General features: G+C 37.3%; 1 protein-coding gene across 3 annotated transcripts; it reads right to left on the minus strand.

Moving 5' to 3' along the window:
- Positions 1-15451: 15451 nt before the first annotated feature.
- FHL5 (four and a half LIM domains 5) lies at positions 15452-57802 on the minus strand. 3 transcript variants are annotated; one of them, XM_058671520.1, is made up of 8 exons: positions 57629-57802; positions 54987-55185; positions 52123-52247; positions 30038-30208; positions 28447-28621; positions 25826-25995; positions 21599-21785; positions 15452-15680 (listed from the first exon to the last, which is right to left on the minus strand). In XM_058671520.1, exons 4-8 carry the CDS (start codon positions 30191-30193, stop codon positions 15517-15519), a joined length of 852 nt encoding a protein of 283 aa, XP_058527503.1. In that variant the 5' UTR covers positions 30194-30208; positions 52123-52247; positions 54987-55185; positions 57629-57802; the 3' UTR covers positions 15452-15516. The 3 variants fall into 3 exon arrangements, with proteins under 3 accessions (XP_058527503.1, XP_058527509.1, XP_012781052.2); XM_058671526.1 differs by lacking the exon at positions 52123-52247 and having other exon boundaries at positions 55097-55185; XM_012925598.2 differs by lacking the exon at positions 52123-52247 and having other exon boundaries at positions 57629-57801.
- Between the last annotated feature and the right edge of the window lie 8145 nt (positions 57803-65947).

A 65947-nucleotide genomic window follows, 5' to 3' on the forward strand; every position in this document is an offset into this window, starting at 1 on the left:
TTTCACCTTATCTCTGCTCTCTGGCATGTGAAAAGCTCACTCCATGTGGACTTTCCCAGCCCTTCTTCCAGTATGTGTTCAAATCTGCCCCTGCTAGGTTAAGTACAGAAATATAAATATATAATTAGCATGTTCATACCTAATATTTATTTCTGTGAAAACTGATGTTTTCCACAACTTAAAAGTGGTGGTTCGTTATAAAGCATTATTTGTAAAAACGCAATCATTGCTAGGGTTAGAAGTGAGAACAATTTGCAAAACTTCTGGAGATTAGACAGGAACCTATACTAGACCAGTGCACTACTTTGGACAATAACAATTTTGTGCCATCTAGTGGATAATTCAAAAAGTAAACCATGTTTCAAAAAAAAAAAAAAAAAAAGCAGCATTATCAATTCAACTATGACTTCTAAATAACCTGTAACTGCAAGAAAAAATTTTGGTATTAGGGAACAAACCATTTTTCACAAACTGTGTCTCAATTTTCTTCTTACAAGGAATGGTCTTACTGATTTTTAAATTTTTAATTGATCTTTTAATTGCTAAAATATTGTGGATACTCATGAAATATATCCAGTATGTTCAGTTTCAAAATGTTTGTATAGTTAAGAAGACTGTGATATAGATGAATATGTTTATACTTTGCTAAAGTTTCTTCTTTCTAATTCTGGAGACAAGCAGTGTCCAAAGTTAAAATAGTACGGACTCTTCAGCAAATCTCTTACTTAAAATTCTGACTCTTGTACCAACTGTGAGAACATGGAGGACTTGATTTTTTTGTGCCTTAGTTTCTCTATGCTTATAGTACATACTTTGTAGGCCATTGGAAGGATTGAATAGATGCAAAGTCCCAATTTCTGATTCTAGCAGTTCCAGGAGCTGAGATGGAAAGGAGGAAGATGTGCCTGGACCATACTGACAATCACGGAAGGTGAGAGGCTCTGTCCTAGAGGTCTAGACTTGGAATTTACCTCAGATGCAGTGGAACTGCAAAGATCTGAAAATATGTTCAGGCACAACGGGGCCCAAGGGCCACCCCCATATCACCGAGTGGAGAAGCAGCAAGCCCATGTGCTCTGTGTGGCAATGACAATGATGGGCTGTCCCAGCACCTGCCCATTCACCCTCACCTGAATGAAGCACTGCAAACTTCCAGAGACTGATTTTATCCGTTCTTTATCTTTCTCTTGCTAAGCTGGTCTTTGGTCCTTCCCAACTAAGGCAAAATTGGTGAAGTAATGTGGACTGGTGATGGTGTCCTATCTCTCCTGCCTTAGCATTTTTTTTCTTCTGGACTCATTTCCTTTTGTATAAAAAAATACTCTTTTGCCACATTTTACAGCCTTTTACCATTTCTCTCTCTCTCTCCACACACACACACACACACACACACACACACACGAGTTTTAAAAAATGATGTGTATAACTAAAGGAACACTCGACTTCTATTTTCTTAGCTAATAGTGTAGAGACTGGGATTGTACATGGTTAAGAGAAATCTTGTCAGAGATAGAGTGGTTTTCCATTTCCTCAGATCTGGTGACCAGAGTAGTTGGAATTCTTGATATATTTGTTGGTAATCAAAAGCAGAAAACATTTCTGAGAGCCTGGAGAAGACAGGAAATGCAATGGGGAAATTGAGGGATGGAGGGTGAAACTTATATTTGATAAAATGGACTCTTATAAATATTAGCAGTGACTATTCATAGTAGATGTCTGCAGCTTCTGACATTTAATTGAATGTTTTTACTGATCTTCTGAATAAACAAACTGATGCAAAGTACTAACTGTTGAGGCTGTTGTTTTACCGTTATTTACATGATTATGTTTACTAATAATAAACAAGAAGCTAAGGAGTACTGTGAGTCTAATTATAAAAATCAACAAACATTTTTAAGCACATTTTATAGTCAAAATTGTAGGACATACAAAGCAGAAAAAAGTATTATGCTGTTTCTGAGGCAATGATCTCATAAACCAGAAGAATGAACTGTAATGCAAAACAAACATAATGAATGTGATACCAAAACTGTCATAAAGAAAACATAAAGGAAGGGGTATATATTTTCAGGCTTAAAGACTGACTTTCGAACTGTAACATAAACTGATGGATTTTAATGAGAAATTGTAGAAGTGGAGATGATAGGTAGGATTCACCAGGTAGAAGAGTACAATGGAATCAACTTAAAAAATATGGCTTTCATTTATTTGGGGATCAAAGAGTAATAAGATCTGGTTGGAGTGTTAAGTTTCTCTAGCCTTCTAAGTCCCTATCTGAGCAACTGAGCAACGTGGGCTTGGATTTTGCAGTGGACTTGAGAATGGAGAGATAATAAGTGTTGTTGGACAGGTGGAGGTACATTAGACGCTAACTGACAAAGACCTGATGAAGTAAATTTTAAAATAGATTAAAAAAATGAGGCCACAGAGAAACAAATGCATTTAAATGGGAGATGATTTAATAGATGAGAGGTAATGGTCTTTATGACATGAACGATAATAAAGCATGAATTATGGAAGAAAGAAGCCTTCAGATATGCAATAGGTGAGATAGAATTGAGGTCAGCAAGTAATTGGCATGTAGGCAAACAGAGGTGAGGGGTGGGGAGCTCAAGGTCTTCTATGGTGAGGCCCCACAGTGCAATGTTAGCATTACTGGTAGCACAGCCCTAGGGTCAGATTCACCAGTATCATTGTGATAGAATGGGAATAATTAAAAGTATCATTTTAAAAAATTACTATAGAAAGAAAGACAAGTCCATTCCACTTTACCGGGGATATGGTCAGCCTGGCAGTTCTGAGACAAAATCACTTAACACCTTCCTGCACTGACATTAGATGTGTTTGAAAGGAAGCTTGTCCTCATCTTACAGTGTGAATTATTCAAAATGAAGAAAATTGATCATCATTTTCAATACTTATTTGGTGTGAAGTCCACAATTTAGAGCTTCTTAATTTTTCTTTTGGAAATCAAAATAGTTGTATATTTTGATATTATTATCTTCACAAACTGATAAAGGCCTCATTTTGACAACTAAAAGCATGATTCTTATGAGGGATAAATGGAAATTTTATGAAAACCTTAAGAATAAATTAAAGTTAATTTAACAAATTAACAAATTAATACCCAGTGTGTTCTGTGTCTCACAGTGTTAAGATCTGACTCTGAACATTTGCTACTGTCAGCTTATGTTTGCCATTCTTAGAAACTACATACTGAATTTAATATAGAGGCATTAGGCAGAAGGGTGACTGCTGGTCAAGAATCAGGTAACATGGACTAAATATGTGTCCAGGTATTTATTTTTTGGAATCTCATCCAAAGTAATTAAATGGACATTCTGTTTTTATTTCTAGACTGAGCTAAAACACAGGAGCAGGGAGAGAACTCTAAGACAGGAGAGGTGAAAGTTTCAGGAAAAAGGGAAGTTTAACCAGGAGAAAAAAAGACAAACACTGTTTTCCCAATTCTGGGATGCTTGGAGCAGTCCATGAATGCTGTTCTGGGATGATAAGAGAATTTAAGATGTCCAAACTATGCATACTCAATAGGAGGTTAAAGCAACATTGTCTGCACTTGTGAGAGGCTCAAGAGAATGCATTTTGCAGTTTAAGCAAAGTACCTACAGTTACATTTCTATCTGTTGTAAGCACATGATTTAAAATTGGACAAATGATTCCAAATTTAGCAGGCCTGTTTGATATGGGCTGGCATAACATTAAAGCTAGTTGGAGGACCCTAGAGGAAATTTTAAGACAGTTAATCTCCAGGGCACTTGAAAATCAAGTGTTTAAAGGCACTCTTGTGAATGCTGGCTAGGAAAGTTACTTTCTACACATTAGTGGTAGATGAAAAGAGAAAATATAGTGTCAAAATGAAAAATTTAAAGTGCCTGAAATTGCCACATGAATTTGCAACCTTGTTTCTCATATGGGCAGTTACATATAACACAATTGAGTTGAATAGCAAAGAGGACAGACATATTTAGTACTGTTTTCTTATAAGTTGTTGTATTCACACCTACAACTTAATTCAGTATATATTTACTGGATGTCTGGGCTTATAAAAGATGAATTAATGCTTGCCCTAGGGATAGAGGGAACGAGGAGAAGACAGGTGAATTAACTGACATTTAGCAACTTTTTAGTAAGCTGGAGACCTGAGAAGTAGATGTGAAGCAGTTTGTACGTATTTTATTTCACATTAACAGCAGCTCTCAGAGATTTATATTATACCATACCAATTAAAACTCCAGAAACCAAGGCTCAGAGTTCAAAAACCTGGCCAAATAGCACACAACAGGCATGTTTTTCCAGCTTCTAACACCATCTCTAAATGAGCTTCCTTCTCACAACTGTAAGACAATCTTGATTGTTCACATTCTTCTCAATATTAGAAAGAAAAGTTGAAGAAAATTATAAGATTTTATTTTGCTAAAGGATGTTGTTAAAGTCTTTTTATGGAGGTAACTTAGATCTGGGATCTGGAAGTTTATTAACATTTTGACAGCCAGGTAAACAGTGGGAGACTCCTAAGCAGAGGAAGCAACTTGAAGTGCATAAGCATATGTAGTTTACATATACAGTTCACTTATCTGGAGTATATCAAACAATTGTTTGTAGTGATTTCACTAACTGGAACATCCATCAGCAGGAATTCATTTGAAAAATTTTTCCATCTCCTTACCTGTTCATTTAATATACAGGCTGTGTGAAGTGGCCACCATGTTCGATCTTACCTCAAAGGACATATTTTTCTTTATGGATACCATTTTTACTCACAAGGCAAAAAAAAAAAGGCTTCAAAATAAACCTGTGACTTTAGATTCCTAGTGCAGGCCACTTTTGATGTTAAAAGTAAACTTCAAAAATTTGGGGTGGACTGAGTTTGGCTGACATAGTAACTTACGCCTCTATAGTCTACTTTAACAGAGATCATGAGGAAGAGCAGGGAACAGGCAGCAGTGACAGTGTAAGGAAACATGGCAGGCCAATAGTTCCCTTTCTTGGTGCTCTGCTTTCATGGAGGCCCACTAAGAAGGCCAGCCCACCCCCAGACAGCACATGTTATCTATTCAGAGAGCCAGCACAGACGGCATGACAAGAGCCAGTTTTTGAAGAGACCCAACAGCTCTGCCAAGAGCTGGATCACTGAAAGGGAACTGCTATCAGGAAGTACCGGGAGGAATTCCAAACTCAGAAAACTTTCCATCTAGCATCACTCCAGAAAGAGCATAGATGGAGGGGAAACGAAAGGTCTACACCTGCACCCATAAAAACTCCAAACCGAATACAAGCTATACTCTTAGTTCTCTTCATTAAACTAGCAAGTTTCCATACTGCCTGGCCAGCTGGAATCTGTGCCTGGGGCCTGCTGTGGTGAGGGGCTGTAGATTGCCTGGGAAAGGGAGTTTGGGGATGTGTTGGAGTGAGAGCCACCAAGGCAGTATTTGACCGGTGGAGAATGATTTTTAGGGATTCCAAGAACTGGGTCATTGTACTCACAGGTAAGGAATGACTTTGAGCAGGGGCTTACATGGGCCAGGCCTACACTTGCATGTAAGTGAGGGAGCTAAGAACGAGTAGTTTTTTAGGAAGGGGAAACTGGAGAGTATGTCTGGGTCAGATCAATGTTATTTGCCCACATAGGAGACCTGGGTTTGGCTAAGTAGCATCACACGCCACCTACTGGAACACAAGAAAGCTAGAGCTGTGGAGGCCGGCTGGCTATAGTACCCAACAGCAAGTGTTGGGGCAGGAGTGGCTCACATGAGGCTGGGCCATGCCTTCAACTGGCACATGAGAGAACTCGGTCTGGAGAAGTTGCTGTAGGGGAATTGTGGGCCTACCCCTGTGGCACTGCAGTACCCACAACTTTGCGTGAGAGATGGGGATGGTGACAGTGAAGCCAAGCATGACCACTGATACTCATAGGAGCTGGGGTTGGGGTGAGATCAGGCTGAGCTGGGAAATAGCACCAGCTGGCACACTTGAGAACCGGGTCCAATGGTGGGCCAGGCAAGGTTGGGTCAAGTTGCAGCACCCACCAGCACATACAAAAGCCAGGACTGTGGGTAGACTATACCAGGCAGAGGGCCTAGCATGAACCAACATATTGAGCTAGATGGTTGGGAGCAGTCCTGGCAGGAAACTTGGAGCCCTGTTAGGCTACAATATCCATCAATATACCTATGAGCCAGATCTGGGGAAAGGTGGGGTTAGGGTCAATTTTTAGTACCTACTGGCATCTGAGAGCACAAGGATGGATGTGGGCCAGGCCGGGTTGGACTATAACCAGCCAGTCAACATCAAGCTTGGGACTGGGGATGGGCCAGGCTGGGCTAGGATGCAGCACCCAATTGCATGGGCTATGCCTGGGAGCAGGCAGGGCACAGCCAGACTTTAGCAACTGCCAGTAAATATTGAGACAGGATGGGGTGTGCCATACAAGGCAATGGCATGTACCAGTGCATGTTAGACCCTGGACTGGGAGCAGGCCTGATAGGGAGCTTCAGGAACACCCATGCTAGTGTGTTGTTTACACTAGTGAGCATGAGGACTGGGAATGGGGTGGACTGATTCAGGCAAGGCTGTAATACCCTTTTCCCTGCATGTGAGCTGGGTATAGGGGAGGGGTGGGCTGGGTAGATCACTGCACCAGCTAATGCACTCAAGAGCCAGAACAAGTGGGTTTGGCTGCAGCATCCACTGGCAAGTGCCAAGACTGGGTGCAAGTCATCTCAGACTGGACTGCAATATCCCCGGCAAGTGCAAGATTTGGGGCTGGAAACAGGCCTGGTAGAACTGTGGGCACTGTGCTGCTAGGCTGTAGCTACCACTTAAGAGCATGAGAGACAGGGTCATGGTTGAGCCACGTTGGACAAAGCAGCAGCAATCATCAGCATATGTGTGAACCAGGTCAGGGGTTGGGCGGGGCCTAGAGAAGTTGCAGTACCTGTGGTATGTACAAGAGTTGGATGGGATGTGGTACCAGCTGGTTTAGACTGAAGCACGTGCTGGCACACATTAAAATAGAGGCTGGGGGCGGGTCTAGTGAGGGCTATTAGGGGTTGCCCCAGTTAGGCTGCAGCACCTGCTGATGTTGTAATGTGTAAGGGTGAGGTATGTGGTGGCCTGAGTTGGGCTAGGCAACAGCAACAATTGGTCTGTGTGACAGATGGGACTGGGGGTGGAACTAGTCTGATAACTGAATCCACCAGTATGTACATTGGCTGGTGCAGATAGCAGACTGAAAAGAACCCTTCACTAGTTGGCATACACAAGTGTCAGATCCAAGGACATCCCAGTAGAGGTTTCTTGGGAACTCCCTAGCTAGACTGACTACTGGACTCTAATCCCAGCCACAGGGAAAATCACAAGATATGTGGTCTGAGCTTGGATTGCACATGTGTGGACTGGGCCTCCTCAGTTACTGATACCTGTGCAGTAGAGCAATCAAAGATGCACACAAGGACATGACAGCCAGTTCATCTAGGTTAGCAGGGGACGTCAAACGCCTTGTCAGAGGTGGAAAGCAGAACAAGTTGACCATTCTCTTGGACAAGGTTTGCAGAATGTTCTACGGTGGGTCTGCAGATGTACTAAGGTGGGCTTTGTCAAACCAATAGGCCTTGTAAAGATTTTCAAATGCACGAGCATCAAAACTGTCAATGTCTCAGAACTATCAAAGCCACTCAAGTAACGTCCTTGGAACATTCTTCATATCGGGGTTTCTAAGGCATCATCACAGAACGATCCTGCATCCCCTAATGCTGATAGAGTTTGACAGAAAGGAACAACCCTTTTCTCCCCTCTCCCCTACTGCAAATACAGGAGAAAAAGAAAAAAACTGAAACATTTATCCCACCACCTTCCTTCATACCTTGACCTTCTACACCCTAATCAGAGGCTCACATTGGTATGTATCCTTCTCAACTATGTAACCAATATTAAACAGTGAAATTAAAAAATTAACATGTTTATCTAATGAACAACAAGAAAAAGCTTCCATTTCTTCTAAGATTCCTCATGTCTATTTATAGTTAAGGACGATTCCTACCTATAGTCCCATAAAACCACCTATTTCTCTTCTGTCCCTATAAATTTGCTTTTTCTGGATATTTGACACACTTGAATTCATACAAAATATGCCACTTTGTTTGACTTTATTCATTTAGCAAAACTTTTCAAAGTTCATTTATGTTAAATCATTAGTACTTCATTCCTCTCAAGGCTGAGTAATATTCCATTCTATGGCTATGCCGTACTTTATCCACCCATCAATAGGATGCTTGGATTATTCTTATTCTGTGAAAAACTATGTGGACATGCATATTCCTTTATCTTGGGCAGATGACAGAAAGTAGAGCTTAACTGATCTATGGAAATTTTATGTTTAAAATTTTGAGGAACTAGGAAACTTTTTTTTTCAAAATTTTTTTTCTCTTTTTTAAATTATTTATTATTTTTAACTCATTAATTACATTGTATTATGTGACACAGTTTCATAGGTACTTGGATTCTCCCCACCCCTCCCCAAACCCTCCCACTATGGTGGATTCCTCCACCTTGTTGCATAACAACAGTTCAAGTTCAGTTGAGATTCCCCCATTGCAAGCATATACCAAACATAGAGTCCAGCATCTTATTGTCCAGTCAAGTTCAATGGCTTCTTAGGTATACCCTCTCTGGTCTGAAGACAGAGCCAGCAGAGTATCATCCCGATCAATTAAAAGCTCCAACATACCATCAGCAAAAATTTACATCATTATGGAATTAATTGACATAGTAATGAGTAACCAATATAAGTAAATGCGAGTTCTTAACCACCTTCTGTGACCACCTCATTGACATTTCACATGTTTGCCTTAATTTAAGATGATTTGATGTTATGTATAACATGTTATGTTATATATGTTATATGTTGTGGAACTAGGAAACTTTACTCCAAAGTAGCTGTATCAATTTGAATTCCAATCATCAATATTTGAAGATTGTTTTTTCCACATTTCTAACAGCAGTTATTTTATTACAGCCTTTTTAGTCTACATGAAGTGATATTTCACTGTGGTTTTGATTTGCATTTCCCTAGTGACTAACTTTTGTGTGCCTGTTTTGAAATCTAAAATCTGCAGGAGCTGGCATTGTATTGTAACAGGTTAAGGCACCAATAAAAACCAAAACAAACAAACAGCTCTCACTATGTTTTATGCACTGGTTTGGGTCCCAGTTGCTCCACTGGAAAGTCGATTTCCTGCTAACGTATCTCAGAAGGAAGCAGAAGATGGCACAATGTTTGGATCCTCCTCTTGGGAGACTCAGATGGAATTTCTACCTCTTGACTCAAACCTAGCATATCCCTGGCCATTGCACACACTTGGGGAGTGAACCAATGGATGCAAGATTTCTCTCTCTGTATCCTTTTTTTAAAGATTTATTTATTTTTATTATAAAGTCAGATATCAGAGAGGAGGACAGACAGAGAGGAAGATCTTCCGTCCGATGATTCACTCTCCAAGTGAGCGCAACGGCCAGTACTGTGCCGATCCGAAGCCAGGAGCCAGGAACCTCTTCCAGGTCTCTCATGCGGGTGCAGGATCCCAAAGCACTGGGCCGTCCTCGACTGCTTTCCCAGGCCACAAGCAGGGAGCTGGATGGCAAGTGGAGCTGCCGGGATTAGAACTGGCGCCCATATGGGATCCGGCGCGTTCAAGGCAAGGACTTCAGCCACTAGGCCACGCTGCCGGGCCCTCTCTGTATTTTTTTAACTGCCTGTTAAATCACTATACTTAAAAAGACTAAAACCAGATATTAACTAAGATAAGGAATGTAAATGGGCCTTGTAGGCAAATATAAGTCATCATTAACTGGGTGTGTGGCACTAAGTTGAAGCTGTTCAAAAGGCAGTGAGAAAATTGGGTATGGTTCTCAGAAAGAAGAGCTAGAAAATAGATGTATATTATAAATGACATTAGAAGAAAGATGTTGAAGAAACAAAGGGTGGTTTGACAACGGCAAGTAATCCAAAAATAGTTATAGAAAATTCAACAATTATACTCATCATGAAAATTTTAATTAAACAGGAAACACTTATGTTTTAAAAATCAAATTGAGTGTTCAGCTTTCTCACGAATGCCAGATTTTTAATTTGTCACTCCTCCTTTTTATCTATTTGTTTATGTCCATAGTCTTTCTCTTATTTCCTATTTGAGAGCCTGAGTTGGACTGCCAAGATAGACAGCTTCATTAACTGCTGCAGAGACAAACCAGTGATAAGCTTTCAATTGTTTGAAGAAGAATGAATTCTGGGGACTCAGTGCATGGATTTCCATAAATATCAGACTTGATTTTTGTTCTTGTGTGTGGTGGGAACAGTATTTAATGTCACTGCTTGAGTCACTGGATGGATGTCTGTTGAGCTCATTAATGTTCCCCACTGAAAGAACCCTTTATGGACATCCACTCCATAAGTTTATAACCATTCGTGGGAAAATATTTGACCCAAATGCTCTTTGCTCCTCAGTGACATGGATCATAATTCTACCACAGTGAACTATTCCCCTTCCCAAGCACTGAGATTTGCAATCTACTCACTCCAAATACACACATAAACCCTGTTAGTTCTTCTTATACATTGAGCTCGTAATCTGTTCTGTTTCCTTTAAAAAAAAAAGTTTTAAAAATAACTCCTCTATCTCCATTTTCTACAGAGTATCTGGTCCTAAAGCTTGTCAGCCAGGAAAATTCAGAAGGGTTATAAATCTGATGAAGAATTTCTCTAATTCTTCCTGTTTGACACATTCTTTGGTCACTTACGGAGCTTTGGTAACTAATGGTATGGATTCATTTCTAAGTTCACCTAAGTTAGATGATTCAAACAAAAACTCTTCATATCCTCTCTGTTGGTGTCCCTGTGTTTGGTCTACATAACATAAATTATGTTCATAATTTATGTGCAATATCTGAGAAGTGGTAAAGATAAACTATCCTTGTGACATGTTTTTGGTAGGTTTCCTTTACATATCTCTGGAAAGAAATTTAAGTTCTCAACCATTTCTTTATGATAATCCCTTGGAATTATCTGACTCTTGGAATGTTTCTGGTAGAGAAATGAGGATCTAATGATTTAATGCTCCTGGAAAGAAGTTTATGGTAATGGTAACATTCTGACAACTTTGATATTCTGACTCTTTCACAGAAGAAACTCCATTCCCAGATACGAAGTATGTTTTATGAGCAGCAATAAGAATAGCAATACCGTTCAATAGTATTCCGTCTAAAAGAGGAGTTAGGAAGGTTTGTTGTTTTTTTTTTTTTTCAAATTTTAGTGGAAAACATTTTTTTCATTAAAGGCATTTATACCTAAAATAATTCTGAATAGAAACTAGTGATGTTCACAGTGTGGATTAACTGACGTTTCATGGAAATCTGTATAGCTTTGCTGTTGATGGAATGAATGAGAGTTTAAGAATACTGAGAATTTCAGCAATTCCTCCAAAAAAAGAGATATACATTTAGCAAAAGACTACCTGAGTCAAAGCATGGAAAGCTAATGAAAGTGGAATATCTCTGGCAGAATATTTTCAGAATCACATAGATAATTGAAAACAATTGTTTCTACTTTAAAACATTTTAAAAACGTGATTGCTGCAAGAAAGAGTACAGACAAGGGTTCTCCCAGTTTAATAGTAGAGGAATTCTATTTGGGTCATACTGAGTTCAATTATGTAATTTTTCTATTAGCGTCCTAAGATGATATCTGGTTAAATAGCTAATATAGATGTTGTAAAAATGGATATGAGACAAGAAGATAAAAATTATTTTGTTTCCTATGTGACGGATGTAAGAATACTAATTGGTTTGTGTATATTCTGTTTATCACACAGGTCATGTTTTTAAAAAAAAAGCAGATCCTTAAAAGCAATTCAAGACATATCTATTGGATGAAATGTAAATTTATTCAGCATAGAAAGTTCTGAAATTGCAATTGGTAAAATCATCCAAGAAAATTGTATTTACACAACAATAAGCATGTATTTATACATATTTCAAAGAATAACTCATAAACCTATACCAAAAACACATGTAGTTAGTATTTTCTCAACTGAATTATGAAGCATTATAAATCTCAGAAGTAAATTTGTAAGTGTTTTTCCTTTAACTTTGAAAATAATGTTACACACAGTTTTGGAGCTGTTTTCATTTTTAGGATGAAATGTGGGAGTATTTTTTTATCTAGGCCATTTGTGATTAGTGTTAATGCATTTTTCAAAATGTTTCACTTTAGTGGATAGCATAATTGTTTTAAATAATTATGGTAAGTGTAAATGCTATCCTTTGGTTGTAATCACATTTCCATTAACCCATGAAGTTGATGTTCCAATATAATAGTTTTATAGTCTTCTTAAGCAAAAACCAAACACCTATAAATCCTCTCCATTTTTTGTTGAAGCAGCAACATATTTTATCTTTTGTAACATCTTGACTTCCTAACATGACACCATAAAATTTGTTGGCTTGTACACTCAGTTGTATCAACAAATACAGCCTTGTAGCTTTATTACTTGTTATTGCTCTCATCTCTTTAGCCACTGACAAATCATTCTGCAACAAGAAACCTAACCTTTGAATTTTGACTTATTCACACAGATTTATTACTGTAATAATTATCACCTCAAATACTTGATAATCCTCTTACCCTTCAATTTAAGAACAGTTGATATTGCCAGTTGATACCTGTTATAAATACATCTTTTGTCCCATAAGTTAGTATTCTCCCTTCCTCTGACCCTCTCTCAACAATCCCACTTTTGCCTGCTCTTTGGGATAGTCTGCTACTTCTAAGCCATCTGGCTCTCATTAGCACAAGGGGTTTACTTCTAGCCACTTCCTTGCTGTGCAGATGTCACTCTTGAATTACTGGGAACTCACTGCTTCTTGAGGTAGCCCACTCTATCTTTACATAGGTCAGTTGAGCAGACTTTTATTTTTCTTATATAAATAATAGAAATCAACAAAGTGATTTTTACACTTGTCCTCACATGTATGAGAGTAGTTTAAAAAGTTTGTGAAGAATAGAATTCGCTTATTTTAGTGCAAATAAACTCTTGACATCCATTCATACAAACAGTCTTCAAAAAGTTAATGGAATTAAATTTTCTGAAAAAAATGCGGATTCCTAAAATTTTATTTTATTCTATTTTCTATGAACTTTTGATGTTCCTTTATATGTCAAACTGTGGAGGTCTTTTTTCTCCCTGGCTTTGAATATGTGTTCCAGATCTACAGTTCTGCAGAAGGAAGGATTTTTTTTTTTTTTTACCTCTAGAGCTTTCACATTTTTTTGCCATGACCTACCCTCCTTCCACCTTAGAATTACAATAGTGTGTGATCCTGCTTTGGGCATAGCACATGTGTAATACACGTTTAATGGCTAAGCTGCCTTCTAAGTATTAGATATATAAGTGTTAACTAAATTATCAAAACAAGATAATGTTTCTAAGAAATGATCCTATAGATTTTAATTAAGGAGATCGAATGCAACACTAATAATGTGCATACTCATTCATATATAGTCCAAAATGCCTAAATACTACTAATTGTTTCAGAAAATATTACATTGTTATATGGTTACCTACAAGTGATTAATGGAGAGAATGTTACATAATGTCTATCTGCCCAGCCTTCATTCTGTGCATGTATAACACTATTATTTTCAGATATTGGAATTACTAGCTTTATTTCTACACATACAAGTTCATGAAATGCAAGAAAATACTGAGTTTATGATGTGATTATGAGAAAGTACCTTAGCACGGCTAATCCAAAAATACAATTGTCATTTTCAAATAGTCTTTGTAGTCTAAATGCCCTTGTCTTTTAAATTATTTGCAAAATTATATCTCTAACATTTATGAATAGATCTCCCATGGCACTTTTAGTCATTGCAATCAGCCAGAGCCTACAGCAGTTAGATTTTAATCAGAACCTTCAATTCTTTGCAGTAACCTGAAAGTAGACAATTATAAATACATGATTTAGATTTCTTCTTCTGCTCTTCACCCAAGAGGCACAAATACCAAATGTGATAAGGCCCATGAAGAGAACTGTTTGCCTTTCATTTGTCCGAAATAAAGTGGAAATATTCTCCAGGGTCAGCTAGATGGGACTATCATCAATTGGTGTCTGATATAAAGACAAATATATGGTGTTAGCCTTTTCACTAAGGCTGTTATTTATTTTATGAAAAATAAACATTGACTCATTTGTACAATGTCTTCCCAAGGTGAAGAGTTTAGTTGATACCACTGACTTAGACTGAAGGTCTGGGGCATGATTGGCTTGGGTTATGATGTTGGGCACAGGTATGGAGGAACAGGGAACAGGGATTGTCTGTTGCCCACTGGAATCTATTGCTCTGCCTTACTGTCCAGAATTTTCACTTATTCAGTTTTTATGAGTGGTATACCTCTTTAAAGTCCACTTTTATGTCCATTACTCATTTATACAATTTTAGAAGGCAGAATGCATGAAACTTGGAGCTAATTATGCATTCTATTATGCTTTTGGAAATCTGGATGAAAGTCATGTTCCAACACTCAATTTCCTACCCTAAATCTCATTTCCAACGTGATGATTTAATGATCTATTTACTTAAAAGTTTCGCCTTTAGGCGCAATGATTATCCTGGTTAGCTCCACTTGAAAGAACAGACTTTTACTTCACAGACTCTGTAAGCCTTTAGAAAAATCATTGTGGGTTTTTAAAACATATTTCATAAGGAATTTGTTAAAAATGATGCTTTGCCTGTCCCTGGGTAAAAATGATTCCATAATGTCTTAGGCAGAGTTTAAGAGTTATAGCATCTGCAGCTTTCAAATTTCATTGATTGAACATGGGAGCAAACCAGCTGTGGAAGTAAGCAATATGTGTGAGGACAAATTGAAGCTTCATTTACCAATTCTAAAGTCAGTATGTGTGCACAATAAAATAATGACTAAAAATGACACAATTCTTAACTGTGATGATTGTATGTCAATTTTCCTGATCAATTTTATTGTGCTACCATTCATTGTCAATCTGTCACATTCCATGTAACTCCCTAGCTGTGAATGCAAATATTAGTTTAACATACACCCTTCAAATTTTGCTCTTTTACTATTCCTACAGTTTTGGAAAACACTCTTCTTTAGTGGTAACATTTCAGGTTTTAGGAGCAGGTTATATCACTTTCTTATGACATGTTATTTTCCTACGTTTCTAACAGCAGAGTGCAGTATGTTGCAAGCAGAGATGCTTTTGTGATTTGATATTTTGTGATTTTGATATTTGGGTTTTTTGTTTTGTTTTGTATCCTTATTATATATTCTTTAATCTGAATATGTGCAAGAACTCTTCTGATATGAACCCCACATTAGTATTTTCTAAAACATAAGTCAACAACACTACTTCGACTGTGTTCTTGATTTAGTGAGAACAATGCGAAGTGGATTTCAGGTAGAGAGGGGCTGTTTCCTTCTAGATGTCAGTCTCTACCCCAGAGCCACATTTGCGACAGAAGATTTCCATGTTCTGGGTTAGGAAGCCTTCACCCACCAACGAAGTGGAACACTTTCCACAGTTGAAGCACTCACTGTGCCACTGGCGATCTTGAAAGCAGATAAACTTGGCACCTCTGAGACCTGTGAGATGGAGCAATAGCAGGGAGTAAATACCATAGAATGCTACTCTCATGGCCTTTTATCCAGCTTTTAGAGTTAGTCATAAGAAAGCTCCTCCTACATGACCAGATTAGATACTCAACCTAGCGTCATGATCTACAGAAATTAAATATAATCTAGATATAAAAACCACATATATTTTGAAAATAATGAGGGACATCTAAGAGAAAGAAATGCAATGTAGTGCAGGTGTATGTGGTTTTTGAAGTCAGAGCTATCTAAGAAGGAATATCATTCCCTATTCTTTATGTGACCCAAATTTTCTCATCTGAAAAAATGAAGTTATAAAGAAAAAAAAGTACGTTTTTAGCCTAGTATTTGGTGCTCCAATGACTTTTAGGTTTATTCTTTCTCCTCGTTTTTCCATGCTTTGTTTTATTTGGAGTAAATCATATGGTCAAATTGTGATTTGGACACAAGAGACAACTTGAGTTTATAGTTGCAACAAAGATCTATGAAGTTGGTCACTGCCCACTGAGATCTTGTTATCCAATGGCTAGTTTCTAAGCATCGCCTCATCAGTCTTCTACTTTGATTTGGGCCTCACTTAAGCCATAATAATTTGAGAAAGAAAAACAGAATTTGTTGATTCAGTGAAAGAGGCTTCTCTCTTTCCCGAATTGTGGTATGCAGTTCTAGAAAAATAATTTAGAGGATTTCTGGTTCTGGAAAAGGTCTGTCTTTGAGACTTCCCTCCCCCCCCCCCCCAGTGACCAACATGCTAGGATCTCCTGTGATTGTGTGTATCATCCATGGCATGTGGCTAAAGTAGTACACATGCTGAATTATATGTGATTTTTCAAACACTCAACTTAGATCGGTGAACACAAAGGTTTAACAAACATTGTACTTCAGATAAACTCTCCATGAAGATGATAATGAACATTCGTTTCAATCCTAAAATCATTTGATGGTTTTAGATATGATTTAGTATTTCATATGGAAATGTGCATCACATTCCTACTTTTATTGATTAAATTTGTAGCTTGATTATATATGATGCCACCAACATCACTTTCTAATAAGAGTAAATCAATAGTGTACCAATTAATTTTCTTAATGCTATTCAAAACATTAGTAAGCTGCTTGCAAGAGTGATGTCCTATATATATACATATATTACATGTCTAGCATTTTGATGTTCATGCCTTTTTAAAAAAATTTTATCAGCAGGCTTTGGACAAATGAAATCAATAAAAGTAATCTAAATTTTTAGCAAGAAAAAAGTAGAAGCATCTGACAGAACTTTAAGAAAGACTTAATCCGATACATGAAATACTTGTAAATCTTTACAGATTTTGATTTTGTTCTACCATGAGCTCTGAGAGTCATTTGTAATGAGAATTCATCAAGTAAAAAGGGGTTGTCACCTGTTATTTTTCAAGAGTCAGCAGGACTAAGAACTAGCATTTGCTGATAACCTGAATATGTGCCAATCAATATCCAAAGCTCTTTATATGTACTACCTCATGTAATACTCACCTTGATTTCACTGGGTAGACATTTGCATCATTGTACATTTGCTAATAAAAACTGACCCCAAAAACATTCAACCATTGCCCAAAGTCACCCAGTTGGTCATCCAGTTGGTACATGGCAGATTGAAGATAGCTCCAAGCTATCTTGCTTCAAAGTACATGTTCTGGGACTCACTAAATGAAATCTGATTTCAACATCTATAAAGAACATTGCTAGGGACCTTAGCATCTCTCCTTGTAGAAACTTTAATGCTTGAATGACCTTTTCCCCAAAATAAAGGAATATGAAAGAAAGCTACAGTGTGATCCTGCTCAACTCTTCATTTTGCAACAAACAGACAAACAAAAAACAGCAAAGAAGGGCATCCAAAGTTAAACTATCTGTCTGTCTGTCTTGGGTCATACAGGAGTCAAAGGCAGAAACAAAACCAATGTTTTTCAACAAAGTTCAGAGCAATTTCCATTACGCTAAACAGCTTCCTTTATCCCAGATACGCTGTGATGTTAATTCCATTCTAAAGGAGGAGGGGAATATTATAGTTACTCATGGAGTTTGTTCAAATTAAGTAAGTTCATTACGACAGGGTTAAAAACTATGCTTAACTGCTTGTAAGTGGATTTGGTTCATTCTGAAAATGTCTTAGCATTTAACTTCTTTTTAAAATTAATTCTTAGCACACACAATTGCTGGTTTCTGGTGTACAACATGTTGTTTTGATGCATTTATACGTTATGGCATGGCTATATTAAGCTATTATCAGTATCACCTGATTTATCATTTTTGTCATGAGAATATTTATGTCAGATATTTTCAAGTATTCTAGATTAATACATTGTTTTTTTAACTATGATCAGCATGTTTTACAATGGATTTTCTGGATTCATTCCTCCTAACTGAAATTTTGTATCTTTTGAGTGTAACAAATTGCTTTTTAAGGTGACATAATGTTTTCATGAACGCCCAAATGTTTGAAGATAAATACATAACAGTATCAGATTTTTCCATGGCACATTAATTCAAACAGCCCATTTTTCAAGACAGCACTACTGCATAGCTTATACATGTAACGGTCACAAAAAAAATATTAAAATGAGCTAAAAGCTTCTGCAGGTATTTCAGTCGTAGGCGTCACAATTACAGAATCAAAGGAAGATTGAGACAATTATTACAAGTTTCCCTTTGCCTAACTATTCTGACTTAAATATGTAATATTGCACTTGTACTACTTTTGAGTAAATGTTTTGTTCTTTTTTTCTAGATGTTTTATTCTTTATGATTTGTATGTTTGGGAGCAGAACTATGTTTTTCTGTCTGAACATTAAAAAAGCCATCTCACTGATTGACATGATCTCAGGAAAATCGCTTAGACATATAAATGTGTGATAGATCAGAAACACATCAAAATCGGGGGTTATGTAAGTAATTAAAATCAGCATTAGCCAATAGGGACCCCAGTGAACTTTGAAGCCCATCTGGAGTTGTTAAATTTTTCCATCTCCTCAGTGAAGCAATCTTGCTCCTTTTTTGTGACCTAGTTTTATAACAGTGAAAATAGATTGGCTGTAATTACAGATTTCAATTAACGACAATTTGGCTCCCAAGTAATCGTACATCTGAAGGTCTTATATTCTAACTGAAATCAGTGGAAAGAGTAGCCTGTTGTGATGGCTATAGAAGGTCTCATGGGTACAGACAATCCAAAGGCAGGCGAGCAGAGTTCTTAAGGGACTCAGGCTCTGGAGTCTAAGGATCTGAGAGTGCTAGTGCAGCTGCAGGAGTGACACAGCTGAGTGCCAGAGTGTGAAGAGAAGAGTTCCTGCCCCACCCAACAGGAAAGCTTCTGAATTCTATGTAATGGTTTCTCTTCTGGAGGGACATGAAAGCAACCTGTTCACCCATGAAAAACTCCTCAATTGCTTTTTACTTCAAAGGTTGGTTTTAACGTTAGTTTAAATATGTGTGAGCCAGGACTCGGCGAGGTTAGCTAGCTGTTAAAGTTCTCACTTTGAATGTGCCAGGATCCCATATAGGCGCCGGTTCTAATCCTGGCCACTCCGCTTCCCATCCAGCTCCCTGTTTGTGGCCTGGGATCCTGCACCCATGTGGGAGACCAATAGGAGGTTCTTGACTCCTGGCTTCAGATCAGCTCAATGCCAGCCATTGCGGTCACTTGGGGAGTAAATCATCAGATGGAAGATATTTCTCTCTGTTTCTCCTCCTCTCTGTATATCTGATTTTCCAATAAAAATAAGCAAATCTTTAAAAACCAATGTGTGAGCCAAACATAGCCTGTCAGCTGGCCATATGTAGCCTTGTGGGCAAGTACAGTATTCTGAAAAACATGGTGCTCTTCTACTACAAACAAGGACTTTGTGTGTAATTGTGTGCAGGGGTGACGTCCTCCCTTCTTCTCTTACCAAAGTCAGTGAAAGTCTGCCTAACTGGGACTTCTCTTTCATTGAAAGATGTGAGAAGCTTCAACTTTGTTATTTGGAGATGAAGGAGGAGAACAGAGATTAAATGATATTTAGTTCTGTGCTTCATAAGCTAACTTTTTAAAAAGTGCGATGTGAACTAAGGATACTAGGAATACATAGAGAAACACAATTCTGTCACATTATTCAGTGGTTCCAAATTGCCTGCAAGTATAGGTGCTATTTCTCAGATGCCATGCTGGCTTCCATATCTACTATTGGATTAATGGTTTAGAGATTCTCTGAGGGAAATATAGTGCAGTATTTTATAACTGGAAAATCTCTCTGTTTCTTTTAAAGTATTACTTAGTTTTATTTGAAATGCAGGTTTTACACAGAGAAGAGAGATAGAGATCACACCCCGAATGGAAGGAGTTGCCAGAGCTGAGTTGATCTGAAACCAGGAGCAGGAACCAGGAGCTTCATCTGGGTCTCTCACATGGGTACAGGGTTCCAATGCCTTACGCCATATCCTCCACTGCTTTCCAAAGACATTAGCAGAGAGCTAGATCATAAGTGGAGCAGCTGGGACTTAAACTGGTACCATATGGGCAAGTTCACCAGGGAGAGAATTATCCAGCCACTGGAACATCTCTTTACCAAGGACCAATTCACCATTTATGTCATTTTCAAATCATGCCCTGAGTTTTTTGTTTTGTCAGATAGAATGTTATCTTGTTTTCTTTCATCCATTTATAATCAGAATTTATTACAATAGAAAAAATCTTTAAATGAAGTCTAATTAGTTCTTGACCTATGCTACTCTAATTATTACACCTTCCAGTATTTTATAGAACATTTGCACTTAATTATAATTCTTTATATTTTCTGTCAATTTAGCCCTTGTTTAGAATTAAGCAGAAATGTGATGTTTCAGCATCCCTTTCATGTCCTCAAAGCTCTTTAAAATTTTAATTGAATTGTCCCATTTAGTGGCACATCAGACTAATCTGCTGTCTGTTGCATTGGCATCCCAAATGGGTGCTGATTCCAGTCCTGGCTGCTCTCCTTCCTATCCAGCTTCCTGCTAATGGCCTGGGAAAGCAGCAGAAGACAGTCCAAGGCCTAGGGCCCCTGTTTTCATGAGAGAGATGCAGAAGAATTCTTTTGACTCCCAGCTCCAGACAAGCCCAGCTCTGGACATTGCAGCCATTTAAGGAATGAACCAGTGATGAAACATTCTCTTCCTCACTCTTCTTCTCTTTCCCTCTCTTATTTGAGGAGTGAACCAGTGATGGAAAATTCTCTCAATCTCACTGTTTTTCTCCTCTTCAACTCTCTTTCAAATAAAAATGAACAAATTTTTAAAAACTAAATTTATCAAAAGTTTTAATTGAAAGGTGCAGAAACAAAGACAGGAGAAGTTCTCCTATATATTGTGTTCCACTTCCCCAAGTGCCCATAATATCTCGGATTAGCTAGACTGAAGTCAGGAGATGGGAATTTAGACCAGCTGTCCTCTGTAGATGGCAGGGAACGAAGGACCTGAGCCATCACTTGCTGCCTCCCAGAGCATGCATTAGCAGGAAGCCAGATCAGAACTGAAGCAGGCACTGAAACCCAGACACTCCAGTTTGAGTGGTAAGTATCCCAAGTAGCTTGCTCCCACTGAAAGTTTTAAATGAAGCTAGATCTTTTTGTTAAGATCTTTTCTGGCTTTTTAGTTCATTTTTCTCCTTTCTTGAACTACCACCTTATAGATTCTTTACCATTTGGATTAATATTTAGTAATTCTTCAAAGAAATAGCTATGCTTTCCCCGAGAAGTACCCATTTATGTTCTTAGAAAGGTAGACACTAATATTTAGGAAGTGAAATGTAAACCAAGGATTTCCCTTTTTTCCCTTGGATTACTGAGCTAAGTAGATAGCATCTTACAAAGTCACATTTGTCTCATGTTGAAGCCATACGGGACTGAAGAACTTACCTGTAATGGGTTTGGTACAGGCTGCACACTTTTTGGCATAAAGATGAATGTAGCAGTCCGTGCAGAATGGATAATCATCTTTGGACATGAACTCTTCTTCACAGAGCTCTTTCCTGCAGCCACTACACAGAAAACACTCTCTGTGCCAGAGTTGATCACGAAAAGTTATCCCATCTGATTTTATCACCTGCAAAGAATCATATAATAGGTGAGATCATGAGAGCCAATACAATTCAAATCATATCATGAATCTCTTCTTTGTTCAAAACTGATGCTTGGGGGTTAACCTATAACCTTGTGTTATGGTGCATATTTTTTAAAGAATTCTGTGATTTTTATAAATTATATTTTTAATCAACACAAGAAGCCAAGGACCACATGGATTATATTAGAACTGTCATGATTTGAGTGCTTCTAACAAAACGCATGTTGGAATTTAATTCCTGCTGTGAGGTGTTAAGAGATGGGACTAGGTGAAACCTTCAACTAATTAGGTGATGAGCATTCTTTGCCCTCATGAACGAATTATCTCCTTCATAGATTAGTGTAATAATTTGTAATAATAACTAATGAATTATCAAAGGAATGGCTCCTCTGGTGTGCTTACTCTGTCCTACTATGTGATGTCCCCACTGTGTTTCATGTTTTAAAAATGAATTATCCCATGTGTGATAATGTATAGCAACATAGAATGGATTATGACAACTGCCAAAAGAGGAAAAATCTAGATAAATTCCCTCAGTGGAACAAAAAAGAGGCAGGACCACTTAGGACTCAGGAAGATGTTAAAATTAAAAAAAAAAAAAAAGAACAGAACAACACACACACACACAAAAAGGTCCTTGTTAACGTTTCATCATTCTCTAACTTTTGTTATTTGATCAATGTAGTTCAGCCATTAGAACTGAAACATTTTCTGTAATATGTTTCTATATTCACATCTAATTTTCAAATGTACTGAAAAGGAATCATTTTATAGCAAGTTCCAGCACATTCAGAAGAGCTGCTAACATTGACCAACACTTTGTGTTTTTCAGTTCTCATGCACTATGCTAAGGGACAACCTCCCCTGAATATTGCCAGTACCTCCATTTCGTAGAAACTGTTTTCTTTCCCCACCTGCCTTCAGAGATGAACCACTACTTAAGGTTCAAGTCATTAAGTTACTTTTTGTAGCCTCAGAGTTCCAGCACTCAAACTTGCACAATCTAAGCCATGGCCTATTTAATACAATACTGGTGTCAAGGTAATTTGACATGAATAATCAATTGAGGAGTCCTTATTGAATGGAGGAAAAAAAATCTTTGGCACACAGTTCCAACTATCTACACAAAAGAAATACTGTGAGAAGCTGTAATGTTACTGACTTCAGAACTCAATATAGTGAACATGGTTGTTCTTGGGCTTTAAGGTGGACAGAATGGAATTTTGTTACATTTGGTTTATCAGCATTCCACAAAATATGCATCTTTTCCAAAACAGTTTAATCCACATATTAAATGTGTTGAAAAGGCTAAGAAATTTTATTTAGAGTCAGATGGGTAAATATGAGCCAATTCTTCAGTTGTAGCTATTGTTTAACTTGTATCATTTTTCAAATCCGTGGCAATTGAGCTTTTGAAGTTGCTGTGGAACCTGTAACATGCTGAAATAAATGTCTTACAATGTGCGGAAAAACATGATCCTGTGTTGGTTCCAATAATCTTTTTATTTAAATTAGCTAGATACAGAAAATGTAGAGAACACTTTAAAGTCAATTTATTATTGACAAGGTAAAATATGTTAGTCTGATAGAATCTAATAAAATTATTCTGAAGATAGTTTAACCTTAGAAGTTAAAGATGTTTAATTTAAAAGTTATTTTTTCCAGAGGAAAAGTAATATACTCCTTGGGTAACTAAATGAAAAGCATAATGGGGTGTGTGTGTGTGTATGTGTGTGAAGTAAAGCAATTTAAAATACCCCCTACTAACTTCAAATGACTTGGGGCAGGCACAGTGAAATTCATGATTCCTTTGATTTGCTCGGTCAAATGATTAGCAGGCAATGTTTAAAAAGATCTTCAAAGCTTGGAATATGTATTCATAGCAAAATCAAATTTAGTATACATGCCAAAGGCTACTTAATGAGGAAGAATCAACTCGGGAATATTAGAAATAGTTTACTTGTGACTGTAGTCCTTCTAAAGAAGTAGAAGGCTAAGATTAAACCTAATGTCTAAGCTTGTTGTTGTTTTTTTTTTTTTTTTTTTTGCCACTGATTGATTCCAGGATTTAGAGCAAGTATCTTTTCCTGCAAAGTGGAGGCAATAATGATTTTGTGCTCAGTTGATGACAAACCAAGTGTCAAAGAACACATTTAACTCTAATTGAACCCTGGGGAGTCTGAGTTCAAAACACTTACAGCTTAAGGTCACTTGCTTTTTAGTAGGAAGTAAATTTTAGGATAGCAAAATACAATCTATGGAAAAATGTTGTGAGGTCCTGCTAGCAAATAGTTTTTACTTGTCTTTTTCTGTTAATATTTGATCTTTGCCTTGGATTGAAAAAAAAATTGTCATAGAAAATTTTGATCTACAACATTTATATCTAGCTTTCCTTAAAGAACCTGTGCTTTCAAACATTAAATAAAAAATAATATAACATATAATTATCTATGTACCAAAAATGCACACACACACACAATTCACAAATATCTAATGATTGCAAATCATTTCTTAAATATAATTAAAAGTATCTATAACCTGGAAAACATCAACTCTTTGTTCCTGATTGTATACATACTGATGAACTACAAAAATCCTATTGAATCCTCAACTCATTGAAACTTCACATCGTGTCCAAGTAAATGATTTTAAGATAATTCCCACAAGTTTCCTCCATATTTTAGCCTAAGTCTTTAAGAAATGATGCCTCCAGATAGTAAACTTACTTAGCTATCCAATCACTGAGATAAATGTCTCAATTTATTTCAAGCATCTGTTTTAAATGTTTGTCATTGACTCTGATGTTTTAATGGTATCTCATTAATTACAGGACCACAAAGCTCGAATACCATTTTTCTTCCATGTTTTCTGTGTCAGTACTTCTGGCAGAGCAATCATGTTCTTAGAGTGTGTAAGATGATTTCGTGGTATGTTACTACCAATTAGAATTACCAGCCACCATCCTGGTACCTTAATAACTACAATTTGAGAAATTGTCTTGGTATCCCTTTAAAAGTAGTACTGGTATTGCTCATACATGCAAACAGTTATTATACACATCATGTATATGCATGTACAGTTAATGAGATTTCTATCTGTCCAGATGCAAATTGATAAGATACCTGGCAAAGTATAGCTAGACCAAAAATATTTTAAAAACACTGTACTTTAAATGTGTTTTCATGATTCACTTTTATTATCACAATTTATGGTGCTGCTTTAAACTTATTCACCTCACAGGTCACGGGTTTCTTCAAGAATACCAATAGATGTGTTATGAAGCACAGACCAGATTTCATCACGATGATAGACATGAGCTGCTGTTTTACATAAAAATTTAGTGAATAAGAGAGTTAGACTAAGTTTACCTCCAAAGAATATTTTTCCCCAGTTGGAAAATATGACTTGAACGGAAAACCAAATCAGAAGACCTTGCATGATACTCTGGAGTTGGACGTGTAGCAACTTGGTGTCTTTGGTTCTCTTTCTTTGTGTCCATTGAACTTCCCTGGTAACATTTTTAATCTTTTGAGTTCACAGGTCTACTCTTTGCAAATACAGAAGCTTCAAACCAAGGCGACATTTGTTTAACTGGACCATAATGAGAAGAGTTAACCATCCTATTTAAATTGGTTTCCTTTGTCATTCTAAGAAGCAAGTTCACATTTCCCTGAAATGATTAGCAGCTAATGGATTAAAATGTTGTTTTCCAAGAGATATTCTGCATTCAAATGGAAATGTGTGCCTAGAGCATATGAAATCTTGTATATAAAAAGCAGCAAATGGAATTTAAAAAATTTTTGAGCTGTTTGGAGTACAAAGTCATATTTTTAGTGAAATATTTTGGCTAGTAAAAATAGATGTGATAGATAGTAGCTTTGGACATACTAGAATTTAAAACTGTCACAAATGTGTAAAGGCAGAACTGATATCATTGATCGATTTCAAGTATATAGTGTAGCTAAAAAAACAAAGCAATGATCTTGAAGATTCCACAAGTCGCATGAGCTTTAGATAATTACCTTCTTACAAAAGTTGCAGTAGTGAGCAAACTCCTTCTCAAAACAGGGTACACAATAATTGCCACTCTCTTTGGAGATCAAAGGCTTAGTCCCAATTGGTTGTCGGCAATGCTCACATACAAAGCAGGTTTCATGCCAGTGATTTCCCTTAAATTCCATTTTGCGAGAACCTGTACTCCAAAAGTTAAGGATCTATTAGTGTAACTCAAATATAATTTAGTTTTCTTTAAGAAACCTAGATTGAATTGCTTGAAATGTGTATTTATGGGAATTAGCTGTCCTTTTTGAAATATAGTATTTTGTCAGTTTCATAAGCTTGCATTTGGGGAAACTCAGCAATGATTATGTTGGTGAATCCCATAACTAAAAACTGTTCCAAGTCCCACTTAAGTTGTGGTCTAGAGTTGTGAAAAGATTTCAAGCAGAATGCTGAATGGCTGCTAGAGGCATAGAAAACTCAAAGCATAATTATTGTTCCAGGGATAACAGGAATGCCCAAAGCACAACTGCTAACATTTGTGCTGTGACGTTATGACCTCTGATAAGTCAAAATAAAAAACATATCAACAAGTCTAAACACAAGAAGGGTCATGGATCTTGCTCTTTTCATGTTCTTATGCTAATCTTCATAAGATTGAAAAGAGGATCAAACTACAAATAATTACGGTTTGTGCATTGATTTACATCTATCTCTTTTCTTCTCTGACGGGAGCAATGCAAGCCTCTCAAATCGTTTTGTGTAAAGTTGCAAAATGATGGTTGATACAATCTTTCTCATTCTCCCTTCCCTTCCCTTCCCTTCCCTTCCCTTCCCTTCCCTTCCCTTCCCTTCCCTCCCTCCTTCCTTTCTTTCCTTTTCCTTTTCCTTTTCCTCTCCTTTCCTTTCCTCTCCTTTTTTCAAGATTTATTTTCATTGGAAAGTCAGATATACAGAGAGAAGGAGAGACACAGAGGAAGATCTTCCATCTGATGATTCAGTCCCCAAGTGACTGTAATGGGCGGATGTGCACTGATCCGAAGCCAGGAACCAGGAGATTCTTCCAGGTCTCCCACATGGGTGCAGGGTCCCAAAGCTTTGGGCTGTCCTCAACTGCTTTCCCAGGCAACAAGCAGGGAGCTGAATGGGAAGAAGGGCTGAAGGGATTAGAATCAGTGCCCATAGGTGATCTCAGCATGTGCAAGGTGAGGACTTCAGCAGCCAGGCTACCATGCTGGGCTCTCCTCTTTTCTTCTCTTTTCTTTTCTTTTCCTTTCTTTTCTTTTCTCTTCTCTTCTCTCCTCTCCTCTCCTTTCCTTTCTTCCTCCCTCCCTTCCTTCCTTTCTCTTTCTCTTCTTTTTTCTTTCTCCTTCCTTCCTTCCTTCCTTCCTTCCTTATTTCCTCCCTCCCTTCCTTCCTTCCATCTTTGTTATAGAGTGACAAAAAGAGAGGAAGAGACAAAGAGGATGAGATCTTCCATCCACTACTTCATTTCCCAAATATCCAGACAAACTAGGAGCTTTGGACTCCATCCAGGTGGAGACCCAAATATGTGGACCACACTCTACTACTTTCCCAGGTGTATTATCAAGGAGTTGGATTGGACACATCGATGACTCAAAAAATTGCTGTGAGCTAGGATGTCAGCATTGCAAGCAGAGGTCCAACCACTGTGCCACCAACACTGGCTTCCAATGAATCCTTCTTTGTGAAACCATTGTTTATGTCTAGACCAGGGTATCTATGTAATATTTCTGGTATAAATTTGGTCTATGTCTTATATCTTCCACTCTGGTTTAGAAGGTTTCTATGAATTAGGTATTACTGAAAAAAAAACCTAGAAAGCTGTAATTTATCTTTTCAAGAATAATGAATGGATAGCATGATGACTCAAATGACTAGTCTTTGCCTGCAAATGCAGGCATGCCTGGGCATTGGTTTGCACCTCAGCTGCTCCATTTCCCACCCAGCTATTTACTTATTTCCTGGGAAAGCAACAGAGGATGGCCCAGGTCCTTGGGACCCTGCACCCACATGGGAGATCTTGAAGAAGCCCCTGGCTCCTGGTTTTGGATTGACTCATCTAGGCTGTTGCTGCCATTTGGGGAGTGAGCCAGCAGATGGAAAACCTTCTCTCTATATGTCTCTTCTTTGTAAAAATGCTTTTCAAATACAAATAAATAAATCTATACAAAAAGATAACAAATGAGGGATCAGCACAGTGGTCATGCATGTTAAGCCTCTGCCTGAGGCAGCTGCATTCCATATGGGTGCCAGTTTGGGTCCTGGATGCTCTTCGTCTAATCCAGCTCCCTGCATGTGGCCTGAGAATGCAGTGGGTGATGACCAAGTCCTTGGGACCCAGCACCCACTTGAGAGACTTGAAAGAAGATCCTGACTCCAAGCATCACAGACTGGCCCATTGCTGGCTGTTCTGGCCATTTGTGTGTTAAGAGGGAAGATCTCTATCTCTTTTACTGCAATTCTGCCTTTCCAATAGAAATAAATCTTTAAAAAAGGGATAATGCATGAACATTCTTTCATTTCTAAAATATGCTCAGTGTAATCAAGGGCTTTGTGGGTTGGCACTTATTAAACAGCTCTATAGGTACAATTAGGAAACAGAGTCCCCTTGAGCGTTTACCAGGCATGATGGTTTTCTTGCAGTGGAAGCACTTAGAGGAGCACTCGTTAGAATAGCACTCAGTACATAGCAGGTGTTCATTCTTGGCAGCGAATGGCTTTTCCACCAAAGAGTAGTTACATTTGGAGCACTTGAAGCATCCCTCATGCCAGTGCCGGCCTTTGTAACAAAGATCCTTTGAGAACGTAAATAAAAGCTAATTAAATGTGTTTGTGACAAAGCAGGACATTTTATAAGACAAAACTAAACACTCTGGGAATTGCACAAGTAGGTTCTGCTTGTGGTGGCTTGAGATAAGGCTGTTGGTTACTGATACCATCATACATCCAGAGAAGATTCTGGGTTATTAAGAGGAAGAGCATGGGACTTTGAGTTGGAGTTAAAACCAACTGGAAAACAAGCTGCCTCTCTGCTGATTCTTCATATTTTCCCCACTTGACTTTTATATATTACAAAAAACTGTTTCTGTTAGATTTTGTACTCTTAGACTGCAATTCTTTGAGCTTAACAAGCAAAATTAACACTACCCAACTAAATAAAAACAAAAAAGGAAGATAAGAATGAAGGAAGAAATGAGCATAGTAGGAGGAATTGGTATTGTGCATGGCAGGAAATCAGACAGGGCATAATGAGCTTTAGTATAGATACTAATTATTAAGTCAGAAATCACAGACTTTGCTTCTTTACCTTTCAGACTGTAAGAATTCCGTAATGTGCACTGGTTTTTGTCACAGCCGAACCTGGCCCAACCCACACTCTGTTCTAGTGCTCGGATTCGCCAGTAGGTGATATGAGCTGATTCAGCCTCGTCTGCCCCAACCCATGCCAAATGTATGCTATTGGGTACCTTTCCATGGCCTGTTCTGGGCTGTTCCCTATAGTGCTTCTTGCGCTTACCTGCCAGGACTATGTCCTGCAAGAGGAGTTGGCCAGGCTCCTCCACTACCTCACCCATATGTTGGCAGTGAAAAACTGGGAAAATGAAGACTCTAATGTGGACTATGTCAATCAGTGGATTCTGCAGCAACCTCATCATGCTTGGAATGGTGAGATTGGCAGCAATTCAGAACTGTTGAACTATCAAAACCATTTGAGCAAGACCTGGGATGGGTGGGAGACTGGGTGGGGCTTCTCCCTTTATCTTCCCCTTTACCCCAGATACAGGGGAAAAAATGTGGAAACAATGGTCTTACCCACTTTCCTGTAGCCCTTGAACCTTTGTACCCTAATTAGTTATGTAAAGATTGTCAAAAATAAAGGAAAAAAATTTTTTAAAAAGAACTTAAGAATTTACCTATATTCATTGTTGAAATGGCTCAAGGTTTTAGCCTTGTATTTTTTAAGCAAATAGCTTAACCTCTTCAACTGTTAGCATCCTAAACTAACCCATAAGTTCATTTTGAGGTTCAGGCATATGTGTATTTCATACTGCTAAGCATTTTGAATGGAATATAATACATGTTAACTTCTAAGATTGTTACATCTAGTAGTAGAAAAACAGTTAAATGTCAATATTAAAGGCAAAGAGCTATTCAAAAGCATCTGTCTGTTGACCACATGTAGTAATTCTGTGGATGAAGATGAGACCTACCTTGGAATCTGATTCTATTGGTTCTTTGCAATGCTCACAATAGTTGGAGAAGATGCGATCATAACAAGAGATACAGTATGGACTATCATCCTTTAGGACATACTTCTTCCCCAGAAGTGACTCTGTGCAGTATTGGCAGTCAAATTGACTAGCCATCTTTTTAGTTAGATCCTGTAAATAAGAAAATAATCCATGTTTATGAAAGAAAATTTTTGTTTATAAGTAATAAAGTCACAATGTAATTTATGAATTTATATAATCTTAAGCAAAACTTTAGGAAAATATGTTAATAGTAATGGTGACACTTGGAGTGATTTAAGAAAGATTGTTCTTCATTTTTGGCAGTTCCTGTGGGGTTTTGCTGAAAAAATACATCAAGCCAACTACCAGATTGTTACACCTATCTTGCATTCATCATGAACTAATGTGAAAGTTCATGCGAATAATACACATGTTGAAATAGGATGATTTTACAGTAAGAATATAAAAGCAAACTGTTGATAGGGCTTTTACGCTCATCACACAATCTTGGTGCAGAGTTCTAGATGTGGAGTTTGAGAGAAATATTACTTATACTCAAATGAAGGTAGAAATTAATAATAGTGCATATTGGAATTTTACTCTCCCTTCTTTGGTTTAAAGATTCATGTTATTTTTATTGGAAAGGCAGAGTTACAGAGAGGAGGAGACACAGAGACAGCTCTTTCCTCCCTGATTCACTCTCCAAATGGCTGAAGCAGTCAGAGCTGAGCAGATCTGAAGCCAGGAGGAAGGAGTCACAGGGGCCCAAGGACTTGAGCCATCCTTCACTACTTTTCTAGTCTATAAATAAGAAGCTAGATTGGAAGTGGAGCAGCTGGGATAGGAACCAACGCCTATATGGGATGTCGGCACCACAGGCAGAGGCTTAGTCTACTGTGCCATGGCCTTTCCTCCTCATTCATTTATTCCTGAAGTCGTCCTTTGATACTTAATTATAGCTATTCACATTAATCTTAAGGTTTATGTGTTCCATTTGTTTTCTTTGGGAAAACTTTTGTATGTGGCTTCAGTCATCTTAAGTATACTATGACTCTAAAATCTCTGTGTACTTTTTATTATCTTTAGTGTCTTTTACAATGCAAATGTTTCACAACAGACTGGAAAAATAAACTCCTTAATAGGTAAGGTTCAGTCCAAATGCTAGGGCTTTGTTACCGCAATTGAGAAATTGTCCAAAATAGACAAAGACATGAAAGGTAGACAAGGACTGTGATTTTCTTCAGGCTTTAGGGCGACATTAAGAAGTAGCGAGGATAAGCAGCAGAATTAACATCTTTTTTTAAAAAAGATTTATTTTATTTTTATCACAAAGTCGGATATACAGAGAGGAGGAAAGACAGAAAGGAAGATATTCTGTTCGATGATTCACTCCCCAAGTGAGCTGCAACGGGCCGGTGCTGTGCTACTCTGGAGCCAGGAACTTCCTCCAGGTCTCCCACATGGGTGCAGGGTCCCAAGGCTTTGGGCCGTCCTCAACTGCTTTCCCAGGCCACAAGCAGGGAGCTGGATGGGAAGTGGAGCTGCCAGGATTAGAACAGGCGCCCATATAGGATCCCGGGAGTTCAAGGCAAGGACTTTAGCCACTAGGCCACCGTGCCGGGCCTCAGAATTAACATCTTGCAGAATAAAAAACCAATATGAAACAGAGCCAAACCTAGAATAAGAATTATTATTGCTTTATAAATAGGGAGACTATTATGAAAGAAAAGGTCTTAACTAAATATTGCACATGAACTTTCATTTTTTTCCAAAAGCAGTTGCATGATTTTTCCTTGTAAAATTGAATTTGTCTTTTCTGGATATACAGTAATAGGTCAGAATCTGCTCTATCCTTGAGTTAGTATTTTTAGTTTTAGCAAAACCAGATATCCAGTTAATTGTTATGATGCCATTTACAGTATTTTCATCGCCAGTTTTAATTTACCAAGTTCAACTGTTGTTCTTATGTATTTTGCTTATTACAATGCAAAGCAGAATGCCTTACTTAGTACACATTGCTGTTCACTGAGTTTCATTGTATAAGCAGAGAAGAGATGGAAGCTTCAGAATATGTGGGTCTTTTCCCAGGAAAGATGAAACTTCACACTAGAAAGCTGCCAATGGAACATGGCCAAAATCTCCTAGCAAGGAACACTGAATTTGGTATCTGATTAATTCCACAGACATGTCCCTTCCCACTGAGTACAAGCACACTCTAGGGTTACTGAATGATAGAGGAAAGAAGGAAAGCAGATTCAATTCCCTTGAAATGTTTTAAAATAGGTTTTCCACATTTACTGTGATGAAGTGTTTATTTATAATAGCAGAATAAGGAAAGCATCTTTAATATTCATTAATGAATACTAAAAATGTCATTTTCAACTTTAGTAAGGTAGATAGTCTTAGACGTATGTAGTAGCACTGTGAAACATGGCATGTCACAAGATGGAAACTTTCAGATTATTTGTTCTCCATGAGATTTTTACCATACTATAAACAGTGAAACATTACAAAATTGATGATACTTCAATTTTTAAAAATTTAAACAGCGCTGTAAACACAGTCCTTGCGTCTCTTAGTGATCAGATCACAAGTCAAAGGTAAAAGTGTATGGTTTTTCCTCTAACAATCACATAATAGCTCTTGATCCAGAGAAATTCTTACAAGAATGCACCATGTGTCTTAAATTTTTCAAAAGAAAAAGCCACTTTTTTGATTATGTTTTGTTAAGGCAACACTGGAGAATTTTGTGAGGTGAGAATAGAATCAGTCCATTACTCAAAACCCTTTTGGATTTGTTTTGTGGGACTACAAAACGAGAACAATATATTTAGCCCAGATCAACATTTACTATTTATGCAGTGGCATGTAAAATCTCTTCCCTCAGGAAGTGCAGATTTCATTAGCTTTGCTACTAACCTAGAAAGTATAAGTATAATGTGAAGTACAAGAACATTTTATAAAGTCTGCACTCAATTATGGCAATAGGATACATCCAAACAATTTCCTAAAAATGACCAATTTTATGTGCTATAAACAAAAGAGTGATATAAATTGCAACCATATGGATTTCTTAAGTAATTAAGAAGAGGGAAAATGAGAGGAGATAGTTCTGGGAAAACTTTAGGAAGTGCAACTGTTAAAAATATCTTGTAACAGACAGAAAGAGGGATAAGAAGAGAGGAAGAAAGATAGGAAAGGAGGAAAAGGGGGAGGAAGGAAGAAAAGAAGAATGGAAGGAAAATGGAGGGAAAGAGAGTAGAAAAGTAAGGGAAGAGGAGGAAGAAGCAAGGTGGAAGAACAGAGGAAGAGAGGGAGGAAGTGTTCACGGAAGGAGAAAGGACAGGAGGCAGAGTTAATTTTGATTTATTAAGAAAGGGAAAAAAGACAACAGAGAATAAAGTAGACAGTGCACAGTGCTAGAGCAAGCTAGTCATCTACCTGTGGAGCCAACAACCCATATAGGCATTGGATCATGTTCCAACTGCTCTTCCTCCCATCCAGCTCCCTGCTAATGGTCTGGGAAAGCAGCAGAGGATGGCCCACAAGCTTGGGCCTCTGCACCCATGTGGGAGACTTAGAAAAAGCTCCTGGCTCCCAGATTTGGACCCATACAACTCCAACCATAAGAGCCATTTGAGGAGTTGTTGATTTCTTTCTCTCTGTCCCTCCCTCTCTCTTTCAGTAATTCTGTCTTTTAAGCAAAATTAAAAAATCTTTTTTTAAAAAAATGGTGAGTCAGGAACAATCTTCATGTGAATGTATTCAGCATAAAGGAAACCTTGAATCTCCAAAGCTTTTTGAAATTATATAAACTCTAACATTGGCCATTCTAAACATACAGACAAGAGAGATAACATGAAGTTTTCAAATCAAGTTTCTTTTTATCTTTTTATTTGTTCTTTTTAAAAAGATTATTTATTTATTTTAAGCTTTTTTCATTTATTATTATTATTATTATTATTATTATTATTATTATTATTATTATCTTATGATGCAGTTCCATCATCTCTTTTGGACATCCCTGACCCACTCCCTAAGTCCTCTTCTTCCTCAAATCTCTCTATATTATTATAATAGTATACTTCATCATAAAGTCATAAGTTCATCATAAGTCCATCATTGTGTGCATGGACAATGGCAGAGAGTCCAGCATCTTATTGTCAAGAAAAATTTAACAGTTTCATTGGGAGTCCATCTTTGATCCGGAAGTAGACATGCATACTGCAGTATCCTCATATCTGGATATGATAGTCTCTATCACACAGTTCCTATACATTCCCTTACATGAAAAGCTACCAAGCATAATCAATAACAGGAGAAAAAAAGAAATAAAAATGCCATAAAGTTAAATAACATGCGACTGAATGACTAATGTGTCTCTGAAGAATTGAAAAACAAAATCAAGAACCTTCTCGAAGAAAATGATCTATGAGTAAGTAAAGAATTTAATGTGAGAAAAAAAGTTTTAAAGAAATAAAAATAAAAACAAAAACGTCAAAATCCATGAGTTACAGTTTCCACTGATCTTTGTTGGTGAGATGTGTCTCCTGTAGGCAACACCAGGTTGAGGGGTTTTGTTTTTGATCTAGTGTATTAATCTATGACATTTGATTGATGAGTTTAATTCTTTTACAGTTGGGATTAATATGAATGGGTGGTAATTTGGTCCTTTCATTGTTGCCATGCGTGTTCATTGTTTGATTTAGTCTTCTGATGTTATTTTACTGGAATGTTCTTCACATTTGCCTTTAGTTTTGGAGGGTGCTATTAATTTTCTCTGTCAAGAGAACATGTTTAAGTTTCATTTGTAGGGCAGATCTGGAAGAGGCATATTCTTTGATGAGCTTTTCTTCATTGTGGAAGAATTTTACTTCATTTTCTTTTCAAAGACAAAGGAAAGCTTTGATGGGCACATTATTTGGGGTTGAAATTTGTTCCTTTTAGAATCTGGACTATGTTACTTCATTCTCTTCTGGCATGGAGTTTCATCTGAGAGGTCAGCTCTCAGTCTGATTGGGATGCCTGTATATGTCAATTGATTTTTTTCATGTGCACATTTAAGGATCTCTTCCTCACATTCAATTAAAGAGAGCTTGATTATCAAGTGTTGTGGTCAAGATTGCTTTTGGTCAACTTTGTGGGACTTTTGTGCCCCTCATGGATATTGTTTCCCAATTCTTTCTCCAGATTAAGGAAGTTTTCATTTATTATTTCATTTAATGAAGCTTTCAATACAGCTTGTCTTTCTGCACCTTCTGGAACTCCCGTACTTATATTTGGCCTTTTAATAGTGTCTCTATAGTCTTGAATACTTTTTTTAGCTTGACACAGATCCACTTCCAGCTTTTTTATTGTTTCCCCATTGTGACAGGAAATATCTTTTAATTTTGAGATTCTTTCTTCTGCCTCATTCATTCTATTAATTCATTCATTCAGACTTTCCACTGAATTTTTAATTTGCTGTAATTGTGTTTTTCGGGTCCAATAATTCAGCTTGATTTTGTTTCAGTGTTGCTATTTCCTGTGTGACATATTCCTTAAATTCCTTGAACTCCTGTATTACGTGCTCCTCATTGTTGATAAGAAACTTTTTAATGAGTTTTCTGAATTCTGTATTCCTCATTTCCTTAGTATATCCCTCAGTTAACTCTGAGGTTGGCAAAGGGTTTTGCTCCTTTGCAGGGGAGTCTTCGGTAATATTCACTATGCCTCTGTCTCTTGCTCTTGGTCATCAGTTAGCAGATTCTTTTCCTTCTTAGCAGATACTTTTGGTTCCAACTAGCAGATTCTTTTCCTTAGGGCAGGTTTCTAAGCTGTGTCACCCACATGTCTACAGTTCAATGTTGCTTATTGTGGTTGGTACACAATATTTTGTTTGCAGTCATTTGAGCCACTTCCTCCAACGAGTGTCAGGTCTGAGTTTTCTGTGTTAGGCTTCCTTCATGGTCTACAAAGGCCCAACTCCTGACTCACCTACCACTCTCCACTTCCTGTGATTCTGTGCTGTGGATGCGCCATTGTCTGTACAACCTTTCTCCCACTTCTGTTTTGAGCAGTTCCAAGGAATAGGGAGACACCAAGTGTCCTAAATAGCTAGGTTGTTGGTGGTGCTGATCTTGCTGCAACCTGTTGGCCATTAGGTCTGGAGGCCACATGTATCTATTTTGAGTCATAAGATGCAAAACTGATATTACTTTCCCTGTGGGACCAGTGAATTGCACTGAGCTCAGTGAGTTTGCTCCTTGCTCAGTGCATTCACAGCTCACTGTTGTCTCTGCAGTCTCAAAGCCTTTGCCACACCTTACAAAATGATGACTGAAGTGCCAATTTTGGAGTTCTTGATCTGCTGGTCATTAGGTCTGGGGCTACCTAGGCTTACTTTGGGTGGAACCTGTAGGATGCCAAGATGTTGTAATTAACTGTGCCAGAAGTGAGTTTTCTCCCAGCTTAGTGCATGCACAGTCCTGTCCCATAGCCTTTAGTGCCCTCTAAAAAAATGGTGCTGATGCAACTATGATGAGGGTATTGGCTGTGGTCTCCACCCTGTACCTGCACCATCTGCTTGGAATCTGTTGCTGCTCCTGGTTGAATAAAAAAAAAAAAAAATCAGTAGGATGGACAGTTCTTTGGGTTCACATCTTGAATTCCCAGTGAACTCCCCTTCCCACCTGACTGCTAATGGAGCTCTGGCCACCAGTGGAGCTCAGTTCACTGCTTGCTCATTGCCACTGGGATATCTGGTCACTGCAACACCAACCAAATCATTGTCTTCACTGATTTCATCTGTCAGTCCATCTCTAGGTGCCACTCTGCATCAGCATGTCCTCTCCTATGTCCTGGAATGTCCCCTCTCTGCTTTTCCCTGTCTAATGATTCTCCATCTGTTTAAATGTGTCCTTAACCTATTCCACCATCTTGATTCCAAGATTTATTAATTTTTATTGTAAAGGCAAGTCTAACAAAGAAGGAGACAGAAAAAAATCTTACATCCTCTGGTTCACTGCCAAAATGGCCATAATGGCTGAACCTGAGCTAATCTGAAGCCAGGAACAAGGAGCCTGGAGCCTCCTGACAGTCTCCCACACAGGTGCAGCATCCCAAGATTTTGGGCCATTCTATACTGCTTTTCCAGGCTGCAAGCAGGGAGCTGGATTGGATCACCATGAACTGGTACCCATTTGTGATGTCTGCACTTACAAGCTGAGGATTAGCTAATAGAGCCATTGCACCATATGCACACGCCCAGTCATGCCAAATAGCAGCACAAGCTACAATAACAAAGATATGGGAATAATCCAATGCCTGTCAAAAAAGGAGTGGATAAAAAAATTGTAGTACATTTACTCCTTAGAATACTACTTAGCCATTAAAAAGAGTGAAATTCTACCCTTTGCAATCAAATGGTCCCATTTAATTGAAACCATTATGCTTAGTGAAATAGTCAATCCCAAAAGGACAAGTGTTATATGTTCTCTTTGATATAAGGCAAAGCACATACAAAATATAAGATCAATAGCCCTTTCAATACTGTTTTTATTACATCTCAGAGTTTGATAATTTTGTTTTATTTTCATTAATTCAAAAATTTTTTTCTTATTTATTTCTAATTCTTACAAATTTAGATATATCTCCGATGTTGGAATATTTCTCATTTTCCCTATTATCTTCCTGAGCAATTCTGTATTTAAGTTAGACCTTCTTAATCATTCACATCCTTTGACTGTTACTTTTGTTCTCTTTTGTGTTATTTCTTCAGTTTTATCCTCAAGTTTTTAAAAATTGTCCCTCAATTCCAAACTGAATTTTAATCTACTTAGGTTTCACCTTTAATTGTAATTTTATAATCTGTGCTTTTAACAGTTATTTTGCTTTATAAATCTACCTAATCATTTTATTCTTCTGATTTTTCTATATGTACCTTCTACTCTGTATTTAAATATATTAAACAATTATTTTACGCTGGATGTTATTTTTCATGTGAAATTGTTGTATTGGGGTTTTTTTCCTCTTTGGGAGATTCTTACATTGTGTTCACTGTTTAGTCTCATTTATTTATTTAAATTGTGAGCTCAATAAAGACGCATAAGTCAAAATTTTGAAAGGGGAGTTGGATCTCAGGGATTTTCTTTCAGAGATTATTTTCTTGGGTTTATGCAAGGTAACTTGATACTATCAGTCCAGTTCATTTTAAACTGGAACTGAGGATTTTAGTCTTTACTTTATTGTGAATGTAAGCTATAACAACTTGAATGTCAAGATTACCAGGGCATAGAAGACATCCTAAAGACAGAGCCTTCAGAGATTTTTAAACTTTCATTTCCTATGTTTCTTTATCTTTAGCCTCTGATAATTTTTCTTTCTTCTTGCTGGGTCAGTAATGCTGCCAATTGTGTTTATTTTTCTTGCCTGAGGGATATTGTTTTATTAAGCTTAGTTTCTAAAACTATCAACTGTGGACTCATGCACTGTTTTTAACTTTTGAAATCTGACATCAGTCAAAAACGTGTTTTCAAATTAGTCATTTGAATGTAATTTAACGTAGTGTAAGTGCATTTAGGTAGAAAACATAAAGGAGGAAACTGGAAGATAACTGAAACACACTCATGCCATTGGCTTTCTGAGCGGTTTGCTCCTGTGTCTGTTCTTTGATACATCTGTATGCCACCAAACTAATCATCTAAACTTCAAGTACACAATGGTGAAGATAGGGGGCAAAAATGATTTAGCTTTAGGTTGAGTTTTAAAAGTTTAAAAAGAATATTTAGATGATATAACCCAAGTGAATGACTAGCATCTTAGATTCACATTTTAAAAATGTTAAATGCTACCCAGTGGGTTATATCATTTGCATTAACACTTCTTGTGAGCTAATTATGAATTAGCTTTGTTTGATAAAAATTTTTGGAAAACTTTATGGATTAACTTTGCTTAATACATCATATTTTTGAAAGATAATTCATTTGAAAGAAAATAATTGAAACTGACCTTAAAGAATAGGATGAGAATGAAAATGCTTTAGGCTCATAAAAATTTTGGATATAATCAAAGACTCTCAGTAACAAAAATTCTGAAGGGTATATGGTTTATAAAAATGAAATCTCTCCAAAGAAAGACTGAAACAAATGAAGACAAAGGAGTAAATATACTGTTAGTATGTAAATTAGCATTGACTTATGCAGCAACAGTAACAATTTGTGGAGTCTAAAAACACAATATGGCATTAATTTACTGGGTAAATGGCATTTATATGCAGAGTTAATTATTACTTCTTGCATTAACAGGAAGGGAATGAAATCACTGAAAAAAACATTAGACATTTCCATGCAAAGCTAAAAGAACAGAAATAGGAGTAAAATAATTAAAATGAAAATAAGTTAACTTAAAATGAGAATAGGGAAAAGAAAAACAGAAAACCAGAGTATCACAGAATAAGAAGATACATTTAAAGCCCAAATAAAAGCTAAATCTAACTTGCGTAAACTCTACAGGTAGAAAGACAAAAATATGCATCCCAAAAATGACCCAAAATAATCTACAAATGCATGCCTATACCTAATCTCATTTCAAACCCTAACAAATTCTAATTAGCTTCATTTCAGGATGGACAGTAAAGACCAGATAGTGTTTAAAAATATTATTTAAAGCCAGAAATTAATTTAACATTGTGGCCAATCTCAGTACAATCCCTGGAGGAACCAAATGAAAGCCCTACCATCAGGCATACGGTAAGAAAGAATGACATCCTCTGGATAGATAAACAAAACACAAATTGCTCATGTGTCTTCACTGTTGAGTAAGGATTTATAAGACATCTGAAGTAGAAAAATATGCTTTGTAATCAATAAAAAATAAAGGAACATTAATTACATTACAATTGTATTAAATATTTGAGAAGATGTGAGCAGAATTAACATAAATTATTTCATCAGAAAAATGGAATGAAAAAAGAATCAAATGAAATATTATGATAAAATATTATAATATCTAAAACTAAGAATTGTATGGGCAAGATATAAGCAGACTGGACAAAACAGAAGTAATGGTCAAGTAAACTAAAATATGCTTGCAAAAGCTAAGGAAAATAATGCACAGAAGAAAACTGCACTGGAATAAGAGAAATAGAAATAACTTTTTCTCCAAATGAAATTGCTGAAGGATTTCCATCTTAAGGATGGAAGGTTACATAATTTGAACCGTGAGGTCAACCACTAAGGAAACTGGGCAAAAATATAGTTTAAAAGTATAATTATCGGGGCCCGGCGGCGTGGCCTAGCGGCTAAAGTCCTCGCCTTGAATGCCCCGGGATCCCATATGGGCGCCAGTTCTAATCCCAGCAGCTCCACTTCCCATCCAGCTCTCTGCTTGTGGCCTGGGAAAGCAGTAGAGGACGGCCCAAGGCTTTGGGACCCTGCACCCGCGTGGGAGACCTGGAGGAGGTTCCAGGTCCCCGGCTTCGGATTGGCGCACACCGGCCGTTGCGGCTCACTTGGGGAGTGAATCATCGGACGGAAGATCTTCCTCTCTGTTTCTCCTCCTCTCTGTATACCTGACTTTGTAATAAAATAAATAAATCTTTAAAAAAAGCATAATTATCATCTTAGAACTTTGCCTCTGAATGTTATGAAATGTGTTATCTTTTCATTAGTGAAAAATTTAAAAATTATAACCTAAAAAACACCCATCACTTTTAAGGTATCAGAAAGCAGATTAATAAAGCAGTGAAAAATTAATGTGCAAAGTTTAGGATAAGAAAGAAAACAGATTATGTATTTGAAATTTGTCTTCCTCAGTAGCTTCTATGCATTTAGACAGCATTTAATGGGATAAGAAGTAGAACCATATTTATGAATGAAGGAGACAAAGATTGGAATCTGAGCCTATTCTATGGACCTTATTGCAAAGCTTACTAAACCCATCTACGTGTGGGTGGCATTTCTAAATAGCTACACCCTAAACTTAGGATGAAAACTAGTTGTTTCTGAAACAGAGCCTAAAGTTGACTGATTTCCGTTTCAAAATTACTTTAAGTTGATCTTGAAATACCTGACCATAGTAAATGCACATCCTAGCAGAAGCACGCACCATCTAAGACAACATTTCACTCTAGAATTTTCCTATACAACGCTTGGGTCCAAACAAAACTGGCCATATATAAAATAAGGTAAGGGAACACGAAAATAGAAATATGTGTGAGACCACAGACACTGGAATTTTAAGATACAGATCGGTAAATTGTTTTCTTATGTTCAAGGGGGCAAATAAAATCAGAGGGGCTGGTGTAATTGCTGTTTCTGATGTCCGCATTCCAAATAAATTACTGAGCAGTATCCCTTCCAATCCAGCTTTCTGCTAATGCACCTGGGAGCACAAGAGAAGATAGCCCAGGTATTGTCATGTAGAGATTAAAATGGAATTCTTGTCTCCTGTCTTTGATTTAATGCATTCCATTCCTATCTGTGTGGGCATTTGGGGTGTGAACCAGCAAATGAAAGATATCTCTCTCCTCTCTCTCTCTGCCTGTTTTTCAAATAACAAATATCCCCCAAAGCAAGCAAACAAATAAACAAAAAATGAATCCATAAACTAACCAGTCTTTAAAATCACAATTTGAATATCAAGGCAAAACTATCAAAATGTAAACACAATGTATTAAAAAGAGTTGAAATATTACTTTCTAGTTTAGAGCTCCCTGCAAATGCACTTGAGAAAGCAGCAGCAGATGGCGCAAATGTTTGAGTCCCTGTGGGAAACCTGGATGAAGTTCCTGGCTCCTGATTGTGACCATTTGGATACTGAACCTGGGGATGAAAAATTACTCAGCTTCTCCTTTCTCTCCATAATCATGCCTATAAATAAACAAATTGAATCTTTAAAAACAGTAAAAAGATTGCTTTCATCTTAAACCTTGATCTCTAAGTTATGTCAATTAATTCCATAATGATGTAAATTTTTGCTGATGGTATGTTGGAGCTTTCAATTGACTGGGATGATACTCTGCTGGCTCTGTCTTCAGACCAGAGAGGGTATACCTAAGAAGCCGTTGAACTTGACTGGACAATAAGATGCTGGACTCTATGTTTGGTATACGCTTGCAATGGGGGAATCTCAACGGAACTTGAGCTGTGGTTATGCAACAAGGTGGAGGAATCCACCATGGTGGGAGGGTTTGGGGAGGGGTGGGGAGAACCCAAGTATCTATGTAACTGTGTCACATAATACAATGTAATTACTGAAGTTAAATAATAAATAATTAAAAAAAAACTGTTGCTTTTGCAGACATACAAACGCGTGCTGTTCTTTAAAGTTTGCTGAAATTTTTGGTTTACTTTTCATCTCACGATTCCAAATAGCTTCACCTGAATAGGTACATTTATGCTCGCCTGGGAATGCTGCAGAGTTACTGCAATTGCCCATTCAGATCCTTCACTGATTCTGTGAAGAGTTGTTTCTGTGCTTCTTTAGAGAGGAACTTACAGGAATTTAAATACAAATGCTATCACGAATACTAAAATGTTCTTGGGAAATGCTGGTGCAATGTTGAAGTATTTGAAATGTCTGATACACAAACTCAGATGGAGACAGAAACTTAAAGGTTTTATTTTGAACTCTATGTAACGAGATTTTCTTGTGATTATTTTCTCATTAAGGATTTTAATTTGAATCATTGCTACAAGGGCAGACAGGTGGCAGATGAGCAGTCAAGAGCATTTTTGAAGTTTCATTGAGCAACGTACACTGCAGATATGAAGGACTATAAGAACCACCTAACAGTGCATTGATATAAAGATACACTGGCTCTCCTAAGAATTATGTTTGAATCATCCACCACTTCATCCTGAACCCCCACACGTGTTTATTGCATGCTGTGTCCTATTGATTCCACCTCAGACACAACCTTTAAATCTGAGGATATGCCATGCTCATTTTTGATGGGCATAGCAACTTACATTGAACCGGCAACATTATTAAAGATTTCTTACTCTATTGAGTGGAACCAAGCACATTTCTATTACATGGCTTTGTTCTCTAATAATGAGATCTGTTTCCCTCAGGGAGCTCTAGCACATCTTCCAAATGCTCGCCCCCCCCCCAAAAAAAAATCTGATTATCTTTCTTCCCTGGCAGAAAGTTTTTACAGCTCTTCTTTGTCTATAAAATAGTCTGAACTCTGTTGCTTAGCATAGATATCTTTTGCTATCCTGTCTCATTCACTTTTCTCACTCTCTTTACCTCTTTGCCAAACCTAGACTCTCCAATACCTGCACCCATTTACACTTCAGCCACTTCTAGTGACTCTTTCTTCAAATACCTTACAAGGGTATTTCAAATAGTATTTGTAATGTTCATTTGGTGCAAATAAAATTAAAATCCACATGTTATGAACTCTTCACAAAGTTTGTGGGAAATGTATATGATGAAAAATCCACATATGTATTTCAAATTTATTATGTGAAATAAGCACATGTTTTAATTCCATTTTTATGAATCTTTTGAAATATCTTCATAGGTCCTTTTCTGCCACTAAGCCAACACACATGACTTTTCTAGCATTAATCCACTGCTTGTTATCAAACTATGTATCCAACCTGATGAAGTTCAGTTTGAAATGTTTCTTTCTGGAATGGACATCCAGCCTCTTGGCTGAGATGTTCATGTGGAACACAGCAGAGAGAAATCAAGTAACTGAGCTCCTGCTGCCCATTTATGAAGCCTTGATTGAGTTTCCAGATCACAGGTTTGTTTCTTGTCATTGTGTGCATTTAGGGCACTCTAGTTCTTGCTCTCAAATAAATAAATCCTCCTGTGATAGAGTTTTCATTAGTTTCTTGGCTATGCTTGTCCTTCTTGTGTCACATGTTTGACAGTTTTGTACTATGTGTGTCTTTCTTAATTGTGGGATCCATATGGGTAAACAAATTACTTGCTTTTCTGTGTATATTAGAAATAAAACAAGATGTCAATAAATTATTTATGACTCAATAAATGAATAAATGGAAAACCTTATTTCTAAGAACTGGAAGTCCTAGATAAGTATTAATGAAACTACATCATCAATAAAATAAAGGATAAAGACTCAAATATAAAATAGTTCATGCTGGAAGTGACATTTAGTACAGTGGTTAAATTCCTATTCGGGATGCCCTCATTGCATAAAGGAGTGCCTGGTTGAAGACCTGGCTATCCTTCATATGATTCTGGGAGGCAGTTGGTTATAGCTCAAATCATTGCTCCCTGACAATCACAAGATCCACTCAGATTAAAGGGTTCCTGGATTTGGCCTGTCCCACACTGGCTGTTTTTGCAGACATTTGTGGAGTCAAGCAGCAGATGAAAAATTCTCCACCCTCCCCTCACTCTCTCTCTCTTTCTATACATATACACACACACACACACACACACACACACACACGTACATATATAGTAGATATGTCTTTCTCCTTTTCTTTCACTTTAACTCTCTCATACAGTGAAATAAATAGTAAATAAATTAATTTAAAATATAAACAAAATTTGCTTGGTATACATTCCGTTCAATAGTGGATAAATTTGTACTTGTTTTGTGTATTGTGTATATGGAAAATACATAAAAGGACTGAAAGTCAAGATTAGAGAACAGAAGTTAGAACATGAAGCACCTGCCCTGGCAGAGAGAATTCTTTCACTTTTCCTGTAAGAGTGGAGGAACAGGAAATCTCAAGCACCCTTTGAATAACATCTGAAGAAGATATCAAAGAAATAGCACAAGTAAGTGGTTAATCTGTTGACCTTATTAAAAGCTCTTTCTCTAAACTTGGAGTACCAATAAGCTCCTACTAGTTTTTAAACTAGTTGTTGATATTTCAATACTCTCCTGGAGGCAGCATTGGCCTTTCTGGATCTGAGTATATGATTTTGAAGACTGTTTTGTGTTATAAAAGACTGAAAGTTCATTGTCTGCTGGATTGATGACATTAAGTTTTGTGGGTAAAATTAATAAGTCAATTTGACCAAACTCGGGGGGGGGGGTTGATGACATATAAGACAATAATAAGTAAGTCAAATGTTATCATTAATGTGTGTAAACTAGGCTTAATAGGACAAGTATACTTTCTACAAGAGGAAAGTGTAAAATCCACATGGTTTAAAGCTATAAAGAAGGCAGAATAACTAGTAAATGGGTTCTGCTTTTGGGTTTTTCTTTCCTCTTTTTCCCTGATCCTGAGGGTGAGATCGAATATTATAGGTGTTTTTGTGTTTTGCCTACAACCAAAGGCAAACTGTGCTAGAACTCAAAAGTTGTAGATTTTTCACCAGTTACATTATCACTGGCATTGTGGTAGAAGCCATTTAACTTTCCTGGCACTAACTTTATTAGCTTTAGAATAATGAGAGCTGTAATAGTTGCTTATGGTCCTGTTCAAGGATCGAGTGAGATGAAAGAATGAAGGGGCATATGTAAGTTGGCTGAAGGCATCATTGTTTAATGGAAAAAATTCACAGCTTCTGCTGTGATTCACATTTTGAGGAGGGTGACTATCTCTTCCTCCTTAAAGGCTACTTTTAAAAAATTTAACAATCTTAAAAATAGCCAAAGCTGTAACTTCAGGCCATCAATCAAAAATAACCCAAAACAAGCATTACATAATTGTAGTGGAATGCTTGTTATTAGTCTCCAGGGACATATTCACAAGCCCAGCTTGTTGGAAGCTGAATGTCTGTGTGGAAAAGTCGAACAAAAATTCCCCTGAGAGCTGACAAACTACTCTCCCATGAAAAAAAATAATAATAAAAAAAGCCCAGCTGACTACAGGTTTCCATCTGCTTAGTTTGTTCTGTGGATGCTAACACAGAAAAAGACTGTTTTATATGATTTTCTTGGACAGATTACATTCAGAATCATGTAATTAGAGTATCTATTACTGAAAAAGAGATATAGTTCATGATAATGTATAAACATAAAATATATTATCATACATTTTGCAATTTTTAAAAATAAAGGGTTTTAAAATACATAAACCAAGTGAAAAGGTACACACAGTCTATCTTTTTGCTAGTCCACCAATAGTTTTGCAGATTAGTGCAATTGTGTTTTGGGATATGCTGGCTTTTTAAACTTCTTTATTCTGTTTTTAAAGATGGTGGTCACTGTAACTTTTAGATCTGTATTAAGTCTACAGAAGTTGGAGGGAGTGGGTTTAGTTATAACAGGAGATCTCCGTGGCTTTTCAATGATTTGGTGAGGTCCCAGCCCAGGATATGGGCTCCAGCCTATGCCATGAGGCTCAGTATTAATCTACCAGTATGTGTTGGTTATAATGACTGTATGTCCATTAGCATATGTATTAAGTTTCAAATCTTTCAAAACTTCCAAATTCTTAACTTCAAGTTGATAATTTTCAAGATTCTGGAGGGGATATGGCTCAGGAACATTTCATAAAATCAAGCATATGATACATAATTTGTTATCCTAATGGTTCTGCATTTGGTACTCTTCAAAAGCAAACTTATCTTCCCATCAATCAACATGTAAATCACAAGGACCAAGTGTGACTCTTAAAGAATCACAAGAAATCATGTTATGAGGAGACAGGGAAGGTATCAAAATGTACTTTTTCAAGTATAATCTTTTTAAACTTTGAAGTCTGTACCAAATGTAAAAGTCACCTATTTCAAAAGTCAAGGGAAATCACACACATACACAAACAAAAAGTACTAAAAATCTATTGGTCTTGATCACAGAATGCAATAATGAAGAGAGCTCAAAAACTCATTTCATGATACAGAAACTAGGTTACAAAGAACTAAGTTAGGTCTCAACCCCTACTGAGCCATGTGTGAGCTATATGTGGGTATGGATGAGCCATGGCTGGGCTGAAACATCTAACAGCAAGGACCAGTTTGGGTTGAAGGCCAGTCAGGAAAAGCTACTGTTCCTGCTAGGACAGGAGGTGAACTGAGTAGGGCTGGCTCATGGACCCACTGGTATGCGCAAAATCTGGCATTGGGAGAGGTTCTGATGGAGGAGCCTGGGCAACTCCTCTGACAGGACACAGACCCAGCAGGTAAGTGCAAGAAACATGATAGGAAACAGCCCAGAACAGGCCATGGAAAGTTTCCCACTGGCATGCATTTGGCATGGGTCGGGGGCAGACCAGGTTGAACCAGTTCACATCATCCACTGGCAAATCCGAACACCAGAACAGCGTGGGTCGAGCCGGGTTTGGTCACGACAAAAACTAGTGCACAATATGGAATGCCAAGTTGAGGTTGCCTGTGCTGGATGTGACCGCAGCACCCATCCAGCACATGTGAGAACCAGGAAGAGAGGGGGCGGATCCAGCAGGGGGGAAAAGGGGTTGTTCCCTTGCTGGACAGCTACTCCCACTGGACAGCATGAGCTGGGATGGGGGCAGACCAGACTGGGCAGGGCTACAACACCTGTGTGCCCCATGTGGACTAGATCAGGGAAAAGCCAGGCTGAGCTGATTATTCCTACTGGTGCAAACAAAATTAGAGTGGGTGAGGGTTGTTTGGGCTTAGCCACAGCATCAGCTGGCAGAAGCTGGCACTGGGGTCTAATTCTGTCAAGTCAAACCACAGAACTACCTGGAGAGTGCATAATCCGGGAGTGGGAGAGGCCTGGGAGTGAAATAGTGGGCTCCTCCCTCTTGGGTAACCACTCCCACGGGAGGGCACGAAAACTAGGACAGGGGCTGGCGTGGCTAGACAGATACCCAACAGCATCTGTGTGGGCTGCATAGTGGAGCTGGTTAGATGGAACAAAGCTTTAATACCCATTGACATGTATGAGAGCCGAACTGGGGTGTGGGACAGATTGGACTACTGCTATACATACTGGCAAACCAGGGTAGGGGGCAGGCCTGGTGGGGGTTATTGTGGGTCGCTCCAACTAGGCTGCAGCTCCCACTGGTTTATGTGAAGGCTGAGTATGTGATGGGCAGAACCAGGCTGGACTGCAACACCCATTGATTCTAGTGGAAGTCGGGGCTGAAAACAGAACCAGCCCAGCAATTGCAACCACCAGCTGATCAGGGCAATGGACTGTGCCGGGCCCTGTACTTGCTAGAACATACAACAATCTAGTCTGAGAACACCTCAGACAAAGTTTCTTTGGAGATCTCCCCAATCAAAATGCTAGACTCAGAACCCTAACCAAGAAAAGACAGAAGACAGAACAGGTCAATCAACCATCTCAGATATATGTTGGCAGCGGAATACGGGGCAAACGGAGACTCTATGATGGACTATATCAATCAGTGGATTCTTCAAAGACCTCATCGTGCTTGGAGTGGCAAGATTGGCAACGATTCATAACTGTTGAACCATCAAAACCACTTGAGCAAGAACCTTGGAGCATGCCCTACATCCAGGACCTGGGGAGGGTGGGAAACTGGGTGGACCTTCTCCCTTTATACCCCCCTTTAAACATGAAGGAGACAATATGGAAATAATAGTCTTACCCACTTTCCTATAGCCCTTGAACCTTTTTTTAATCCTAATTAACTATGTAAATGTTGTCCAAAATATAATAAAAAAATTAAATAACTTACACTTCAAAAAAAAAGCATTTATAGAGCCAGCCTGTCTTTCTAGAGAAATAGGATAAAATTGGTTACAATTCTCAAATAATATTTAGTATCTACTTTGTAGAAAATTCTTACATTATTAATCCAAATTAATTTTAGCGAGATTATTTTTCTTTTTTTTTTTTTTTTTTTTAAAGATTTATTTTTATTACAAAGTCAGATATACAGAGAGGAGGAGAGACAGAGACGAAGATCTTCCATCCGATGTTTCACTCCCCAAGTGAGCCGCAACGGGCCGGTACGCGCCGATCCGATGCCGGGAACCAGGAACCTCCTCCAGGTCTCCCACGTGGGTGCAGGGTCCCAAAGCCTTGGGCCGTCCTCGACTGCTTTCCCAGGCCACAAGCAGGGAGCTGGATGGGAAGGGGAGCTGCTGGGATTAGAACCGGCGCCCATATGGGATCCCGGGGCGTTCAAGGCGAGGACTTTAGCCGCTAGGCCACGCCGCCGGGCCCGAGATTATTTTTCCATTAGATGGAAAATTCTCAATGAATGATCTATTTAGAAACAGGCTTTTAAATTAAAATGAGAAAGATTTTCCTTAAGATCAGCCCAAATTAGATGCCAAAAGACCAATTTAAAGATAATCTTATATTTATCACTATTTTGGTCATTTTGCACAATGCATTTCAATTTTACCTATGCAATTTCATTTTCTCAATAAGAAATAATTTCCCCTCTGCAGTATGTCAGTTGCAGGACCAGTTAGTATTTTCTGAAAGTGCATGAAAAATTAAATCTCAACCATAGAACAAGAAAGATGAGAAATAAGGAGACAGTGAAAGTAAGGAGGATAAGAAGAAATTCAGGGAAGAAGAATCCTCATGGATATGCTGCAAGGCAGCTAGAAATAAAGCTTCCGAACGCCATGGTCATTCTGTTATTTTTCCTCCTCTATAAAAACATACTTCTGTTACAAGCCTGTTTTCCCTAAGCCAGCAAATCTAGGCAGCAAGAAGGATTTTTTAAATTCTCTCATTCAATCCTCTTATTGAACAAATGAGAAAGATTGAGTTCAGAGGCACAAACTGACTTCCTCCTTTTCTAAAGTAGACAAAATAGCTAATGAAAATGGCTTTAGCCAGAATTCAGATTGCTCAGCCTCTAAAAGGAATCATTTGCTTGGTTTGCTTTGATTTTTCCATTTAAAAAATGGGAGAATAGGTTGTTTGAAATGACAGCTTTGGTCACTACCATGATTTTCAAAAATCTTTAGGAAAGGGTGAAGTCTTCTCCTTGTTTGCATCTGTCCAGCATGTCTTTAATTGCTGACCTGGTGGCAGTCTCATGCAAAACCAGAGGTTCATTTAGTGCCTGAATTACACTGCCTCTGTTTGTCAATATGAAGCAATTATCCATCAAACCAAATGCAAGTCTTCTGTTCACTGCTTATGTAACAGGATGGAATGAAAATCCTTTCCACATGTCAAAAACTCAACTGCATTTGCTATGGGTAAGTGTGGTCCATTACTTTTGTCTTGTTCCACTGAAGACCTGTGTTAAGGGTAGATCTCTACTAACTAAAGTATAGATCGACTAACTAAGGGTAGTTAGTAGATAAAAGGGTACTAACTAACTAAGGGTAGTTCTACTAACTAAAAATCTCCCTTATTTATGATTTCAGCAATTTGCATTGATGATTTAATTTTAAACAGATTCGAGAATGATTTTTTTAAAAGTATAGATCATTGAGAGAACCTCATTCCTTCATTATTATGTATTTGCCTTCTAAAGAAAATTTCAGTCTTTTGAAAGTAGTGAGAATGAAATGTCACCATTTGGTTCACTCATTCTACGGCATCTGAGGTGTGACTCCACAAATACCTGATTGGGCAAAGGATACTTTCAAGTGGAGCCCCCAACACCTCCACTTCTCCTTTAGGAAGGCCTAACAGGCTCGCCTCATTGAGGTGCATTTACAGAAGCTCCCCATCCCCAGTAGGGAGCAGGGTCTACTAGAAGGGGCAGCTTGGTCTCTATGCAAATTTTATTTTCCATTCCTGATTTAGCAGTAATAAATTGGTAATAATTGATCAATATATGATACAGGTATCTAGTTCTCAATTACTTCAGAAGTCTTAAAAGAGAAGCACATGGCTCAGTAGAATTTTTGAATCTGTACACATACATTACAAAGGTTGTTATATTCAAATCTATCTGTTGTGTTTTATGTGTATGTGATGGAAAGAGAGGAAGAGAGAAAAATTATGTATGTGTATATACCAACTTAAGTATTATCCTTTGCAAAACAGGTGTATAGCATTACAAATAACGAGCAGCATTATTTGTAAACTCTTGTGTCAGTAAAAGCAAAACAAAGCAATAAATAAAATAGCCTTGATTTGAATAACGGTTCATTTCCATTTTGTTTCGAAAATTTAACTTTTACATACTTTCTCTTTAGTTTACACTTTTTTAAGTTTTATAATTTCAGTTATCAGCTTCTACATGGAATTAGACTATTGTTAGTTAATTCTATTATTCATTTTTGTATCAAAAGAGAAATAATAATGTATTTAATAAGGAACTGTGACTTACTGCTTTCATGTATACAATCTGGAGCAGTATGAATTTTTTTTAGCTTAGTAATTGCTGTAGCATAAATAACAAGTTATTTATCTCTTCCTAGAAATATTTCACATACATGGGTTCACAGAAGTTTGTCCAACTTCAGATGGTAGAGTCCTCAGGATCAGGCTAATAGGAAGACTGCGACTGTTTGTAGCCCAAGGTCAAAATCTAGACTCTGCCTCCTTTTTTGTGATCTGAGATCTATGCATAGATTCTACATTTTTGAATAGTGGAAAAAATGCTAATAGTATATATGTTTTATACACAAAACTCAAATTTACCAGCACGCAGAGTTTACTGAAACACTGTTAACGTTTCTTCACTGGCAAACTGCCTGTGACTGCTTGCTGGTTGCAAGAGCAGAGTTGGGTAGTTCAAAGTCTGAAATACTTGCTGTCTGCTTCTTTACAGAAAACACATGCTAACCCCTAATCTAAAGGTTCAAAGTACATTTTGTACTTTTAATTGAATTTTTCTAGGCACTTAATAAAGTATGCTTAAGTGTAATTAGGATATGGAAAGAACTGTGCTTTTCAAGAAGCAAGGATATTATTTAAAAGATTATATGAGTATTTACTAAATTGCTTTTAAATGAACAGTATAAATATTGTTAACATGGTGTTTTTAAAAAATACTTACTGGAATGGCAACATATTTATATTAGTTTAGATGAGAAAAAGTCAAATATATAATAACTAATGTGATTTCAACTATAGAAATCTTTTTAAAAATTGATTTATTTATATATTTGAAAGTCAAAGTTATAGAGAGACAGACAGAGATACTTCCCATTTACTGATTCATTCCCCAGATGGCCACATGCCATCTCAAATGACACCATGACGACAACCCCTATGTATATATATTTTTAAAATGAAATAATTTAGAAGAAACTGTATTCACCTGTTGATTCTCATGATTGAAGTTATTGACTTTTGGGTCTAATATTGTGTCATAGAGAGGAAAACTGCTATCTCATACAGTTCCATATAGAAACTGGTTTGTGTCCCAGTTTTTCCACTCCCAATCTAGCTCCGTGATAAATTCATGGAGAAAGCAGAGGAAGATGCCCCGTGTGTTTGGGCCCAGGCCACTCACATAGGAGACATAGAAAAAGCTCTTGGCTCCTGAATTTGGCCTGGCCAAGCCTTGGTTACTGTGGCCAGAACAAAGATAGATCTCACTCGCTCTTTTTCCTCTCTCTAAGTTTCTGTATCTCAAAAAGGTTTTAGTTTTTAGTATCTTCAAAATTGCACATTCCAGGGCCCGGCGACGTGGCCTAGCAGCTAAAGTCCTCGCCTTGAAAGCCCCGGGATCTCGTATGGGCGCCGGTTCTAATCCCAGCAGCTCCACTTCCCATCCGGCTCCCTGCTTGTGGCCTGGGAAAACAGTTGAGGACGGCCCAATGCATTGGGACCCTGCTCCCGCGTGGGATACTCGGAAGAGGTTCCAGGTTCCTGGCTTCGGATCGGCACAGCACTGGCCCGTTGCGGCTCACTTGGGGAGTGAAACATCGGATGGAAGATCTTCGTCTCTGTCTCTCCTCCTCTGTGTATATCTGGCTGTAATAAAATGAATAAATCTTTGAAAAAAAATTGTACATTCCAATATATCAGTTCAATAGGAATAAGGAAAATATTAAAATTAGAGTACAATTTTTCAATCTGAAAAATTATCAACCCAAGTTGATCATATAATTACAAAGAAATGCAGGGAACAAAAGAATAAATTTAGTGTAATTACAAAAATGGAAATCACTTTTAAAATGAAACCTTTATTCAGACAGCATGACAGCTTGGTATCTGATTTTGTTTTTCCAAATACATATACATTTGGGAAACTGCCAAAGAAGTGTGACCTTCTGTGTGAAAGAAATTTCTTGGAAATGTTTTTAGTTTTATACCAAGATGAATTTGTACATAGGTGCCCTTTTGTTGGTCACTAGCACAATGGCATAAAGAAAAGTGAACATGTTGAGCCTTTTTTTCAGTAAACATATATTGGTTTCATCTGTTTGCTGAATCTATGAGTTAATATATGCATATGTGGCTACCATGTTTCTGTGTTTTTTTTTCCTGTGCCAGAAAAAAAAAAGATAATTTGATACCATGGCTAGCAGAGCTTACACTCTTTTATAAATGTTCGAAGAGACATAACTATAACACGTTACGTAAGTTGTCTTTTGAACAATTTTAAGAGATCATTGAAAAGATTAGAATCAACATGGACAACAACCTAAGCAATTCATATTTTCAGTGATGTTGGAGTGATAGCAAGAAGTGTATTCTTACATAGTGTGAATGCAGAATCTGATATATCAAATTGATCAGCTGAAAAATAATATTTGCACTATTTAGTGAGTATTGCTCTGGAAAAAAATCAGTTAAGCAGAGGAATACATCAAAGCATTTCTAGAAATCAAATGAGATAGGGTTCATACCCAATAGCCTCAGAATTCTAACTGATGAAATTTGGGAATAAATAAAATAAAAATTAAAATGTGTAGCGTAAGTTACTATTAATCTGATACACATTTGATAGGCTTTTCTCTTTCAGCCTTTAAGGTAATGGGGAAAAAATAACCTTGTCCAAGTTCTCCCGGGTCTCAGCATGCACCAGACTTCAAAGCGTGCAGGCTCAACTTCACACTACATACACTGTGGCAATGACTTTCTTGCTTGGCTTGTTCAGTGAATTTAGAACTTCTGTTTTTTTAGACACTCCAGCATTTTTATTTGAACTAGTAAATAGTTCCTACAGGTTTGAATGGCTCCTATCTTGACCTTATGTCTGGATTTTCACGGACTGATTATCCTGGTTAGAACAAGAAGCTCAATTTCGGCTCAGAGAATTGCCATTTCAGTGTCACATACATTGTTTTCAGCGTCTTTCATAAAATGATATCTGGGAACAGACCTTGTGGCAGAGCAGATAAAGCTGCTACTTACAGTGCTGCCTACCAACGCTGGTTCAGGACCTGGCTACTCCACTTTTGACCCAAGTGTCTGGGCTCCTTCAATGTACATGGGAGACTGGGATGAAAATCTTTGGTTTGGCCTGTCCTAGACTTAGCCACTGCCACCATTCCAGGGAGTGAATCAACAGATGGAAGATCCTTTCTTTCGCTCTTCCTTCATTTTCCTGTAACTCTTTTAAATAAATAAATCTTGACAAAAAAAAAATTGTAACACTTAGGACTGAACAAGTGTTTGCAAATACACTCATTATAATACACACACACACACACACACACACACACAGAGTGACCTTCATTTTGTAGACAAATAAAATGCAAGACATAGATGCTAGTGGTTCTTCTAAGTTCACAGATGCAGTGAGTGGCCTAACTGGGGTTGGAGTTTTAGCTCTAGCATGAGAAAACAATTTCAAATCCCAAAGGTCAATAGCATCAGCATTTCCTGGAAGCTTGTTAGAACTGCACCAAAACTGTTTCAGAACCAGAACAGACATTTTAACGAAAACCTGGAGGTGGTTTTAATCACTTTGAAGTGTGAGGAGATTTGTCATCCATTATCTGCTCTACATTATTCCTTCTCTGAGAAGGAATTTCTAAGTAGGAATCTGTACATTATTTGAAGGCAAATGGAGATTCAAAACAAAATTTTAAGTAAGGAATTGGCAAAGTCTTGGCAGTTACATTTGATTTTAGACCAGCTGCTTTAATGCAATCATTCTAGCTTTTGTTTGAATACAGAATGAAAGAAAGCAATTCTAGTGCCAAGGAGTCATGCTAAAGGATTACTTACTATTGATCAAGTGAAAGATGATGACAGTGAAAAACAGGTAATGGTAGTGATGCGGGAGATAGGTGAATTTCAAAGGTAGCATTGACCAAACTTGGATGTTCTTTAGATACACAAATTGACAGAAGAGAAGGAGCTGATTTGTTGCTGGTTTCTGGCTTGAATGATGGATGGGATCACAGTGTCATTTCTGTGTGAGATCCTATGTGGAGGAAGCAGAGTGGGGAGCAGGAGAGAGAGTGAGTTTACATTTAAATTACAAGATGATTGTGCAGCAGCCAAGTAGGGGTACTCAGTTGGGGCTGGAGAGATGGCATTTAGAAGGTATTCAGGGAAAAATCTATTAATTTTTAAAATACTGATTTTTCTTTGATGTCCTCCCTGCATTTTTCACCTTTTAACATTTTTTTTCTTCTAAGGACCAACTATGGGTCTTACAAGATTCTGTCATCTCAACACAGTCAGATAAAAAGATAAATAAATGTTCAATTTGATCATTTTGCAGGAATTTGAGGTATTTTGACAGGAATAAGTCTTCCACCTCTTCATTCTCTTCAGTGTTCATTCTAGAATACCAAAACATTGCCAAGAATAATGGTGCCAAGCAAAGAGGAAAAAGGCAATTATAAAAATGTGGGAATGTAATTTCCTAACATCTGATTAGTACTTCCCTTGTGGACTCACATATTTGGAACTCTAAAAAAATCATGTTTCTTAGATCTAAAATAACCGCAAAAACAATAAGCAAATCAAAGCTTCCCTAAAATGTTCTAGATAAACATTTATTTTCAACATGACAGTAAAAAAAAATTTCTAGGCCTGCTTATGAGGCACCAAATATTAACCTAGCTATTAACATGTTGTTGGCAAGTATAATAAAAGTAAGAGAAAAACTTAGATGTTACATTCTGCTATTCTTGTTTAAGTAGAGCAGTTTCAGAACTTGAAACTTGTAGTGATGTGAGAATAAACAGAACAAGTGTAGAAAACAGATATGAGAGTTTACCTTCCCCATCAAGCAATTTGCATTAAATAGTTAGACATGTATGGTAAGACATATGATAATAGTGTCTTGTATGATGCCTATATTTGCAATATTTGCATTCAATTTTAACTCATACACTTTCCTTCTAAAACTGCTATAACTGTACATGTCAGTATTGTGGATGTGAAATGCAGCCAGAATGAATCAAACATTTTTCTTGTATTTTACATATTAGCAATGCACATTTTACTAATGATTATTTTTAGTTCCCACATTTATTAAATGCAAAGTGACAGCTGAGGAGCTGCATTTGGTTTTCAAATAAATGACAGATAGTAAAGAGGATATGACTAAAAGAGCAACAAAGCGGTATTAACAATATGGGGCACACATTTCAATTTCAACAAGCATTTGAAATTGAGGTAGGCTATTATGTATCTGTGTGGGCTGGACACGCAGTTATTTTAACTCAATCATAGGAAAACTGATAATATAAATTATCGAATGCCCATTTCTGAAAAGCAAGCAATTTTTTTTCTCAAAATAGAAGGAATCTCATTTACTTTTACTGAAAAGCTAAAAATGGATTCAAAAACTTCCCTAGAAATAAAAATCGTTATAAAATTTTCTCGTTGATAATCTTATTCATTCAAATAAATTAAGTAAAATAAGATCCCTGAATCCTTTCTTTCCCCCCTTCCTTTTTCAGTATGAAGCTACGTTCCATATATTTAAATGATTACAAGACATTGGAAGCAATTACGAAGAGCTGTCAGGTTTCTATGCTGCCTCCATACATGCCATTGCAATGAGAAATACAAAGACTACAGCATATAAAATTGAATAACTACTGGCTCAAAAGACTAGGAGACTTCAATGCATCTACTTACTTACCAAGCAGAAGTTTTCTCTTAAGCAGTCACTGGAAAGTTCATAAGAATCTCGTCATTAGAAAATATGAAAGAAGTCAAAGTAGCAGATACAGAGCACAAAGAAAACATTTTTAAAAAGCTTACTTTTTAAAAGTTGCTTTTTCCTTGAGCTAAACAGTATGAAAAGAAAAATCTATGATGATCTCTTTATTTCCAAGACAATCATGTCAACTCCAAAAGAGAGAGATTGGGCCACCCGCACAGAGAATCCCATCCAAGTGACACTTTTCCAGCATTAAGGGAAAAAATAGGAGGGTCCTGTATTTCCTCCTAGTCTTGTGACGTGCACATAGCTGACTGCTTGGACTAAAAAAGCACTCCTTGTCAATTTTTACTGAAAATTATGACTAACAAATTCTCTACAGAACATCCTTAAAGGGAAATCCTGCAAGGATTAGTATTTGAAACATCTGGGTAAGGTCCAAAAAGTTTAAAGTTCACAGCCTTTGTGAAACCACATATCTACTTGAGAAAATTCCCCTGACCAGCCTCAATCAGGGACACAACAGCTTTTTTGTTGCTGTTGTTAGTTTTTTTTTTTTTTAAGGTTTTCTAAAAAGATGATGTATTTTCTGTTTCTCTGTTGTCAGGTTCATCTGATTTTGATTCTATTTTCTGGTGGCTGTCAGAGCAGACCCCCCACCCCCACTCCCCTTTAGATTTGAAATGGCTGAACTGCAGATCTTTTCTGTTGAAGTATCTGAAAGAGTTGGGCCTTGTATTCTCACCTGCAAAGTTCTTGGTAGTTTGAGAGATGAGTTCTGGGTTGTAGTCTTTATCACTACCTTCTTGGGAAATTCATGGACATTAAGCCTTTGGATTGAATAGAATAACTCAAGGTAGTTACCTGCTCTCTGCACCTTCAAGTGAGGACTTAGCGTTCCCTGCCTGGCTGTTTCCCTAAGAGCTGGCAACAATTGTTATGTCATCTTCATGGCTGTATGACTTCATTTAACTGTGGACTCATCTCTGCCTTATACATCATCGGTTGAAACATTAAAAGTGATCAGCTATTTCAAGAGTTAGATCTGAAGAAATGTTTGGATACTAAACTTCTCCACAACTTAAATTCTCTATGGGTTGCACTGAAACAAAGTGGATGGTATTTTTGCTGATAAGATTTCCATTTGAGGATATTTCTTAAGTTTGGAAGATGAGATGACAGAAGCACCCTGTTGCAGCTTCCTAAGTTTCAGAGCAAACATTTAAGTTTGGTTTAATGTTGTTTCACTACTAAAAAAAAATAGCACATTAATATTTATCTGTGATAATTTGGGGCCAAGCTGCTGCCTGCTAAATTGGCGTCCTATAACAGAGGGCTACTTGAAATCATGGCTACTCTGCTTACAATCGGGATCCCTGCCAATGTGCCTGGAAAGACTGAGAAACATGTTTCAAGTGTTGGGCTCCTGCTACCCATGTGGGGGGTATGGATGGAATTCCAGATTCCTGGCTTCAGCCAGGCCCAACCTCGGCTTTGCAGCTATTTTGAGAATCAGTACAAGAAGATTTCTCCCACTCTGTCTCTCCTTACTCTATAACTTGTTTGTCAAATAAAGAAAACTAAAAAAAAACCTATATATCTCAAACTAGTCATCTTCCCTGCATTCACACTTCGATTACTGCATGAAGTATTTAACAATTGGTATCTGTGTACATTCTGGACCCTTTTTCAATTTTTGCCACAGAGGAGTATTTATTTTAAAATACTGGCTTGTTAAATTAGATTTGAAAATGCTTATTTTTGAAAATTTGTAACCAAAACTAAGAAACATAAAATGATGTATAATCCAAGACAGCCACTGACCATTATTTTTCTACCTCTTTGGAATTTTACTTATGTAATGTAAATAGTAATCACATCAATAAATTCCTACATTTTGCATAAACATTTATATAGCTATGTATATATATATGTGTGTGTGTGTGTATACATATATACATACACACACCTATGAGTTTCATACTCAGAGAATACCAAATAGAAAACCAAAACCACATTGTCCATACTAATAGGGGATGGGAAATAACCTTTTTATCACATCAATAGGTTCATGATTGAGATAAAAAATAAAAATAAAAAATAAGTAGCACACGGACACATTTAATATAATTTTTAAAAAGTTTTTATTTTGAAAGGCAGAATTAGAGCAAGAGAGAGAGAGACAGAGAGATTTCTTGCATTTGCTAACTCACTCCTCAACTAGCCACAACAGCTAGAGCAAGACCAGGGCAACACCAGGAGTCAGCATTTAATCAGTATGTTCTGTGTGGGCAGCAGTGACCCAAGCACTTGTGTCATCTGCTGCTGCTTTCCAGGCGCTATAGCAGGAAGCTGGATTGGAAGTGGGAAATCTGGGACTCACACTGCCTCTATGCACCACATTGGCATTGCAGGCAACGATGTTAACCTGCTATGTCAATGCATTGCCTTCATTGGATTTTTTTTTTAAATTTCATTTTATTTTATGAAACAGTTTCTTAGGCTCTGGGATTCCCTCAACCCCTCCTCATGCCCTCCCCCCATGGTGGATTCCTCCACCTTGTTGCAGTATTACAGTTCAAATCCAGTCATGATTCCTTCATTGCAAGCATGTACCATGCATACAGTCCAGCATCTTATTGTCCAGACAAATTCAACAGTTTCTTGGGGAGACCATATCTGGTCTGAATAATATAAATTTGATGTGACGTGACAGACTTTAGAAATACAATACCCAAAGTAGCAGGTAGATATTTATTTTTATTAAGTATGTATAGCTGGGGGAAGTATCACTGGACAAAGCTAGGTAATGCCAAGGCTTATTTTGCGCTAGTATGTCCTGAACTCTATCTATCATTATTATATATAATTTAAAAAATCACTATACTGTGATTTTTAAACCAACAAAACATTTTTAAAGTATCTGGTTATAATGTAATAAAACATATAACAAGATGATATTCCTTCTTTTGCTTTCTCTGGCACCAAAAGTTACATTGGACACTTTTCAAATATATAGGAATGAGGGAAGGCTAAAAACCCATTTTAGGGTTTGATTTTTAAGAATATTTGCATTTATTAGGTATTAAAGAACCATCTTTTTCTGTGTTAACCATTTGTCATGACTTCAAACACTTATTCAAGTTTGAAGTCTACATCCAGTAGGCTTCCCTTATCCATAATTCATATTTGTGTTTTCAGTTATCTGTGGTCAACTGCAGTCCAAAAATACTGTAAGGAAAACTCCAGAAATAATTGATTCATAAGTTTTAAATGACATATAGTTCTGAATGGAGTGATGAAACTTGCCATCATATCACTCTATCCACTCCGGATGGCACTTATCCTTTGTTCAGCATATCTATGCTGCATATCTGCCAGTCCATCAGTCACTTAGTAACCTTCTACATTATTGGATCACTTGTCTATGGCAGTGCTTGTATTCCAGTATTCCTTGTTACATAGAAAAGGCCACAAAATGTGAAACTAGTGATGCTGGCAACTCCAGGATGTCACAGAGAAGCCTTAAATTGCTTCCTTTAAGTGAAAAAAGTTCTCAATAAAGAAAAGACATCATATGCCTAAGTTGCTAAGAGTTAAGGTAAGAATACATCCTCTGTCCATTAAGTTATGGAAAAGGAAATGGCTAATTTTTCTGCTGCATCTCAAATTTCAAAAGTTAGGTCTACAGTGCATGCTAAGTGCTTAGTTATGATGAAAAAGACTTTATATTTCTGCAGATATTGGAAAAACATGATGCATGCTGGATTTAGTACTAGTTGTGGTTTCAGATATCGCTGGAGATCTTGGTCTACATCCTGTGTACATAGGGGGAAATGAGAGAAACTAGTAGAATTGAAGAATGTGTTTTAGCTGGATAAAGACAGGTTCAGTAGGAAATTATTTTGTACAGTTCTTTCACTATTTTATGTTGAATATCAAGAAAAACAATCTTGTGGATTTTTTTAGCTTGACTAGTCAGATAATGATTTTTGTTGCTGTTGTTGGGTTACCATTTGAATAAAAAATATTTCAGTCAAGTTGCCTACTTAAAAGTCTTTACTTACAAGTAAAGACTTGTATGTGTCCTTCTGGTAGATTATTTGAAAAATATTACATACATTTTAAAACAAGTTTTGTATATTTTAAAACATTTATTTGAAAGGCACAGAGAAAAAGAAAGGGAAACAAAGATCTTCCCTCCACTTGTTCAAACACTTGCAGCAGGCTAAAGTTAGGAGCCAGGAACTCCATCTGGGTCTTTCACATAACAGGTTTGAAATCAAATACCCTGAGCATCATTTGCTGCATTTTGGATATAATAGCACAAAGCTGCATTAAACGTGGAGGTAGAACTCCAACCTGGGCATTATGACATTGGATACCAGCACCCCAAGTGGTAGCTCAACTTGTTCTGCTATAATGTCTGCCTCATAGGGCACATGCTATTTCTTAGAAAAGGAAGACATTTGATAAATAAAATGTATTTTGTAAAGAATCTGATGATTACCAAACTGTCTCACAGAATGGAAATATTTTTTCTTCTTGGGCATGTTTTAAGGCTCCCTATATATCCACAGGATAATGATTAAATTCTTCAGCTTATTTCATGATTCCTCCAGTCTCTCTACTTCATCTTACATTATACTTACCCAGATAACTTTTCCTATTTCTCTTACTTGAGGGCTCCCCAAACATTTCATCATCTCATGTTAATTCCTATTAAATACTTATGAACCTCCTTTTCAAAGGAGGGCCCAGAAATGCTCTATTTCCCCTTTATTTTCTACCAAGCTAACTCTAGTTCCTCTTGCAGGGGTCATGCCTACCCTCTATATGTGTGACGGTATGAACTTCATTTCTACTTCCATTGCAACCTCTGCTTTCTCCTGTACAAAACACTGTAATTACTGATTTCTTGTCATCTGTTTGAAAGTAACATACTTCAAAAATTTACAAGCCTGGAGCAATGGCTCAACTGGCTAATGCTCCTTCAAATGCAATGGAATCCCGTAAGAGTGTTGGTTTGTATACTGGGTGCTCCAGTTCCTGTCCAGTTCCCTGCTCATGGCCTGGGGAAAGTAGCAGAGTATCGCCCAAAGCCTTAGGACCCCATATCCATATGGGAGAAGCTTTGGCTCCTGGCTTTGGATCAGCTCAGCTCTGGCCATTGTGGCCATTGGAGGAGTGCAACAGAGGATGGAAGATCTTGTTCTCTGTCTCTCCTGTAAGTCTGCCTCTCCAATGAAAACAAATCTAAAAAATTCAGATATTTATGACTATTCCTAGCATTTAACATTCATTTAAGAGACAGTAATTGTTGTATCAAAGGTTTAAATTCACTAAGTCTTCTTTTTATTCCATTATACCATGGTTATGATTATCCTTGTTGTTCCTTAAAACAAATATTCAGGCTGTCTTACTATTGTTCACTCAATACACAGATTAAGGGCAAGTGTGACAAAAATTAGTAGTACAATACTGGAAACATACACTATTTTTGCTATCATCATTTGTTGAAAACAGACTATCCTTTTCTCACTGTGTAATATTGATACCTTTGAAAAAGATCATTTGGTCATATATGAGTTTATTTCTGGGCTCTTTATTCTGTTCCATTAATCTATATGTCAGTATCATATTGTTTCAGTTTCTGCCGACTAAGATGTTTTAAAACTAGGAAGTATATTCTTTTTTAAAAAAATTAAAATTATATGTATTTATAGGCTAAGTGTAATATTTTAATACATGTATTCAATGTGTACTGTTCAAAGGAATCAACATTTCCTGTTATTTGATATTTTTTGTTTGGAGTCTTTAAACTTTTTTTTACTTGCTCATTAAATATGAAAAACTACTGTGAATTATAGTATTTCCATTATGCTGTGTATCAGATCTTATTGCTTGGATCTGATTTGGTACACATTATTCAAACTTCTTAAACTCACTCCGCCACCAGCCTGTATAATTATCTCTGTATTTAGATTGAGTGGTTTTTAGCTTCATACAGGTGGGAGAACATGAAGTGCATATCACCTACGTTTAGCCACCTTACTTAACCTGCTTATTCTCCAGTTGCAACTATTTTGCTTCCATTGACAGGAGAAATTGGAACCCGTGTGCATCAATCCCATTTCTGAATATATATTCAAAAAACTGGAAAGCACCTTAGAGATATTGGTACACCCATGTTCAATGAAATACTATAATAGCTAAGAGGTAGAAACAACCTTAATGGTCATTGACAGATGAATGGATTAAGCGTAGAATATGTACATAATGGAATATTATTTAGCTGCAGAAAGTAGGAATTCTTTTTCATGCTACTACATAAATGAACCCTTTTTTTACACATGTCACAAAAAAGTATATTAGTTTTATATAATAATAAAATAATTTAGATATTTATAATTACCATTACATATAAATGTTTATAAATTCTCAATAACAAAGTAAAACGATGGTTATCAGAAGCAGGGAAGGGGGGAAAGAATTGTGAAGTGCATATTATGGGATTTCAGCTTTGAAAGATGCAAAAATTCTAGATATGCCAACATGCATGTAGTTTACATTACGATTCTATATATAAAAATGATCAAAATGGTATTTTTTCTACCACAACAGAAAAATGACCAGCAAAACAAATATTGCTCCAAGATTTGTGTGGAAGATAAACCTCCCAGAGTTTTAAACATGTGTTTTATTTCATTTCTCCTGTTTGATGGGGGGACAGGATTTATGATCGTCAAAAGAAGCAAATCTCTTTGTCATTCAGCTTCATTCAGCTGACATTAAAATGATTTCATTGCTTTGGATTGTACAGCATTTCTGAAGAAGCAATGAATTAATGCCCCCCCCCCTTTCTTTGGTAAGGTTTTTGAATTAGAAAGTCAGTTACAGATTGAGGAAGACAGAGAGATATCTTCCTCCATTCATTGGTTCAATCCCCTGGGAAAGAATCAAATCAGGAACTAGAAAAACCTTATGTGGGTGACAGAAACCCAAACATTTGGGCCATCGTCTATAGTTCTCCACAGGCCATTAGTAGGAAGCTGGATGAGAAGGGGAGTATCTGGGACATGAACTGATGCCTTATGAGATGCTTGTGTTGCAGATGGTGTCTTCACACACTACATCACAATGCCAGACACCAAACTGCCTTTTAATCTACATCTGTGCTGCACTTCAAATGAGCTGTGCCTTGATCTCATCACCCTCAACATTTTGTGGTCTAAAGCATATTTTCTAAAAAGTGTACGAAAACTATGTACTTAGGTTAAGTAACTGCTATATTTATTCTTATTTATCTAAGGTACATTATGATTTTGGCAATATATTACTTCCTTGTTGCATTTTTTCAAGATTTATTTTTATTGGAAAGGCAGATCTACAGAGAGAGACACAGAGAAAGGTCTTTCACCGGCAGGTTCACTCCCCAAATGGCCGCAACAGACAGAATTGAGCTGATCCCAAGCTGGGAAGCTGACAAGAGCTGCTTCTGGGTCTCCCACAGTGGTGCAGTGTCTAAAGGCATTGGGCCATCCTCTACTGCTTTCCCAGGCCATAAGCAGAGATCTGGATGGCAAACAGAATAGGTGGGACATGAACCAGTACACAAATGGGATGCTGCACTTGAGGGTGGAGGATTAGCCAGTTGAGCCAATGCCCTGGATCCCTAATGGAGCTTTTTAATGGCCAGAAATGGGAGATCTCTGATTTTTCAAATACACAGGGGACTGGCTTTGTGAAGTAATGTATTAAGCTGATGCCTGCAACACTGGGATCCCCCATCAGAGCACTAGTTCTAGTTCCAGTTTCTCTACTTTTGACCCAGTTTCACGCTGATAAGCCTGAGAAAACAGTGGAAGATGTCAGCAAGGGAGAAGATCTGACTGAGGAAAACTGGCTTCTGGCTCCTGATTTTGACCTGGCCCAAATATGGACTTTGGGAACACTGCGGGGGGGGGGGGGGGAGGGGAGGGGAACCAGTCGATGGAATATTGATCCTCTAACTACCTTTCAAATAAACAAATCTCACAACAAAAACATGGGTCTAGAGATGGAACACTTCAGAGTAAACACCTAAGTATGTTTTCAAACATATTTACTATAACCGGAATAGCAGGAATGAGATTTGAAAACATAGCTATCCATTACTGGAACCAGCTGTTTGGGAAAGCAATGTAGTAAGACTGAATGGTCAATAAATGGAAATTTTCAAGTAATGAAAGAAACATAAAGATGAAGGAATTACTATGTAAGGAAAGGAAAGTTAACTCTTTAGTAGTATTCTGAATGAGAATTCAAAATATAAATATATAATGTGTCAATTAATTCTAGTACTTATTAAAATAATGAAAACCTCAAAGTACCATAAAATTAAACAGAATAACTAATTTTATTTTTAACCATGCCCATAAATATCACAATGAGCACTATACAATTTTCATTTATGAAATCAGATCTCCACATATAAAATCAAGCATATAATTTTATTTACAAAAACAATACTTTTTTTTAATTATGGAAAAATAGGAGTTACTGCAACAGGAAAAACAGAATGCATAAAAAGTAACACAGGGGCCCGGCGGCGAGGCCTAGCGGCTAAAGTCCTCGCCTTGAAAGCCCCGGGATGCCATATGAGCGCCAGTTCTAATCCCGGCAGCTCCACTTCCCATCCAGCTCCCTGCTTGTGGCCTGGGAAAGCAGTCGAGGATGGCCCAATGCATTGGGACCCTGCAATTGCGTGGGAGACTCGGAAGAGGTTCCAGGTTCCCGGCTTCGGATTGGCGTGCATTGCGGCTCACTTGGGGAGTGAATCATCGGATGGGAGATCTTCCTCTCTGTCTCTCCTCCTCTCTTCCTCTCTGTATATCTGACTTTGTAATAAAAATAAATCTTTAAGGAAAAAAAAAAGTAACACAGAACAACTTTTTTTAAATTTATTTCATCATCTCTTCTATTTATTTTTTGTGATCTTGCCTGACAAAACATGAATTACTTTGGTATTTGCTAAAATACAAATAAATAAAATTTTTAAGCAAAGAGTAAATTAAAAAATAGG

This window comes from Ochotona princeps, chromosome 1 (assembly GCF_030435755.1).
Source record: "Ochotona princeps isolate mOchPri1 chromosome 1, mOchPri1.hap1, whole genome shotgun sequence".
NCBI lineage: Eukaryota > Metazoa > Chordata > Mammalia > Lagomorpha > Ochotonidae > Ochotona > Ochotona princeps.

Coding starts and splice junctions, on each gene's coding strand:
- FHL5 (XM_058671526.1), bottom strand. CDS start 30,193: ATGGCTAGTCAATTTGACTGCCAATACTGCACAGAGTCACTTCTGGGG. Junction 28,622..30,037: donor CAATAGAATCAGATTCCAAG/GTAGGTCTCATC, acceptor ACGTTCTCAAAG/GATCTTTGTTACAAAGGCCG. Junction 21,786..25,825: donor ACTGCAACTTTTGTAAGAAG/GTAATTATCTAA, acceptor GATTCTTTGCAG/GTGATAAAATCAGATGGGAT.